Consider the following 72,089-nt stretch of genomic DNA (forward strand, 5'->3'; position numbering starts at 1 on the left):
CGGTTGGCCACGCCCACTTAGGAGACAGGAAGTGTAACCATTTCTATCATGGAAAAAGCCTCTCATGGGGTATCTTGGTAAATAGAGGATCTTTGAGAGAAGTAAAGCTGCTTTTTTTCACCTTTGTTCTCAGTCTGCTGAGTAGACGGACGAACTGACTCACATCTCCAGTGTCCAGTCCATTCTGTTTTAGTCCAGTCATAATGTTATCTTGCTTGTGTGTCTGTGTTAATAATGTGAAAAAGTAAGTAAAGTGCTTCCAGACACTGTGAGATGTTTAAAGTGTCAGGAATCCAACATGAAAACAGCTGTGTTCACAGTTACGAGTTCATGAACTCAGCTGTTTTTTTGGCGCGAGAGGCAAATGAGCTGGTTTACGTGAGAGATGTACAGTAATGAACGTCCCATTGAAACTATCAGTATGAGTCAGAGAAGCCAAACCATGATTGTTCTGATGGAGGTTTCCTGTTGTTGCTGTTTCATGTTTTACCTGATGGAACAGAACGTCTTTATTTTTAAACATTTTTACAAAAATGTCAGAGTAGCACAAAGAGAATTTCCCTTTGAGTCACTTTCTGTCGGGTCTTTTAATCTGATCTTTATTAGTGCAGAGTCAGTTTTCTCATTATACTATCATTTCCTACGTGTTTTAGTCCCGAGGTTGAAAAGAAAACACCTGCACATTAAGATCGGCGGCTGAAATATTATAACTGTGACCGAATCACTAGATTCTCCAAATGTCCAAACGTGGTAAATGAACACTGCTGCTTTTGATTCGTCTTTGACCCTTATGACATATTTAATTTAGAGGGAAATGCAGAGACTGCTTGATAAAAAACTGTCCCTGAAGGCAACGCGCATCAGTGGTTTTGCATGAATGTACCTCTAAAACAACTCTGTGTGGTAACGTTGTGTTATTATCTCATAGCGTGGTGAATGTGCAGGTCACACCTTGTCCACCAGAGCGTTGTGGAGTTGTTGGATTGTGTATTTGATGAGTTTGATGAGGGAAACCAAGAAATCCCATAGGCCTAATGAGCCTCCGTAGCGTAGCGCTGAGCAGCTCACGGCTCTGCTCCGCTGTTCTAAAAATAGCTTGCACCGACAATTAAAGGTAACGAACCTACTGCTATGACTATAGGGATTATGGCAATGAGCCAATTTTCCAAAATGTTGAACTATCCCTTTAAAACTTGGGGACTCGACTGCAGTGATTTCCTTTTACTCAGAGCTACGTCCTGCACAGGAGTCACTGTTCATCTCAGAGATAGAATAGAATAGAATAAAATAGTCTTTATTGTTATTGTACAGGAATTGGACAAAGAAATTGGTGAGGCCCTGACCCGGTGCACTTAAAACTCCTTAAAAACAACTACTACTACTATGCCTATTCATAATAAATAATAAATAATGAAATAAAAATGAGAAATAAATAATCAAAAATATGGACACACATATTGCACTGTTAATGAATAGAAATAATGAATGAATAATGTAAGAAATGGTCCCTTATTGCACCTTCAGGGAAAATGAGTAGTGGTAACATCCAAAACAATCAAGTCTCTGTGTGTGACGCTAATGGGCCTATCCCTTTAACATGATTTCCATCACACCTGCCAACGTGGGGGATTGTTAGCTGTAGCATTTAGCCCAAAATGCTTCATCTGTTCATGTTCATTTTTGCAGGAGCAACTTGACCAGGGAACATTTGTTCGATGTTTGCATGAGAGTTTGAACTGTTAAAGATTAAAAATCAGTTTGTTACTTCAGCAGCTCCTCAGACAGAGACATCAGGCCTCTTTCTTACTGTGCAGCTTTTTACTCTGTGTCTGTCCACCCTCCTTGACAAATATCCCTCTGTGGCCATCGTGACACCCCCTCCTTTTTTTTTTTTTTTGCTTCCCCCGCACACAACAACTGTTGCCTTGGTAACCGGTAAAGTAAAGTAGGGCACAATCGCTGACCAGCAGGAAGTTGTGAAGCGATTCAGGTTAATGAGAGCTTCCATGAGGGAAGGGGTGTGTTCGCAGCAGGAGGGAGACCTCTGCGTCACTGTGACAAAGGGGTTTTCCTTCTGTTTATGACAGTGGGGGGATTGTTCCCCCAGCGTTTCCCTGCCAGTTCCTACACAATATCACGCCATTCGGTCAGTTACACGAGCCGCTTATTCTTTGTTTTCCTGTCTGAGCCCCTCTTATAATATCTTCCGCCTATTGTGTTGGAGGGGCTGTGAAGTATTTCCACATACACCTAAATGTGATTATAACAAGGCATTCTTAATAGCTTTGTCATAGGAGGAACGTTTCATTTATCACATACTGTATAACTCAGAGAGGTTTTGTAATGTTTTTAATACTCCTACTGATTTCAAGTGTATTTTAAACTTCTCAGGAATGAAAAGTAGAAGTCAGAGATTTCCCACGAGCAAAATGAATCACTTAACAAAACATAGAGTTTTTGACTAAGATGGATTCATGTGTTACAGTTTGTTTCTCAACAGGATTCAGATGTAATTCAATGTTTCCTCTGAGGAGCCCATGTTTTCTGTGAAGCAGCGCTGATTGCAGGCCGCTCAGGGTCAATGCTTGTAATCGATCAAACCGCCGGTGTTGTAATATTGAATGTGGCCAGTCTGGGCGAGAGGCAGGAAGTGGCCCGGAGCCAGTTTGGCCAGAGTGCAGGTCGGGGAATATGTTTTGTTGCGTGCTGATCTTGAATATGAGCTGCAGCCACAAACACACACACACACACAAACACACACACACAAACACAGCCTGGCTTTCCTGTAGTTATAAAGACACTGTATATTTCTAACTTTTTCCTCGTGGAATGATATCATTTTTGCATTAAAACAACAAATATATTCATCTTGGAGACAGAATAACAGGTTTTTAACTTCATCTCCTCATGACATTTCCAGATGTTATGTATTGTTTGTGCTAATGTTTTAGCTCTGTTTTGAAAGTACTTAATTGTTGCCCCTTTTTTTTGGCTTTTAGGTTGCCTTTAACATCTGGCCAGGGACAACGGACGAAAACTAGCCTTGTTGGCTAACTCTGGCCCACTTACAGTTTTTATTTTAACTCTGTTGATTAGGCAAGGCAAGGCAAGGCAATTTTATTTGTATAGCCCGTTTTTACAAACAGTTTGTCTCAAAGGGCTTCACATGGCATCGTAACAACATCCTCTGTCCTTAGACCCTCATATCGACTGAGGAAAAACTCCATGGAAAACCCTTTTAACAGGGAAAAATCTGAGAAAGCTCAGGGTGAGCAACAGAGGAGGGATCCCTCACCCAGGACGGACAGACGTGCAATAGATGTTGTTACAGACAAGAAAACAGTTTACAGTTTATGTCATGAATATGAAATGTTAGCAGGAGTTGATGAAGGCAGCCTCTGGTGAGGGGAGGGGGGGGGGCAGGGAGAGCTGGCCAGCTCGATGGGAGGACTGGGTGGTAGACTGGTCCATGGGAAGGGAGGGGAGGCCGGTCTAACAGCAGGGGAAGGGGTGGGAGGGGGGCGATGCAGGCGGCGGCTGGTGCAGAGAGATGGAGCTCCGGTGGATCTGCGGAAACACAGAGAGAGTGGTGCACTGTCCCTATGAAATAAACTAATAAATGAAATGAAAAAACAAACAAATATATTCATCTTGGAGACAGAATAACAGGTTTTTTAACTTTATCTCCTCATGACATATCCAGATGTTACACATCTACACAAACTACATGGCTAAACAATTTAATTGGGCATCTGGCCACAATGACATGTGTGAAGTCTCTTCCCCCCACAACCACCTGCAACACTTTTAGGACAGTTGCCTAATGTAGTCAAGATGATATAAAAGTGTTAGTTTGACAGTTTAAGTTTAGATATATTATATAATATAAGCAAGATAATATAATATATACCCTCTAAATTTGTCCTTTACAAATGAAACTGTAGAGGCCCCAAGGCGGAGCCCTGTGGAACACCACAGGCCAGAGCAGCAGTTTCTGATGTGTGAGAACCAAACAGGGCCGGCCCTAGGATTTTGGTGGCCCTAAACAAGATTTTTGTTTGTGGCCCTGCACTCTAAGCGCAAACACCAAATCACTGGTTAAAACTGAATACAGACGTGTTTATGCCCTCTGAGGTTTGAGGCCATTTTCTCGACTTTTACATATTTTCTTAAATTTATCTTTTTAAGATACTTGCAGATGTAACTGTGGTATATTGATGTGTTGATGAAAAGAAGGGATCACCGCTGACACGTCTTCGCTTGTATTCAAAAAAGAAGTTTATTAACAAGAAGAAGATCAGTGTACAAAAATGCCGAATCCTGGAGCATCTCTGGTCCAAAATGAGATCTCTCCCTCTCAACTCTAAAACCTTCCTTTTTATATGTTGGCTTATCTCCAACACTCCACCTTCTTCAGACAGAGAGAAACCTCCCGTCCAGATGGTCAATGATAACAGGGTCATTCAGTCATATTGGACCATGCATCTCCCATTAGGTAAGATTACTTCTAAGCAAATTGTGGAACCCATGAAGTAGAGCGTCCAAAAAAAGGCCTACATACATACAAAGAAGAACATACAATACTTTAAGTTATTAAAGTAAGAAAATTAAGGTGGATAATACACTACATAACAATACTCAAGTGTTTTATGTCTAAATATTAGAACCTCCGCTGTAAGCACACTGAGGCCAGTTTGTCCTAGAACACTGTATAAAGAAATAATTTAGGCCAAATGCTGGAAATTTGAGGTCTGCTTTTTGAAAAATTTCAAATCCCTTGTGAAAACACTCCTTCAGTCATGAGAATGAACTGTTTTGGTGCTTGAAATAGGATATGAATACAGTAATATATAAGTGTAGAAAACAAGTCTAAAATGAAATTTTGTAAGATTGTTTTTTGAGCACAAATGTTGTCATTCTGCCACCAAATGTCTCAAATGTGAGATGAAAGAAGCTGAATATTGACTTCAAATTACATATAAAGCTCATAGCGTGCACATGCAGACCTCAGCATGTTTAAATGACTTGATGAACCCCGGTACCTTTCTGATCATGTGGCCCCCCACCTAACGGCTGTGGCCCTAAACAACCGCATATAGGGCCGGATTTACTAAAGGTTTGCGTGTATTAAAACGTGTGCAAACGTGATTGCACGCGCAAACACATGTGGAACCTGATCTACTAACCGGACGCACCGAGGATTGCGTCCCTCACACGGGCAGAATAGCACGTGCGATCCATTTAGCGTGTTTGCCTTGATGAATATGTAAATATGGGCGTTTCAGCCAGAACGTGCTAAATACTGGGAGGAGTAGATGCAAATCGATTTATTTAGCGCGTGCAATGTGATTTACCAAACCAGGAAGAGATTGCGGTGGCTGTTTTTGCGTCTTTATTCACCACGTCTGAAAACCATGTACTAACTGATACAACTTTGCCAAAACTTATGCGTTTATTGATTTGATACCTGTCAGAGCCCCGTGATCTTACATCTCTGCATTTCCTCACGTCTGGGTAATCCTGTAACAGTTTTTCAGCCGTGTTAAAAGTATTTTACGTGCCGTTACGCACGGGGCACGTCTGTCCTGCAGTGCGCTCCTCTCCTCTCCTTTCCTCTCCTCTCAGCTGGCTGCTCAGCTCCGTCTCTCGGTCCCGGTCCCGGACTGAGACACGTCACCGCTGCCTTCACCCGTCTTTGATCCCTCTGGTCAGTGGTCAGAGTGTTTAGATCCGTGTGTCCCACCTGAGCTCTCTATTAATACACTGGATCATGGGCGGCACACACATATTATAGGTGTGATTGTCGCTGCAGCTGCTGCCTGTTCGTTACTATATGACGAGTTGGGCCCTGTAGCGATTTGTGTTTATTTATCTAAACAGAGCGCGAGAGAGATGAACACACATGCTGTCATTGTATGCATCGGATCAAATGTCATTCTGTCCCTTCGTCCATCCAGCTCTCTGTCCATTCTCTCCATGGCGGAAACGATTGCACGCGCAAAACCCTCATTTACATATTGCGGTTTGCACGTGTTTTCATTTAGCGGGTTACTCTTAGTAGATCACCTGTTTTGCGTGCACTAACCAAACTCGCAATATTATAGCGGGTGCAAACAATATAGCGCCCGCTATCTGGGATCTTAGTAAATCCGGCCCAGAGTGTTTATGCCAGGGGCCGGCCCTGCACAAATGTCACAGAAAAACCACATTTCTCACGTAGGAGTGGAAAAAAAAATTTTTGAGTCAAAACCATGAATTCACACTTCTCGTATACGACAAGAAGGTGAAGATGACACAGCTCGAAATGTCAGCAGTGGTTAAACACACACACACACACACACACACACACACACACACACACACACACACACACACACACACACACACACACAACTTTGCATTGCTGTAGTTGTGAGGACACTGTATATTTCTAACTTTTTCCTTGTGGAGTGATATCATTTTTGCATTAAAACAACGAAATATTTATCTTGGAGACAGAATAACAGGCTTTAACTTTAGCTCCTCATGACAGATCCAGATGTTACACATCTACACAAATATAAATATATAGATTTAAAAGAGTGAATAATTATTAATTAGTTTGACAGTGTTTCTTAAAGGTATAATGTGTAGGAATTCCCCCCATCTAGCGGTGCGGTTGCATATCTGAACGTATTCTTGATGTTGCATTCACGTGAAATCGGGCAGACGTCAGACAGACAGACGCTGCATGTAACAGGATAAACAAGCGTCTATGTAAACAAGTGGTCCGCCAGCACGAGGCAAAACAATACAGGTCTGACGATATGTTGTCATGGTGATGTGGTATTGTTTTACCGTCTTTCTCTGGTGGAGTAAAATGACATCCGGTTGGTTTGCCGACGGCCGTCTGCCTGACTGCACCTGAATGCAACACCAGTGCCTCCGTCCTTCCTCACACTACACAGTGGTGACAGTTTTAACAGGCCGAGCCCACAGCTCCGCTCAGTTTCCATGGTTACCTACGGTCACGATGCAACATGGCCGCCTCGGTTCGGTGCGTCGCCCACTTATTATATGTATTTGTAACGACTTGTAACAACTCATTCTAAGGTACCAGAAAGCTTTCATTTGTAGCAGCTGTGATTCACCTTCAGTGAAATACGGATTTATGAAAGACAGATTTGATTTTTGCTAATAAAAAGCCAAATAATACTGGGGCTTTAAATGTAGATATAATAAAATAAAATATAATAATAGCAGGGGTAATACCTACTAAATGTACTAACGAGTTTAAATAAAGGTAACTAAACAAAAATTTGCCAATAACCTTTACAAATGAAACTGTAGAGGCCCCAAGGCGGAGCCCTGTGGAACACCACAGGCCAGAGCAGCAGTTTCTGATGTGTGAGAACCAAATGACACAGAAAAACCACATAGGAGTGGAAACAACTGCGCTTATTGTTCACACTAGGTTGTTTTTCTATCAATGGTCTTGGCTAACCGTGAATTCAAACTTCTCATACAATGACAAGGGGGTGAACACGATGACACAGCTCGAAATGTCAGCAGTAGATAAACACACACACACACTTCTTGGTTTTGGCAGGTTATTAACATCATCTCCATCTCCCTTTTGCTTTTCCCCTCCGTCCCCAGCTGTTCACATCTGTCAAGACTGCACTCATTACCAGCAGGCAATTAAAGGTCTGGACTGGAAGGATTGTACTGAAAACTACTGATACTGTAGCTGATTAACAGGCGATGACATGAGGACTGACTGCATGACATTTACTGTGTGTGTGTGAGCCTGCTTTCCATTTTTCCCATAATCCATCATTTAAAGGACTAACATATAGTGTTACAATATGAAATTCAGTTATCATCACATCTCAGTTAGTTTTGTGCAGGGTCGACAGGTGTGTGTGTGTGTGTGTGTGTGTGTGTGTGTGTGTGTGTGTGTGTGTGTGTGTGTGTGTGTGTGTGTGTGTGTGTGTGTGTGTGTGTGTGTGTGTGTGTGTGTGTGTGTGTGTGTGTGTGTGTGGGGAGGCGGTTATTATGGTAACGTTAGCAGTTTTCTATGTAGGCTAAGTAACGATAAGTGATGATGAGTAAAAAAAAAAAATTAAAAAAAGATATAAGGATCTCACCAGAAAGTGACCATGTAATGGTAGAAGTTTAACTTTTGACCTTTCAGATTACAACATGAGGTAAAGTGTCTGATATTTACTGTGCCCCATGGGTCCATTCTTGACCCTATCCTCTTCCTACTATATATACTTCCACTGGGCTCGATTTTCAGGAGGCATACTATTTCCTTTCACTGCTATGCAGATGATGTACAGGTATACCTTTAAAGTCCAACTGTAATGACTCTGTACAACCTGCGCTTGAGTGTCTAAAAGATGTTAAAGCATGGATGGAAAAGAACTTCCTCAATCTTAACAAAAATAAGACCGAGATTATTACGTTTGGATGTAACTCCTCAGTAACTCTCAGTTCAATTCTGTTATAAAAAACACTTTTTTTTCCAACTAAGGCTTCTGGCAAAGGTAAAACAATCTATCTCCCTCAGACTTTGAACAAGTAATCCATGCTTTTATCACATCACGGCTGGATTACTGTAACTCTTTGTATGTTGGTATCGACCAGTCACTGCTCCATCGCCTACAGCTTGTACACGTGAATGCGACCACCTCTCTCTAATCCTGATCTCACTCCACTGGCTCAATTGATTTTAACATTTTATTGATAGTTTTTAAAGCCTTACATGGACTGTTCCCACAAAAACATTGAGATCAGCCGGTCAGTTGCTGCTTGTGGTCCCTCAAACCAAAGGCGGCCGAGCCTTTAGTGTGGCCGCCCCTAGGCTCTGGAATAGCCTGTCCTTTCCTATAAGATCTGTCCAGAGACCCTAGAGGTGTTTAAAGGGACATTGTGTAACTTCTCCTGTTATCTATTCAGGAAAATCGATTATTTGGTTCAAAAATATGTTTTTCATTAACCAGTAATCCCCCCATCAACAAAGTGAAGTGTTCCTTTCAGCTCTGAATGAGCCGTTCATATCGTTCATATCTACATGGAGCGGGTAAGCTCGGTGCTGCTGCCATGGAGCGTTACACTGATGCTGCATTCACCTGCAGTCGGGCAGACGGCCGTCGCTAACAAACCAGATGTCATTTTAGTCACAGAAGTCCAGAGAAAGACGGTAAAACAATACCACATCGCCATGACAACATATTGTCACGTGTATTGTTTTGCCTCGTGCTGACGGACCACTTGTTTATATAGAGGCTTGTTTATGCCGTTACGTGCAGCGGCTGTCGTCCGTCTGCCGTCTGCCCAATTTCATGTGAATGCAGCATGAAAAATACGACTGAGTTGCTTGTGATATACAACCACAACGTTAGATGGGAGTAATTCCTACACAATGTACCTTTAAGTCCTCTTTGAAGACTCATTTATTTGTCATGGCCTTCACTCAGGTTGAGGTTGAGTCAGTTTTGCTTTATATTATTTTCCACATATATGTAAAATTGTGTTGTATTGCATTCTATGTTACTTTATCTTTTCTACCTGTACAGCACTTGGGCAACTTCGGTTATTTTAAATGTGCTTTAAAAGTAAAGTTTAGTAAACCGTCATATTCAGGCTCCTCAAACATCAAACATTTATAGCTGTTATAGTTATTTTTCAGATAAAAGTTTTATATTTAAACAATAATCTCATAAATAGAGTATATTTGAGTTGTTAAACATCAAACCAGAGGTTCCTCGGCCTTCTTGACCTGTTCCACTAAAAAGATGTTTCCCCTCCAGGCCACATGGTGTCATTTATGTAACTGAATACACAGAATAAAAAAACTAACAAAACAAAAGCAAACACAGATTACAGAAACAAACTTTGATTTCAGTTTTGGAGTTTCTTTAAGGAGCGGACCTGACAAACAAACGTAGGGAGTCGTCGTGTCACCATGGTTTTTGTTTTGTCAGTAATGTAACTCTGATTCTCGCTGATACATGAGATATGAGATATGTAATTGATTTGATTTTGTTCATGTTTCTCACTCTGCGCTGCAGCCATGTGTTTTGCATTTACACACAGTGAAGTGTGTAAATCACATGTGTGATGATAAAGCTCTGAGCTGGACTCACGCCACCACACAAAGTGCAAACGAGAGTGAAAACAACGAGAGTAACAGTGGGAGCTTCATAAATTATGGGGGGAATAAAAACAAATGTGGAAGTTTAACTCAGAGAAATTATAATGCAAAGTAACTTATATTTTCTCTTTTTCTTCCTCTCTTCTCTCTCTCTCTCTGTTTCACTCTCTCGTCTTTTTCCCATCTCCCCCGGCTCTGCTCTCACAGACCTGGTCAGCATAGTTTGACCATAAAGGGGCATGAGAGAGGGCCGAGCAGCATGCAAACATAACACACAGCTGCACATATGATACAGGCGAGTGACGGAAAAATGAGACCAATGTTTAGATTTCAAAATTATCATTATTATTATTGTAAAAAAATACAATATTTACACAAAGCTCAGATGATCTTGGATACGATTAAGAGCTAATTTCTCTTCTGCTTAATAAAGAGGTTACAGAATCTTTGTTTTTTTTGTAGTAAATATTTAAAGGCAAACTGTGCAAGATTGAACTGTAAGTATTTAAAGGGATAGTTCATCATTTTGGCAAATTGGCCAATTGATATAATCCCTATAGTCATAGCAGTAGGTTCGTTACCTTTAATTGCCGGTGCAAGCTGTTTTTAGAACGGCGGAGCAGAGCCGTGAGCTGCTCAGAGCTACACTACGGAGGCTCATGGGATTTCTTGGTTTCCCTCATCAAACTCATCAAATACACAATCCAACAACTCCACAACACTCTGGTGGACAAGTTGTGACCTGCACATTCACCACGCTATGAGATAATAACACAACGTTACCAGACAGAGTTGTTTTAGAGGGAAATTCATGCAAAACCGCTGATGCACGTTGCCTTCAGGGACAGTTTTTCATCAAGCAGTCGTATTTACCTCTGTTTGTTGGACCAAAAACAAGTGCGTCACATTTGGACAACCAGGCAGCGCAGCGGCTGAGTTAGGAGCTCCTGAGAGGACTCTGAGAATCCTTCTGAATACGGTCCCTGTATTTTATTTCATTCAGGCACCAAAGGTCACATGTAGGAGTCAGGGCCCAGAATGCACCTGGGTGGGTGTATGGCTTTACAGCAGAGCAGGAGAGACATGCAGGAACTCCTTTGTTCTGTTGTTTGCTGATGTACTGTTGGTTTAAAGGTACATTGTGTAGGAATTAACTCCATCTAGCGTTGCGGTTGTATATCGCAAGCAACTCAGTCGTATTTTTCATGCTGCATTCACATGAAATTGGGCAGACGTCAGACGGACGACAGCCGCTGCAGGTAACGGCATAAACAAGCCTCTATGTAAACAAGTGGTCCGTCAGCACGAGGCAAAACAATACACGTGACAATATGTTGTCATGGCGATGTGGTATTGTTTTACCGTCTTTCTCTGGACTTCTGTGATTGATTGAATTGATTGAATTTATTTATTTAAAACAGGGACAATGCACAAAAAAACATTAATCTTGTAAAACAAGAAGAGATGCTTTGAGCCAGGTTATAGCAACAATTGCTAATTTCTGCCTGTAGTCCCTGGGCTGTGACTAAAATGACATCTGGTTTGTTAGCGACGGCCGTCTGCCCGACTGCAGGTGAATGCAGCATCAGTGTAACGCTCCATTCCTCCTCACTGCGTTACCGCGGTGACTGAGCCGACAGCTCCGGTGTCTCCGCTGAGTTTCCGTGGTTTCCTACCGTCACGCTGCCACTGAACGTAAAAACATGGAGACACCACATGGCAGCAGCACCGAGCTTACCCGCTCCATGGAGATATGAATGATATGAACGGCTCATTCAGAGCTGAAAGGAACACTTCACTTTGTTGATGGGGGGATTACTGGTTAATGAAGAACAGACTGAAGAACCAAATAATCGATTTTCCTGAATAGATAACAGGAGAAGTTACACAATGTCCCTTTAAATCAACTTTTTTGGACATTGAGCTTCTTTTATTCTTCCTATGCAACAAGCAGCCGTGGCTTTGATTTTCTTTTGATTTGACCGAGTGTCAGTGTCAGCTCAGTGTGTGAGCGCTTAAAGTTGCTGGACAGTTTTATAGCGGCAACACAAACCACAACACACACACACACACACACACACACACACACACACACACACACACACACACACACACACTTTGGCACATCCACACTGATTCCAGAGCAGCAGCTGCGTTTTAATGCTTTTTAATGTGGACATGAGTGTTACAGCAAGAACCTCAGATAACGCACCAGATGGAGATTCAACTGTATGAAGTTTTGTCCAAATCACATCTAGTGTAAGTGTGTGTGTGTGTGTGTGTGTGTGTGTGTGTGTGTGTGTGTGTGTGTGTGTGTGTGTGTGTGTGTGTGTGTGTGTGTGTGTGTGTGTGTGTGTGTGTGTGTGTGTTGTAACTCATGTGTGAACCATTAGGATGAAACAGGAAAGAACGTTGACCTCGCCAGAATAACTTAAGTCAGCGTTGCCCCTCTGGTTGTGTTTGTTAGAGACTGAGAGACAAAGGCTGTGTGTGTTTGTACGTGAGTGTGTGCACATATGTGTGTGTGTGTGTGTGTGTGTGTATGTGTGTGTGTGTGTGCGTGCACTCACATGTTGATATGTAAGACACGCTGCTGAGGGGCCGAGGGAGCGGGCGTGGTTGTTTCTGGTTTCTGTGGTTTCATCGGAAACAGCAGGAAACAGCTTGTGCTTCTCAGACGAGCTGGTGACGACTCAGCTAATCAATAACAGATCTGACTTCTGATAATAAATATGTGGGTTTTTTCTTCTTTTTTTCATCATCCATCCTGTCTCATATCTTAGAGACAGAGTGACTCTTTGTCAGTGAGACGTGTTTGATTACAGAACCATCACTCATTCAAGTTTAAGTTGAATTTGATGGGGGTTTTTTCTTGTGGTCGGGCGGTAAGGATTAAATGCTCCACAGAAATTTGAAAGAAAATTATCAATAATTATCTACAGTATATAAATCAATATGAATTGCCCTTTTTAAATGTATTTATTCTATATAATTAGCATCAAAATGCATCAGTGCAGATGAATTATACTTCATGCATGAAACCAAATGCTCCATTATATTTAATTAATTAATAGTAGTTGCCTTTGTCCTTCTGCCATGTTGTGCAGGTGATTGAAAGAAGAGCTCCCAGCTCACCTGCAGACTGCTGTACTGTAGGTCACTTTTTTACAAAAGGTCGATGCTCATGCATGAACTTTTTCCTCATTTGGGAAATTGCACGTTACACATTTTGTGAAACGAGCCCCAGAACTGTAGAGTTACAAGTCTGAGGTGAAGTGAAGCTTCTTATTTCTCTCAAATCCCTCGTAGTCGCTGTCACTCAGTGTCAGTATCAGTATCGACCCATCCACCAGCAGCACTGCCGTGTTTTGGTTCACGGGGGCTAAGTTTGCTGTGGTCATTATGGGATGTCGTGTGGGGCAGGATGGGAACATCTGGATCCGAAATGAAATAAACTCGGACACTTACTGTCAAAGAGCCAACGACTGTCTGACTGCCAGAAAACTGGGTTGGCTCCATTAGATCCACTACAAGCCTGGGAAATCTAGACACACACACACACACACACACACACACACACACACACACACACACACACACACACACACACACACACACACACACACACACACACACACACACACACACACACACACACACACACACACACACACACACAGAGAGAGAGAGAGAGAGGAAAGGAGATGAAGGGTGTTTCACAAGTTCCTTTAATTTCACACATTTCACTGATTTCCTCTGGAGGAAATAAATTCACATTTGAACCAAATTGAGGACATTTGGCCTCACATGACCCAGTCTCCTGGTCATCAGTCACCATGTGCATGACAAGCTGCAGTAAAATGTTGGTCTCCTGCTGTCTGTAAAGATATATACCCCCCAACCCCCCCAAGGCAGTGCCCTCCACCCAGCTAATAACTCCACAACACACTCCAAAGACAACAAGGAGTTACACATTACACAACTGCTGTTATGTGTCATGTGGTGACTGAACTTTGATCTCAAATCCTCCAAGTTATTAATTCAAGTCCAAGAAACAGAACTCAGGTCCAATAAATCAGCTAATGAGCCAATAATCCATAGAAATAGGATCAAATTAAAAAGAGTTTAGAGTTTAACTTCATAGAAATCAATTTAATAGCTGATGAGGAAGATTTATCTCTCTAACCCAGGGGAGGGCCGTCAGGGTTCATCATGAATGTAGGTCATAACAGATGTTACAGTCAATATAAACAACAATTTCTCCCATTTAATAAAACCAATTAGTTTTTTATTGTATATTGTTGGAAAACCTGATTACTCACCTTTTTTTATTGTGCTTCATTTTCAGTATCAATCAATCAAATCAAAATAAACTTTAATGTCCCCGGAGGGAAAATTGTCTTGGACAATCAATGCTGTACATCCTGCATACAGATTTTAAAACCATACACCATTTCACATACTCACACACACAACCAACAGAGATCACTTACAGACAGTACGACTAAGTTCATAGTTCGTAATAAATAATTATTGCACTTTCTCCTTATATATTGCATCTTGCCTCAGCATCTTGCCTCAGTAATACACATTCACACAAAATGTCTGCATATACTGTATGTTCCAGACAACGTGATCTAAATCGACACCAAAGTATACCAACTGTTCCAAAACAAACACAACGCAGACAAGAGAGAAACAAAACATCCCATAGGAAACACCCACAACAGAAAACATGACAAACAAACAAACAAACAATAGAGAAAAAAAAGAAAAGAAAAAACCCTCCCCTCCCGATTAGTCACCTTTATAACTAGTAAGGATCATGAATGAGGAACACAGCAGAAATCTTCGCTCTTTTTCCGAGCTGCTTGGTGGATTGGATGATAACACTCTCCCACAGTAAGTTTTTTTTTTTTTTTACCAGTTTTACCTTTATAAAATTTAAATTATTAATTTATTAACCAGCTCCAGAGTCCTAGTTCTGGTTAAATCAATGACTTGTACCTATAGTTCCAGGGAGAATGGAGGCTCTCTGCTCTCTGATTGAAAGTGAGTGTGTAGTCAACACGAGGAGCAGCAGAGTTTGCAGGAGTTGGGTGGTTCAGATCCTAATAAAGAACATTTGTTTGGACAGTTGAAACTCTTTTTGGGGGAAATCAGAGAAGTGGGTGTTGCATGGAGTTCCCCTGTGCACCAAAAGTGCATTATTACACTTCTTATATATAAAAATATACTGGTATATAGACCTGACCCTAAAGTAGTAAAGTAGTAAAGAACTGGAGCCAAAGAGCCTTTGTGGAGGTTTCAGGGTGGATCCTCTTAGGGGAAGTGTTTCTGTTTCACCACCCAGTGTGGACACAATAAGACCCGTCAATCAAACCTGAACCAGGAACTTTATTGTTCATGTGTTGGTACGGAGACCTTGAAATGCCTCCATGAGCTCATTAAGGGAGTCGATGCTGCACAGAGATCTGGGACCGCTGCCAGGAATATTACAACACAACACACCATTTTTCATCTATAGGAACTCCCTTCAGTGCACGAAGCCACAAAGCCATGAAGCCATGAAGCCATGAAGCCGTCCTCCCATATCACAGCTACAATCCCTCCTCCATATTTATCTTGTTTAAATATCTGCACTCCTTTTTTTCAGCTTATTTCCTCCTATCTTTTGGTGATTTACAGGGAAACCCGTATGATTCATAATAGTTTCTCTTTCTGTTCTCCTTCTTCTTCCTTATTTCCTCAATGTCCCCACGACACTGCAAAATCTTACTGCAAAAAACTCAAAATCTTACCAAGAATATTTGTCTTATTTCTAGTCAAAATGTCTCTTCTAGTCAAAACAAATCTCATTATACTTAAAATAAGACTCATCACATTAAAAGTAGCTTGTTTTTTTGTTTTTTTACACTTTTTACTTCTTTCAAGCATATTTTCACTTTTCAAAAATCTGATAGTGGAGCAAGTTTTTCTTCCTTATTACAAACACAAAAAACTTCCTTTCACTGGCAGATTTTTCTACTTATTTCAAGTGAAAATTTGTTTGAAACAAGTGAAAATGATCTAAAAACACGTTCATTTTTGGTGATGAGTCTTATTTTAAGTGGAAAGAGATTAGTTTTGACTAGAAATGAGACATTTTGACAAGAAATAAGACAAATATTCTTGGAAAGGTCTGGAGTTTTTGCAGTGAATGTGTATTCTCCAGCACAGACATACAGTACAGTACTAAACTCCGGGGTCAGATGTAGGACGGTCATCTATCAGAACAAACTAAGACAGAAACCACAGTCATGAATTCTCAGGGGCTAAAATTTCCAGAACACGTAATAAATTCCCTTCATATGAAAACAGACGTGTTTTTACTGAACATAATAACATGACCTCTTCTTGTTTGCAGAATGCTTCATTGCATCAACTCATGGCTGCACGCTCACTGAATGAGCAGAGAGATTTGTTTGTTTTATTTTATTTCTTTATTTTAATCTTTATATTATAATTATATTTCATGCAATAAACAAACTCTGCAGACTAATTCACAAAACAAATCAGAGAATACAGCACAGCACCGCAACAAAGTGTGCTTCACATTGTTCTTTTCAATCTGAAGTGACCAATCACACGATGAGTCACCAGAGGAGTCGAGTGTTGGAGTAAAACTTGTTCTTCTGTTGATCAAGTCATGAACTGAGAGCCGGACAGATGATGAGAGTCCTTCCAGATGTTGCTCTCTCCACAGTTTGACCTCCTCCTCTTGCACTGACGGCAGCGATTGTACTGAGTGAGTTTATCTACGAGGAGCTGACCGGCAGACCTGAGAGACAGAGACAGAGAGAGAGAGAAGGATGGAAGAATAACAGAGGAGGTGTAAACACACGCTGCATCTGTCAGGAAGTAAAGAGACAAAGTTCAAGTGTTGAGCAAATTCTGACGACAAAAACAAAAACACATTCCTTACCAGAAACGATCAGGTGCTTTTTTACTCTAAACTGAAACTCATCTGCACCGCGAGTTTTCTTTTCTATTGATATTACTGTAATTCACATTAAAGGGATAGTTCGACTTTTTTGGCAAATTGGCCCATTGCCATAATCCCTATAGTCATAGCAGTAGGTTTGTTACCTTTAATTGTCGGTGCAAGCTATTTTTAGAACGGCTGAGCAGAGCTGTGAGCTGCTCAGAGCTACGCTAACGGAGGCTCATTATGGGATTTCTTGGTTTCCCCTCATCAAACTCATCAAATACAAGGCAAGGCCATTTTATTTGTATAGCCCGTTTTTACAAACAGTTTGTCTCAAAGGGCTTTACATGGCATCACAACAACATCCTCTGTCCTTAGACCCTACACAATCCAACAACTCCACAACGCTCTGGTGGACAAGTTGTGACCTGCACATTCACCACGCTATGAGATAATAACACAACGTTACCACACAGAGTTGTTTTAGAGGGAAATTCATGCAAAACCGCTGATGCGCGTTGCCTTCAGGGACAGTTTTTCATCATCAGTCTCTGTATTTCCCTCTAAAACAACTCTGTGTGGTAACGTTGTGTTATTATCTCATAGTGTGGTGAATGTGCAGGTCACAACTTGTCCACCAGAGCGTTGTGGAGTTGTTGGATTGTGTATTTGATGAGTTTGATGAGGGAAACCAAGAAATCCCATAATGAGCCTCCGTAGCGTAGCTCTGAGCAGCTCACGGCTCTGCTCTGCCGTTCTAAAAATAGCTTGCACCGACAATTAAAGGTAACAAACCTACTGCTATGACTATAGGGATTATGGCAATGGGCCAATTTGCCCAAATGTTGAACTATCCCTTTAACATCCAGTCAAACAGAGAGAGAAGCTGGACTACATGCAGTTTCAGGTCAGACCTCAGCAGCCGGCGCTCCTCCTCCTCTCGTTGGTGTTTGAGCTTCACGCTGCGACTCCACTCGTCTTCCAGAGACTTACTGACGTCTCGCTTCTTCTCACAGCGATGAACACAGTCCAGGATCAGGCTGAAGAGACGCAGAGACAGAAAGACAGAGACACAGATTATCTGCAGCTTTTCTCCTCCACACCCTCTTTATCATCCATGACATTTATTTTTTTTCCCTCTTCACTCACTCCGCTTTGTTAAACTTGAGCATCTCCCTCTCTCTCTCCAGCTGTGCTTGGCGTTTGTGCAGCTCTGCTTTTTTCCTTTGAGCAGCTGTGGTGAAATTGACTTGGAAGAGCTGCAGGTTTATACAAAAACACCACATCATCATCATCATCATCATGATCATCCGCTTCAACATGCTGCAGAGCAATTTAAAAACAGAAACATGCATTTGAACTAAAATAAAAGAAAATACGGTAACACTTTACAATAAGATTCCCTTAATTAACGTTAGTTAGTACATTATTAAGCATTAATTAACTGTTTACAGATATATTAACAATCATTATTATGTATTACTTAGGATTAGGAAACACATTAATGAATGTAGCCTATTAGTAATGTTTACTACTCAAAGTTAGTTAATAAATGTAAAAGTTGAATAATGTAATTAGTATGCATTACTCAGCATTAATTAATACATTAGTTCATATATTAATGCTTAATAATGTACTAACTAACGTTAATTAAGGGACCCTTATTGTAAAGTGTTACCGAAATTACTGTACCCGTATTTTACCATATGAGTATTTGCTTTTAAAAAAAAATATTGATAAAGATAAGATGTCATACTTTAGCTCTACTTTTTATTTTGTGATTCTGTTAATTGAACATTTTTCCTTTTTGATACTTTTATGACATGTAGCTGTTCATATTTCTGTCCTTGTCCCTGAGTGCTGCCAACGAGTTAAATTTAAATATAATGAAAACAACAGAGTTAATGTTTTTTGCACGAGGTCTCAATAAGAGACATTGTTTCATGGCTGCAGTAAGAAACAGATGTGACCTTGTGCGCCCTCTCGCGGCCTTCTGTGTGGCCGGCTGCCGTCTCACAGCGGCTGAACCAGCAGCCGTCGGCCCGACGCTGTGGAGGCTCCGGCAGCTTCTTCACCCCCCCGACCTGCAGGACAGAGCTCACTCACACTGGGGCCTGATAATACTACATTTATTTATTACCAGTCATAACTTATTTAAAAACAAACACAGTCGTTCTTTACTGTGGCACCTGCTGAGACTCACAGCCCTCTGTTACAGATGTTCCAGCTGTGCTGCACATGGGACACACATACACACACACACACAGCTTCATATTTTCTGTGACAGCTCATAAAAAATAACTAACAGTTAATTTACTCTTACCCAGGGGGCAAAGCAAAAAAACAGACACGGAGCGTTGTAAAAGGTTTGACAGCTGAAATGATATCTAGGAACTTCAAGGATTAAAACCTGGGTGGACAACCCGGTCAACTAGCTGCTGGAAAGCTACAGGAGGCAAAACCCCTTTCTTGGGTCATTTTGCTGGCGAAATGATGTAAATGCAAATATTTAGGTACAATGGCATAAATAGTCATACAACTATAACATTTGGCAGAGAGTATCTTGGGGAGGCATGAAAGAAAGATTCTGGGGTTTGTTGCAACTCAATTTTAAGATATCACCCTCAACATCCCAAAAAAGACAAAAAAAAGTACTGTTCGCCTGACAAATTCTCATGAAAATTATTATTTTTCAGCACTTTATGGAGAATATCTATGCCTAACATGTATATAGAAAATTTCCTTAATTCATAAGCTTCCATTTGAGTCCAAGATAGCCTTTCTACTGGCTACTGGAAAGCTACAGGCTGGCTCCAAACAATGCAACACCTATTGTGAAAAACTCCATGTTAACTGGCCTGATCAGAAAACATTCTATTTCTGGTCTCCCCAAAGTGAACAGATAGATAGAGAAGACCGTTGGCCACAGCAAGTGGGGCTTTTGAGATAGAAAGGCTATCTTGGACTCAAATGGAAGCTTATGAATTAAGGAAGTTTTCTATATACATGTTAAGCATAAATATTCTCCATAAAGTGCTGAAAAATAATAATTTTCATGAGAATTTGTCAGGCGAACAGTACTTTTTTGGTCTTTTTTGGGATGTTGAGGGTGACATCTTAAAATCGAGTTGCAACAAACCCCAGAATCTTTTTTTCATGCCTCCCCCTATGTGTCAAGATACTCTCTGCCAATGTTATAGTTGTATGACTATTTATGCCATTGTAGTACCTAAATATTTGCATTTACATCATTTCGCCAGCAAAATGACCCCAGAAAGGGGTTTTGGCCCCTGTAGCTTTCCAGCAGCTAGTTGACCGGGTTGTCCACCCAGGTTTTAATCCTTGAAGTTCCTACAAATCAACCGTCAAACCTTTTACAACGCTCCCTGTCTGTTTTCCAAAAAACTGGGATTTTGTCCCCTGGGTATCTGACGTTTTTTTCTTTCCTTCCGGCCTCATATTTCACTTCACAGCGAGATTAAGATAAAGCCATGTGATGAACGTGACAGGCAGGATGGGCAGTGGTCTGTGCTGCTGCCTTCCTTTGACCTTTGACCTTCCTCATCCTGCACAACACAACAGTACTGTACATTTTAAACCACCTTTACTTGACCCAATGTTGATGTTGGCACTCTGCAGGAATCAGCAGCATGAACACAGGAGTGTATTTTTAAATCGCCACAGTCAAACATCATATTGAAAAGCAATAACCACACGAACTGTTGTGTAAATATGTAAAAGAGTTGCTGTGTGACTTCTGCTGCTGTGGGTCTCTCCTTTAAAGAGGAAGTATGCAGGATATTCATGAACCAGCTTGTGATGGTTAAATAAATGACTTGTAACTTGTTGGAGGGAGAATGGAGGCTCTCTTTACCTTCCACCTCTTGTTGATGACGGATAAGACTACACAGATATACACATGGTAACATGGTAGATAAATAAATAACCTTATCCACCGCTCCATAGATTGATTTCTCACCGGCTTCTTCGTTGGAAACAAATGCACATGGAGGAGAGGAGGGTTAGAGACACAGAGGAGGAGACACCACACCTGGAGATACTGTTTTTTCATGCACTGATCAATTTTGAGATTTTGGGCTATTTTTCTTCTTTAATGTGTCTTCTTTCAAAAAAAAGTCGAAAGAAATCGTAGAAAATCCACATTAAGGTTTTTATTTTACTACATTTTGTCTCTTTCGTCAGTAGATTTCTCCTAAATTCACCAAAAGTTAGTCTGACCCATGTCATGTCAGGTGTCAGTGTAAAGCTCTTTCTCTCCTGAACAATGATGTAAGCTCCAAAAATCGTCATTTCCTCTGTATCCACAACCAATAGTAAAAGTACGATTTACAATAACAATCTATGGAATTAAAGTCTTTAAAGGCCGTTTTCTCAAAATCAGTTTTTCAGACTCAGACTCTGAGCTAGAAATCTCTCTTCAGCAGCACTTACAGACACCAAACCTTCCACTTTGATCCCTTTCTATATTCTGAAGGTTTTTACAGAGGGGATTGTTGATATATCATTCACAGCCTCATTTATACAACTAAAAACATGGAGAAATTAGATTTTTTTTTTAGGGCTGCATGGTGACAGTATTTTCTCATTTACAGAGTGATAAAAAGAGATATCCAAAATCCTCCTCTGTAAAAACTCTAATCATATGTCAACAAAATAAAACAAGAATTTTGAAAGTAGCTTTATCCATCGTTCAGATTTCTGTTCTGGAAATGAATGCAAATTAGCGCATATTTCATTAGATATTGCCTCATTTACATATTTAAACATAAAATTTGACAAAACTTGTAATACAAAAAATATTTGTCTTAATATAAGTGATAAACTTGGGAAGTTTCATGGTGATATCTGTTAGTTTACATTTTTTTTACCCTATTCACCTGTAGTGTCTCCCCTTTAAAAATAAAAACTGCTGTTTGGTGTTTGTTGTTGTGAAGTAGCAAAGCATCATGGGAGTTGTCTCCATCACTGTTTGTGAAACCTTTACAACAAAGTGTTTCCTTCTACCTGAGTGTCCAGAGCCATCTTGTAATGTTGAGTTCTCTCTTGTTTCTGTTGGAGCTGCTGGGCCTTCTTCAGCTCAATGCTAAAACACACACACTCTGGTTAAAGGGATAGTTCACCCAAAATTCAAATTTCACTCATTATCTAATCACCCTCATGTCCTCCATGGCTTCTCTGAGTTACAGGGGGGCTCCATGCAGCACTGCATGTCCATATGACAGTTGAGAACGGAGCTCACTTTTCTTCGTCCAAAAAGACACCAAAAAACATCCAAATACCTCCATACTGCTCGTCTGTAATGTCCCTCTTGTATTGAAGCCCCGACATGAGAAATTCTTCCGAAGAAAATTAAATAAGTCTATATTTTAAGCTTGTTTGTAGCGGAAGCTCCCAGTGTCTCAATTCACTGCTTTGCCGGTGACACCCAGTTCACAGCTCTGCAAATCGCGCGAGATTCCGGCAGAGCAACACTGGGAGCTTCCGCTACAAACAAGCTTAAAACATAGACTTATTTAATTTTTTTCGGAACAATTTCTCATGTTGGGGCTTCAATACAAGAGGGACATTACAGACGAGCAGCATGGAGGTATTTGGATGTTTTTTTTTTGGTGTGTCTTTTTGGACAAAGAAAAGTGAGCTCCGTTCTCAACCGTCATATGGACATGCAGTGCTGCACGGAGCCCCGCTGTAACTCAGAGAAGCCACGGTGTGAGTGTGTGTGTGTGTGTGTGTGTGAGTGTGTGTGTGTGTGTGTGTGTGTGTGTGTGTGTGTGTGTGTGTGTGTGTGTGTGTGTGTGTGTGTGTGTGTGTGTAGCAGACTCACTCCTGGACCAACTGCACCTGGTCCAGCTGCTCCACCAGCAGCCGGTTCTCCTGCTCCTCAGCTTCTCGCTGCCGTCGACTCTCCATCTGGTTCTGGAGCTCGTTCATGTAGCGATGCTGCTGGAGCCTCTTCACCGGGGTCAGAGGTCGAGTCGGGAAAATAAACGAAGTCTGAAAAGCCAAGAGTTTATCAGAGTTTATCACAATGTGATTTAAAACTTTTATCATCTGTGTTCAAACCTCTTTGTGTTGTAGTTTTAATTCATCTCATTAAAGCTCAAAGCTCAAAGCAATCCTCAACGAAAGTTATTTAAAAATCTGATTCTTTTAAATCTCATTTAAAAGTGTGTTTGGCTGCACTGTAGAAATGTTGCTCAATGCCTCCAGATTCCTGGCATACGCAATATTAAATTTGCACTTTCCATCACCACAGTTACCACATCTTGACAAAGTAAACACAACTGAAAACTAATGTCTATATGACGTTGTTGCACCACCTGCTATGAAGGTCACAACGTTTAATGTGTTTGTTCGTCTGCTTGTTGAATTTACAGTAAGTACTCAGGAGTCTCAAACTATTTACATGAAGATATAAACAGTTGAAACAAAACAGTTTCTATAGCTCCACTTAACTGTAATATGAGTAATGATAACAGTATTTCAGTTCCTCTGTGGTTGTTGTGAAACATATTTTACATCATTATCACACTGCAGGGACAACAACAGATGAACTTCTTCTCCTCCTCTCTAGCGTTGTAGTAGTTCTCCAAAACCACATTTTCAAGGTCTTGGTCTTGTCTCAGTATCGGTCGAGCTGGACTCAAAGGTCAAGACCACAGACATTTGCAGTTAAAAGAAAAATATGTCACTGCAATATTTTTCTTTTAACTGCAAATGTCTCTGTGTCTCTGTCTCACTTTGGTTTCTGTGATGTAATTCAATAAGTTCCAGGCAGATACGTCGGCACAGCAGAAGACGATAGAATTTGTAATTTCTGTGACATCCAAAAGGTGGAGAATGAAATTCATTGTGTTCTACTGTCCTTTCTATGACTCTATAAGACAAAAACTGTCAAGTAACCTAGATCCAAATAACGAATTTGTGTGGTTAGACGATGCTGAGAAGCTAAAACATCTTTTTCAGTTGAATATATTTGCATTTTCTTTATTTCTTGAAAAGGCTTGGGCAGTGAGACAAAGAGCGATATATAGTAGTTGAGTATTGAAAGTAATCTGAAATTGTTTATTTATGTGTCACACTTGTGTGGAGGGTAACCAACAGGAAGGGTTTTGTAATCCCATATGGGATGGGCCACAGTGGTGACATGACACGATATTTCTAGATAATTCAAATAGCTGTACTAAAGTATCTGCTTGTGTAACCATGGTAACAACTTGGTGTCACCATGACAACAGTGGGAGGTGACTTCAGCAGGTTCTGTGCTGTGTTTAGTTCTTCTGTTCAATACAAACTTTGTTCACATTAAATATGGTTTAGATTTTACATCAAATCATCTTTTCTTTGTAGCTGAGGAGGAATAATGTAAATATCAAGACACATGATATCTTCCTATATGTAGTAACCAGATAGTTATAGTGATTCGTTTAATGAATCCTGTTCCTTAATACTATGTATTGCTGATATGATGTATTGCCCTATGATGTGAGCACTAAGAACTGATTATATTATGAGCACTAACTACCTTGTGCCATCGCAAACGTGTGTTATGGCCTCACAAATGTATATTTATTAATGTGTCTTTGGTATTTTAGCTCATTGTTGCTCTTTTTTAAGGTTGCCTTTTATCAGGCAGAGGGACTGATGATGAAAACTAGCTTTTTTTTAGCTAACTCGGGTGCATTTACATTTGTTTTCAAACTGAATTATGAGGACTGGGACTGAGCACAGTGATGGACTTGTAAATGTTCTTGCTTTGGTTTGGTCTCGGACTTGGTCTTGATTCTGTCTCGGGTTAGATGGTCTTGACTACAACCAGGCCAGCTGACAGTCTTGGCTGGGCCCGGGACAAGATAATGTTAGATGGGCCCCCCCCCCCCTCCATCTCGCCTCCTTTCCTCCGGCTCCTTTCCTTCCTCTCCTCCTGCTCTGTCTTCCTCTCCTCTGTTTCCCTCTCCTGTCTTCCTCTGATTTCTCCCTCCCCTCTTCCTCTCCTCTGTCTTCATCTCCTGTCTTCTTCTCCTCTCCTCTGTATCCCTCTCCAGTCTTAATTATCCTCTCCTCCGTTTTCCCTCTCCTGTCTTCCTCTCCTCTGTCTTCATCTCCTCTGTTTTCTTCTCTTGTCTTCTTCTTCCTCTCGTCTATGTCCCACTCCTCTGTTTCATCTCCTCTCTTCTCCTCTGCTCCTCCACTACTTCCTGCTCTGCTCTTCGTCTCCTCTCCTTACAGCTCCGCTTCACCACCGTGACACACCCCCTCTCTCTCTTCTCTGTCACCGCCGGTAAAGTTAGCCTGCCGCTCCGCTCCACCATGACACTGACACACACACCCTCTCTCTTCTCTGTCACCTGTAGCCTCACTCTGCCGCTCCGCTCCATCGTTACACTGACACACCCTCTCTCTCTCCTCATCCGTAGCCTGACTCCTGACACCTGACTGCTGCTTGACCTCCCTCCTCTCTGTTTCTGTCAAAGATAACATGTTTTGTCAGGCTTTTGCACAAGCTAGGCTAATTAACGTTCGTCAGTTAGGTTACGTTACCAGGTTGGCCGCACTACTTACCTTGCTCTATTTTACTTGTCCCAGCTTCACCGTCACTACATTTTTTAAAATATTTGTTTAGAGCATTTCTCAACCCTTTGTTTTCCTCTTCTCTTTTTCTCTTTTCTTTTCTTTTCTGGGCACCGGACTTGTGCTGACCAGACATTTTGAGTGTAGGCCTTCTGAACTAATAATAACGTCAATAATAAATTCGATCACGGGCCAAACCATTTTTGTGTTTGGGGTGGGGGGTGGGGGTTCTTGACCACCACTATTTTAAAGGAAAATTAGGAAGAAAACAAATAAGAAAGACTTAAATGTATTAAACATATCTTTTTCCACATAGGACTAATTTGACAATAATAATAAAAAAAAAGTCCACAAAAAAAAAGTCCACAATTTAATGAGGGCCCAGTTGTGGGCCCCCCCTCTTTCCTGGGCCCGGGACAGCAGACCCGTTTGTCCCCCCCTATCGGCGGGCCTGACTACAACACTACTTCTCGGTGTGTGTTAGTTAGGAGGATGTTGGACTCACAGGGAACAGAGGAACAGAGGTCGTCTTCTCTTTCTTCTCTGACATTTGCAGATTGAATGTCGCAACCTGCTTCGCATGTTCGCGCTGCTCGTTCAGCTTCACCTGCAGGACGAAGACAGGAAACAGAAAAACTCCTCAGTCATATTCACATCCACTGAGTTCAGTTTAGTTTAGTTTGGTTTATGTGTTTATTTGAAAAGTGACAATGAATATTCATCCAAAAACCTTGTAACACAATGTAAATAAACCCGAGTTAGCTGGAAGGCTAATTTCCATCTGTAAACAGCAGGACGTGTTCTCACCATGCAGAGGGCTTCAGCTCTGTAATTAACAGTTGGAACATGCTGATGTGTTTTAGAGGCTCTTTGTTTTACTGAGCCATAAAATAACAGAACAAACACTATGCAGTTTGTTTGATTCTCAATTAGGATTTCCCAAGTGTCCCACACTTCTCTCCCAGTGTGGAGAGGGGGATGAACCTCTCCTTATTTGATGTTGTCATAACATACTGTAAGGCTTTTCTCACTTCTGCTTCTGGCTGTGTCAGTCTTAAGTTGGCTTGACAACAATGATAATGTTTACATCACTGGAATGAAAAATGCATGGAGCAATTGGACCAATGCAAAAGTTGGATTAGAAATAAAGAGTATGTCTGAATATTGAAACATTTTCCAGCCATCCCCCTCCTCACCTGCACACCAGGGTTATTATAGTTGACAAAGACTGAGACTAAAACTAAAACTAGCAGCGAAAAATGAATTTAGTTTACAGAAACTAAATAAAAACAGCAATAAACAAAGAACAAAACCAACAAACAAACTACACTGAACTGCAGATACAGTAAAATCAGCTTTGATTTCATTGTCATTTCATTTTCTCCCTCGATCAGTGTCCTGTTCAATATTTGCGTGCATTTTCCACCTTCTTGAGACGTCCCTTTCTTATTTGCAGCGGTTTTCAAAACCTGTTTGTTGCTGCTAGCCGTAGTCAGGGCCGTTGTATAGGGGAGAAAGGTGATGATAACTCTAGGGGCCCAGCGCCCAGTGGGGCCCATAAAAAACCCCAGTAGTCTAATCTTTGTATGACTGATTTATTCTGCATAAGACCCTGACTAATACTCATAGTACACTGTAAAAACTCAACATCTTTCCAAGAATGTTTGTCTCATTTCTAGTCAAAACTAATCTCTTTCCACTTAAAATAAGACTCATAACCTAAAAATTAACTTGTTTTTAGATAATTTTCACTTAAATTCACAATAAATAGAAAAATCTGCCAGTGAAAGTACGTTTTTTGTGCTTGTAATAAGGAAGAAAAACTTGCTCCACTGTCAGATTTTTTCTACTTATTCCAAGTGAAAATCTGCTTGCAAGAAGTAAAAAGTGTCTAAAAACAAGCTACTTTTAATATGATGTGTCTTATTTTAAGTAGAATGAGATTTATTTTGACTAGAAATAAGACAAATATTCTTGCTAAGATACTTGAGTTTTTGCAGTGTAATGCTGCATTAGCATCCAAACAAAGAAGGCTGAATAAAAAACGATAATACATACATAGTCTAAGGCAAAAAGGAAAAGTTAGGGGGAGGGGCCCACTTTAGTATTCTTTAAGGGGGCCAAGAATTCCTAGCAACGGCCCTGGCCGTAGCCATCTGCATTACTGCTGAACACAGTCATGCTTGTTTGTTCATTTCGCCTTGCAATCGGTGCCAAAGGTTTTGTGCTGCGGTTTTCCTTCATGTTCAGGTTTGTGGGGGTAAAAACATTGCCCTCTGCAGAAGAATAAGAAACACCAAAGACCTACCAAGGGTTTGGGGATTTATTACAACCCTTTGTCTAACCAAAGGAAACAACCAGTAAATAATAAACAATGATCATCAAAATAAAGACAGAGTAACAGCTGACCCTTATTGATTAAATGATCATTCCTTTGTTTCTAAGATGATTAAGCAGTCTAAAACCAAAACTTTCCCTTGGTGAGTCCGCTACTGTATACACTGTACACTTATGACTGTACACACACATTTCTCTTTTCATGTGCTTATAGCTGAGCTCTTTTTAAGAACAAAACTTTATCTATTTTCTTTTATTTGCTCTTGCTTTTAACTCTGTTTTTTGTGTTTGTTTTTATTCTGTTTTATGCTTCTATTTTTCTTTTTTTTCTTTTTTAAATGTTTTGTCTTTATGTAAAGCACATTGAGTTGCCTTGGTATGAAATGCGCTGTATAAATAAAGATGCCTTGCCTTGCCTTACACCGTCACACAGCAACAACATCTTTGTCAAATTTGCTGACGACACTACAGTAGTGGGGCTCATCCACAACAATGAGTCTGCCCCTGTCCACATCATATCAGAGGAGATGTAGTTTTAAGTTCCTCGGAACACACATTTCCAGTGACCTCACCTGGTCCACCAACACCACCGGCCTGGTGAAGAAAGGTCAACAGCGCCTGTACTTTTTAAGAGCAATGAGAAAAGCCAATCTGCCTCAGAAACTGCTTCTGTCATTTTACACCTGTGCCATACAAAGCATCATCACATACAACATCATAGTGTGGTTCAACAGTTGCACTGCAGCTGACAGAAAAGCTCTGGACAGAGTCAGGAAGTCAGCCCAGAAAATTACACACACACACACACACACAACTGCCGTCACTCCCCGACATACAGTACTATACCACACCAGATGCCAACAACGAGCACAAAACAGAACCCAGGACAGTTTCCACCCAGGCCACTGTTTGTTCACACTGCTGCCCTCTGGGAGGCGCTACAGTCCAACACAGTCCCACACCTCCAGACTGACCAACAGCTTCTACCCCAACGCCATCAGGCAACTGAACTCACACACATATAGAACTGCCACACGCCTCCCACACTGACACTGACAACACTGACTGCACTTTAAAAATGACTGCTGCACTTTAGAGTCTGTGCAATATTGAATTTTATTATTGTTCTATTGTTGTTGCTTGTGTGTCTTTCTTTTTTTTATTTTGACTGATGTTTTTTAACCACATGGAGGTTTGGAGTTTAAAGCAGAAGTAAGCGATCCGGTCGTTTTGGCTAATGCTGCGTTCCAGGCAGGCTTTTGAAACTTCAAGACACGACTTACGACTTTGTAGCGTTCCAGGCAACCCGTAAATCGTGTTTTTCCGTCCTGTTGCCTATGAAAGTCACTATAACGGCCACTCGTAACTTCTGACCCGTGAAGTCGTACCAGATCGAACTGGTACCACTTCACAGGTCGGAAAAACACGAGTTACGGGTTGCCTTGAACGCACCATAACTTCTTGTCAGCCGATGGAGTAGCAGCCCCCGCCCTCGTCCCTACGTCACCACATTCACGCACATCCCTTGGCTGCACACACAGCCCTTCATGCCGTTCTCTCTCCTCATTGGATAAAACTTGTAGGATACAAGAAAAGTTTTCTCCTGGGCTCAGAGCAGAGCAGAGGGACTGACAGACCCGTGTTTCAGACCAAACACTCTATGTAAGTGATTGCTGTCGGAAGATATAACTATTTAAGACTCATATTAACACAAAAATATTGCTTACTTCTGCTTTAAATAACTATTACATTGAGCCTCATTGAAGAGTTCATACGGATGCAACTGCTCAGCTCGCCATCTTGCCGGTGTAGGTACCAAATGTGTCCGGGCTTTTTCGTGTCAAACTGTTCAGAAGAGATGTGGCTTTTGACAAATGAGTCCAATATTTACTATGGGGCGAAGTGACTAACTTAGCCAACAACCGCGGTAGCATCCAAGTAATTGCATTACGCCACCATGTGCCACGTCATCGCCAGTCGCGGCCCCGGACACATCTGGCAGCCCGGACAACCGGAACCTCCACTTAGCGTGTATTTTATGATTTGCTAGAAATGGCTAAAGTTACAGGAAGATAATAATGCCACAGCCCAGTACGAGACTCAGCTTCTACAGTACAAATACAAGGCTTTCCTCCATTTTCATGGTGCTGTTCCTCACCTGTTCCTCCTCCACGCTCTGCTGCTCCCTCTGTTCGTCCTGCAGCAGCAGCAGCTTCTCCTGAGCCTCGTCCTCGGCCTGTTGCTGCTCCCTCAGAGACACCGGGACGTTCCTCTGAGCTCGCTGCATGCACAGGTAGCACAGCTCCTGCAACCAGGACGCCAGCTTTCAGCTTTAAATACATACAGGGCCGCGGTTGTTGACATATTCAAGGTACAATAACAGGGATGGTGGCAGTGAGAGTAAACAGTTGAGCACACACTCATTCTCTCTCTGTGTTTACTCTCTCTGTGTGTCACCTCACGTAACTAAAAATCTCCTGTCTGCGGCTTTTTTATACAGAAACCGCTGCAGTTGAAAATAACACCGTGGGAACAGAGAGACTAAAATCACAGTGAGTTTGCAGACGGGAAAATGAAGCAAACAAGACCACAGCTCCCTGGACAGAGACAGAGACGTGAGCCATAAAAACTGGACTCAGTCTGTCCACGTCAAACTTGACCAGAGTTTTTTCAAATGTAATTATTCAGTGTTATTTGGTGTCTGGAAGACCGGAGCCTTCTGGACTCACCTGTCCAGCACGGACGTGGCCGGAGCAGCTGACATTCACCTGAGGTTCCTCCACTTTGGAGATGCCGGTGTCGGGCCTGGGAGCAGAAACAAGACACTTCACTGTTGTATAATGTGTTCAGAGAGAGAGAGAGAGAGAGGTTCTCTGGCTTTTACTGGGGCACGAGGCCCAATAAATGAGCTGTGCCCCAGTAGAAATGTAATTTACAGTGGCATGCAAAAGTTTTGGCACCCTGTTGGATGAAGCTTTATTTCAAAGATGTGAGTAATATATAGCACATCTACTGTAAAGCACTTGGTCAATGCAACCTTCAGGTTCAGGTTCAGGTTACTTTATTGATACCCAAGGGTAAACTAGTTTTGCAGTCGAGAGTTAAAGGTGTACAGAAAAGAAAACTGAATTTAAGCCCACTCTGGATCATAACATTAGTGTGATAACTCATCTATCAGACGATGGAGGCCAAACTTTGTGCAAAATTCTATTTTTGCGTAAATCCGGGATGAAAGTGTGTATTTTTTTTTTTCGCATTGGATAATGCAGGCGCACGGATTATACGTCAGCCTGTACACGATTCACCAGCCACTGATATTGGATCCGTCATCCGTCATTCAAACGTCTGAGACACACACACACACACGGAGCTCGGTCTCGCCCCAAGCTTTGAATATCCCGCCCGCTCGATAACGACCAATCAAATTCGTTCTCCTTACTCGGGTAAACTCGTGTTGCAGCTCGTGACAACTCGGCGCGACAAACAGGACAAATGGCCATTTCTGTACACCTTTAAACAAGCAACAGTAAACGAACAATCAAATCAGAAACAGGACATTTAAAAAGAACACATACACATAAAACAAGAGACAGCTTGGGATCGACAGAAAGTGCTGCAGTTCATGAAATAAATATAAAAAGTAAAAAAACATTAAACTAAAAACACATAATTAAAATAGTTTTAAAAAAGAAGAATTAAAAACACCAAGAGCAAAATTTCCTACAAGTTAACTCATTGAGTGCCATTGACGTCTATGGACGTCAATCAAAATCCAACGCTTGAGTGCCATTGACGTCCATAGACGTCAAATGCAGTTTTCTGCGGCTGGTAAATGGGGACCCTGTTGCGCACACTCTGAGTAATTTTGGGGCTTCTGGGATGTGTAGAACGAATGAGACTGTAGATCAGAGCAAGAAGTGAAGAAGAAGGAGAAGACGAGCGCGATCGGTACGGAGATAACAAAGTTGGAAAAAGTTTCTATTTCTAGAGAAAACGACGGGCAGAGCCTGGAACAAGTGTAACGTGGAGCTGGAGGAAAGCTTAGCCACGGATGCTATTAGCATAGCTCCAGCATGAAGTGATCGGAGGACGCAGGAAAGGTAAACTCATCTAGATGATCAGCACCGAAATGCCGAAGCGAAAGCGGAGGCGGATCGCGGAGTCAGTGACCGACGTGACGACGAACCGAGAGATCAGCGCGGTGCGTCGCTGCCGCGGCCGCGTCCAGCAGAGAGGCTGAAGACGCCACGACGTCTCCCTCCCTCCTTCAGAGACGAGGGGATGCAGCAGGAGGAGAAGGAGGGGAGGAGGGGGGACGGGGGAGGAGAGGGAGGGGAGGGGAGGGGGGCGTAGGAGAGGCTGAGGGGGCAGCAACCGCTCGTACTTGTTGTATTTTAGTTGTTGTTGTTGTTGTTGTTGTTTTGTTTTGTTTTGTTTTGTTTTTTTTTTTTTGGGGGGGGGGGGGGGGGGGGGTCAATGAAAAAACATGTGAAATGAAATTTTCAGACGTCTTACATGTTTTTGAAGCCAAAATTAAAACGGATGAATCACTATTTTTCTTGAGAGACTCTCTTTCACAAAAATGCATTTTTCTCAGCTTTCTAGAAAAAAAGTGGTCTTTTTGGTGCAACCAGGCTCTATTCAACTTAAGATATATCAAGAATGGAACAAGGTACAAACAAATGGTTTTTTCCCTAGTTAAATAGAGAGTCTCCTCTTTCCTTTGAGCTGTTTGGTGTTTTCAGAGTCATAGTACAAAATATTCTCTGGGTCTTGACATATTACTCAAAATGCCCCAGAACGCTGGCACATGGCACTGACCATTTTATAAAAGGGCTGGCACTCAATGAGTTAAGAGTAAATAAATAAAAGCAATGAGATAAAAAGGGGATACATCGTGCTCCGAAAAGTGACTTGTGCAGCTTTTGTGCAAACTACAGCTTGTTTACCAGTGTTACTGCAGCTGGAACAAAGCTGTTTTTATAACGTTTTGTTCTGCAGTATGGTATTCTGCAATGCAACCTTGCATGTTTGAAAAGGAGTAGGAAGAAGCATTAGCTTATTAAAGCAGAAGTAAGCGATCCGGTGGTTTTGGCTAACTTCCTGTCAGCAGATGGAGTTAGCAGTCCCCGCCCTCGTCCCTACGTCACCACATTCAGGCGCATCCCTTGGCTGCACACACAGAGAGGACCGCCCCTTTATGCCGTTCTCTCTCCTCATTGGATAAAGGTTGTAGGATACAAGGAAAGTTCTCCTCGGCTCAGAGCAGAGCAGAGTGACTGACAGACCCGTGTTTCAGTCCAAACACTCTATATAAGTGATTGCTGTCGGAAGATACAACTATTTAAGACTTATATTAACACAAATATTCAGCTTACTTCTGCTTTAACTACTACCCCGTCTCCACTTGGTACTTGTTTAGCCTACTTCCTGTGTGTCCTGTTTCTTTTTTTTAAATGACATACTCCCAACACAAACAGACAAAAAACAACAACACAATTGCTAGTCAACAATACTGCGCAGCGATGGGTCTCAGGCAAATTCTGAGCAACAAACAGGAGAATAGGAAGACAGGACAGTTGACCTTATAATGTTCATTTTGCGCCAGTTTAGGTTTGAACCCACAATTTCTGGAATCAAAGACCTTTGTCTATCACACTGAGCTAATGGACAAGTGGCAGTGCTACGGTGGCTTCACAAACTGAGTAAGTTATTCACATCATGACATCTGTTTGACGAAGACAAACTGGTATTTTGATGTGTCATCATCATCACCCTTGCTGGGGCTTGAACCCACATCCTCTGACAGCAAGAACCAGCTCCTAACTCACTGAGCTAATTGTTTGTGAGTAAGATCTGCTGTGTGACTTCTCAAATAGACTCAGGGAGTCAGTATCCGAGCAGCAGTTGTCGAGGCAGATTTCAAAAATGGTCAAAATGCATCTAGACACCATGGAAATGTCGGTGCTTTGTTTTTAATGATAAGTGTTTTGCTTCATAACAGAAAATCTGATGTTTAAAAATGCCACTCTTACATTGACTGCAGTTGTTTCCATGAGAGCAGAACTCAAAATATTCTAGAAAATTCAATTTTTGAGATAAAACTCTGGTATTTGCCAAACTTCATCAACCATGACTCCAAAATATTGTAAATTTTTTTCAGGAAGATTGAAAATGTATTTAGCAGGAATTGGATGGTATATGTTTACAGTACTGTTTACAGTCAAACGTTTTCATGCACTGTAGGCTCAATTTTTGATAAATTAAAAATCTGAGAAAGAAAGTTTTGTGGAGGACGGTCTGGAGATGCTCTGTAGCAAGTTTGGTGACAATTGAGCAAAAATTGTGGGAGGAGATAGGTTTTTATAAGTTTTACAGTTTTTGAAAAAAACAGAGTGATGGACTTCATAATTTGTAATAAGTTTAAGTGGACAAAAGTTTCAGCAGTGTTGGGGTGACATTTTGGTGAAAGTTGCAAGACTGTAGCATGTACTGTTGGTTTGGTAGGAATTTTTAAAGTTTTAAAACTTAAACGCTTATTTGTCCTTGGAGTTGAGTAAATCTGGCATGGGGTCGAACATTTCTGTCATTATATTATGAGCACTAACTACATTGTGCCACCGCAAACGTGTGTTATGGCCTTACAAATGTATATTTATTAATGTGAATTGAATGTGTCTTTGGTATTTTGGTGCTATCGTAAATGTGTCTATTGTGTTACAAATGTATATTTATTAAAGGAGATATCAGCTTCACGGCCGTTTCGGCTAATGCTGCGTTCAAGGCAGGCTTTTGAAACCGTAAGTTACAGCTTCAAGTCACAACTACGACTTGGTAGCGTTCCAGGTAACCCGTAGCTCGTGTTTTTACCATCCTGTTGTCTGTGAAAGTTCCCTATAACGGCCACTCGTAACTTCTGACCCGTGAACTCGTACCAGATCGAACTGGTATGACTTCACAGGAAGGAAAAACACAAAGTACGAGTTTCCTTGAACGCACCATGAGTTAGCAGCCCCCGCCCTTGTCAGGCATCAATTGGTCCTCGTGCTACGTCACCACATTCACGCGCATCCCTTGGCTGCACACACAGCCCTTCATGCCGTTCTCTCTCCTCATTGGATAACACTTGTATCCCACAAGGAAAATTTTCTCCTCGGGTTACAGCAGAGCAGAGTGACGGAGAGACTCGTGTTCCGGTCGAAACACTCTATGTAAGTGATTGCTGACGGAAAATATGACTAATTAGGACTTATATTAACAAAAACATTTCACTGATATCTCCTTTAATGTGTCTTCGGTATTTTACCTCATTGTTGCTTTTTTTTTAAAGGTTGCCTTTTATCATCAGGCAGAGGGACTGGCGATGAAAACTAGCTTTTTTAGCTAACTCGGGTGCATTTACATTTGTTTTTTACAATGTTTTATAAATTTACATTGTCCCTTGTCAATAAATTAAACTGAAACTGAAACTGTAAAGTTTGGTGAGTTTTCGCCCATGGGAAGTAGGATTTCCTTGTAAGAAGAAAGAAGAAAGAAGAATTCCTAGGAATACAACAGTGTCTTGGCCCTGATAAAGAGTATAGAAACAAAATGTGAAAACTCTGGTGTTGGTCACACCCCTCTTCTTCCCTATACCTACTGAATACCATGTGTTTGTACGCCACTGCTCACCAGGCCCCGCCCCCTCTACAGGTACAGGTAGGGGTGGGATTATGCAAATTTGAAAACTAATGACATCATTGTCACACAACTGAGGGAACAGCTGGTAAAACCACATGGATTTCAACCTCAGGAGCCTGCTTACCCCTATCCCGGATGGGAATTACAAATGTGGCGCGTGTGCGCAGTGCAACAGCACTTTTAAAACATCTTCTTTTAAACACCCACATTCAGGTAAAAAGATCCCCATTAAAGGGCTCATTTCCTGTCATACCACGGGAGTTATTTACACAGTTTTCTGCCCATGTGGTAAACATTACGTCGGCAAAACCACCCGTGCCCTTAAGGTGCGCATAGCCGAGCACCGAAGCTCTATTAGGTGCAACAATGTAACATATCCTGTAGCAGCGCACTTTATTGAAGCAGGCCACCCTATCTCCTCCCTCCGCTATCTTGGCATTGAAAAGGTGACCACCCCCAGAAGAGGCGGTGACCTCGATACCCTCCTCTTAAGAAGGGAGTCTTTTTGGATTTTTTCATTGAAAACGTTGGCCCCTTATGGTTTGAATGTTGATTTTGATTTGAAACATTTTTTATAAATAGCTGTAAGCTTTTCCTATTCCGCTTGGAGTTTGAGGGTTTTGTCATCACTCCTCCAGCCTTATCACCTGTATTGTATTAGTTTACATTTTTTTAATCCAGACATACATTAGGCTGCGAAGTGCATTCGGCAGTCACTTGCAATCGTTTGTTCTCGATGCAAGTGGCACTGCTGTTTTGATAAATATGAAAAAGTTTTTTTGACCCTCTCTTTTTCTGACTGTGCATTTTTTTGACTGTACTTGACAATACATGTCCGATGTCGTTTTTTGGTTCTGCTAGATACTTTATTTACCCTCTGGAGTTTTGTTTTCTCATATTTCTCCACAGTTTTTATATCGTTTATAGCAGACACCCATTCCTACTAATTGTTATTCATCCTTTTCATTTGATTGGGTCTCGTAGCCTATATAGACATTTTTGTATACAATTATTTCTATGTATTTTGTGTTGTGGCTGTATTTTTTGCATTTTTTTGGCACCACATTATGGTGGTGTCCATAAAATTTTCTATATATTTGTTATATTATTGTTAAAGAAAAGAAAAAAGGTGGCATACATTGTGATAATACGTGATGAGGTTAATCACCCTGTTTATACTGATGTCGTCTTGGCTCGATTGTGGATGGACACGCCCCCCTCGAGCCCCACACACCTGTACCTATTTATCCTCTCATCAGTGTTCTGTGCCAGTACACCCTGAGGAAGACCTATGTGAGGTCGAAACGTCGGTCCTTTTTTAATAAATTATATATATATTTTCTACATCAAGGCTACGAGTTGAGCGACTGCTTTTTTCTTCCTTCACTGTTTTTGTTCCGGTTGTCAGCTCCTCTTCAATTCTGGTGTGCGCTCCTACCACGTTTTTTTCAAGAACCCTCAGGAGCCTGAACATGACTGATTCTGTTGTCAAATCTCACATTTTGTGAAAGAGCTTTCAAAAACGGATATTTCCATAATATGTCCCATGACATGTGGATAGATAGAAGCCAATTAAATAAACTTCTCAGCAGGTTAATGATTCTGCACCAGGTGGAGACTAGTACCCAGGGGGCAAAGCAAAAAAACAGACACGGAGCGTTATAAAAGGTTTGACACCAGAAATGATCTCTAGGAACTTCAAGGATTAAAACCTGGGTGGACAACCCGGTCAACTAGCTGCTGGAAAGCTACAGGCTGTCTCCAAACAATGCAACACCTATTGTGAAAAACTCCATGTTAACTGACATGATCAGAAACCATTCTATTTCTGGTCTCCCCAAAGTGAACAGATAGATAGAGAAGACCGTCGGCCACAGCAAGTGGAGCTTTTGAGATAGAAAGGCTTGAGATCTTGGACTCAAATGGAAGCTTATGAATTAAGGAAGTTTTCTATATACATGTTAAGCATAGATATTCTCCATAAAGTGCTGAAAAATAATAATTTCCATGAGAATTTGTCAGGCGAACAGTATTTTTTTTGGTCTTTTTTGGGATGTTGAGGGTGATATCTTAAAATTCAGTTGCAACAAACCCCAGAATGTTTTTTTCCTGCCTCCCCCTATGTGTCAAGATACTCTCTGCCAAATTTTATAGTTGTATGACTATTTATGCCATTGTAGTACCTAAATATTTGCATTTAAATAATTTCGCCAGCAAAATGACCCAAGAAAGGGGTTTTGGCCCCTGTAGCTTTCCAGCAGCTAGTTGACCGGGTTGTCCACCCAGGTTTTAATCCTTCAAGTTCCTAGAGATCATTTCTGGTGTCAAACCTTTTACAACGCTCCGTGTCTGTTTTCCAAAAAACTGGGATTTTGCCCCCTGGGTAGACTATAGTGCAGAGTGTCTGAGCTCAGGTGTAAAGAGGTGGAGGCTGAATATCAGTTAACAGCTGATGGACACAGAGAGACTCAGTGGGAAGCATTTTTCACCATGACGACTGGCCAGATTACAGGTAGGCTATGTATGTGTGTGTGTGTGCATGTGTGTGTTCAGGTGTGTGTGTGTGTGTGTGTGTGTGTGTGTGTGTGTGTGTGTGTGTGTGTGTGTGTGTGTGTGTGTGTGTGTGTGTGTGTGTGTGTGTGTGTGTGTGTGTGCGTGTGCTCACCTTGCAGGGGGGCGGTGGTGGTGACAGAGGAGGAATCTGTCCTGTGGGCAGTTGTGCATGATTGATGTGGCAGCAGGACGCGGCCTGAGGGGCAGTAACAGTAGAGGACCCACACTGAGCCACCGACCCACAAACAACAGCTGTGTGCGCTGCAATCTGAACCCCTCCACTGTGTGTGTGTCTGTGTGTGTGTGTTGTACTTGTCTGTGGCCTCCGTGGGGGGTGCTGGTTCTGGACTCGGCTCCTCCAACAGGCTGACAGCTTTCATCTTGGCCGGCTGCAGTGGCTGATGGGATTTAGCTTCTCTCTGCAGGGGGGCAACTTGTGCAACACAACAACAACAACAAAATCAACACAACACTGAGTGGGTGGGTTCACTGCTGCAGATTGATCACTATAGACCACTTGCACAATGTAATGTGACGTACTTCTTGCTTTAAAGGGATAGTTCAACATTTTGGCAAATTGGCCCATTGCCATAATCCCTATAGTCATAGCAGTAGGTTTGTTTCCTTTAATTGTCGGTGCAAGCTATTTTTAGAACGGCGGAGCAGAGCCGCTAGCTGCTCAGAGCTACGCTACGGAGGCTCATTATGGGATTTCTTGGTTTCACCTCATCAAATACAAAATCTAACAACTCCACAACGCTCTGGTGGACAAGTTGTGAGCTGCACATTCACCACGCTATGAGATAATAACACAACGTTACCAGACAGAGTTGTTTTAGAGGCAAATTCATGCAAAACCGCTTGTAGAAGCTAAAATATATTTTCCCTGCCATTTGCTGTAGGCTTGACGTCATTGCGTTGATGATGTCATTTGCATTCACACATTGAGGGGGTGTGGTTATTTTCTTTACTTAGTGAGTGTGTGTGTGTGGTGGCGGGAGTTTTGAACACAAAGAGAGAGAGAACTAAGCTCATATATTTTTTGTTGACCGTCAATTTACCATCATTTTCACCTTATCATCTCACCAGTATCATTATTATTATTTATTGAAAGGGCACGTATTAATTTCCCTTTTGATATAACTGCTTGTTGGCTCTTTTTGATTTTTGTCACAATAAACACTTTAAATTCATCGTGGACCCATGGAGTTCTTGGACGCGTCACAAAAGAGCTTTAAGTTCCTCAGCGGCTGAAGTTTGTTGAAAGACAGCCACAACATTAGTCAACAAAAAATATTAACGTTGAAATAAAAGACTTTGGATCGCGGAGTTGGATTGGATTCTCATGGGAATGGATTCAGCTCACCGACATGGGAAAAAGAAATCACAGCGGAGCACTGCGTAAAACAACAAAGGAGTGAAAAGCAATCACAGCGGCGGCGCATCACAGCCATCAGAAGCGGTATGTTGAGATTCCTTCTGTGTATTGGATGAATTTGGAACACAGTGTGGACTTGAATTGGATGCTGCTTGTCCAGTGAGGACTGGGACTGTTGTTTTGGCTTGTGTGTTTGTGCGCTGGACGCACGTGCCGAGTTCGGCGGAGTTTGGAAGCCGTGTGGATTGTTTGTGGCACCGTGGCTGCTCGCGCTTGTTGAATCAAAAGAGCGCACGGACTCAAAGTTGAGCTGTGGAAAGATTGTGAATGGATTCATGATTCATCTGTTGCGTGGTGTTTATGCTTTGCTGTGTATCATTGATGAGCTGTGCACGCTGGAAATGTCAAAATGAGTGAAGCAAAGGATGTGAGTGATGGAATGGAGAAGAGGACGGTGAAGCTTACAACCAAAGCGCTGGCTTATAAAATTAATACGCTTCAGCATGAGCGTCATACGGCGGTGAAGAAACTTAAAGGGCTCACACGTGAAATTAAGGAGCTCATGAAAAGGGATGCAAATGCAAAGGATGTGCAATGGAATTTGGAGAGATTGATTCAACTGTTTGAAAGTGCAAAAGCTGCCCATGAATCAGTGATTGTATTGCTTCCTGAGGAGGATCAAGAAACTCAGAATGACTGGTTTGCACGCATAAACAAATACCACACAGGCATTGTGGAGGATGTGAAACAATGGCTTTTTGACAATGAAAGACACTCTATGCAAACAGGTCATGTGACTGTGAATTTACCTGCTGCAGATTCAGACACTTCTTCCATCTTACCTGAGAAAGCACCTGTTGAATCAAAGGAGGAAATTCCTCCACAGGACAATCCTCCCCCTGACCTAACCTCAAAAGCAACATCTGATGTGCAGGAACTAATCCAACCAAGTGACAGTGTGTCTAACCTTGCAAGCAGCAGGAAAAGCAAACACAGTGCTTCCAAGGCAAGCTCTAAAGCATCAAGTACTTCATCTGCACGCATTAAAGCCGAGGCTGATGTAGCTGCTCTTGTTGTACGACGGAAAATGCTGAAAGATAAACATGTTCTGGAGGAACAGGAGGAGTTGATAAGGAAGAAAAAGGAGCAGCTGGAGCTGGAGGCCGACATTGCTGCTACTATGGCCAAGGTGCATGTACTTGGAGCATCAAGAGGATCCAGTGTACAAAGTCATCCAACTAAAATGTCTGATGGTATGATGTCATATTTTGAAAGGTATCAAGGAAAGAGAGCACTGGATGTTGAAGCAAAAGCTTTTGTGCCAAATACACAAAACATACAACTACATGGACAAAGTCTCCCAGATCAAAACATCACTAATCTACAACCCATTATAGGAGCTGCGACTGCGCACACAGCTGCAACTCACACCCAACCTTCCAATACAGATCCCAGAACACTCAACTCAACCATCATGAATGCAGGTGATCATGCACATGTGACAACACCAGCCATCTTACCTACCTCCAACAGTGGTGAACAGAACAACATATACTCAGTCATGGACAAACAAAATGAAATCACTGCTCTGTTAATTCATCAACAATGCCTTTCTTCTATGCCAAAGAGGGAAATTCAAGTTTTTGATGGTGATCCCCTTCAGTACCAAACATTCATTAAATCCTTTGAACACAGTATTGAAAGCAAAAATGAAAACTACAGAGACTGTTTATATTACTTGGAGCAATACACAAGAGGACAGCCGAGGGAAATAGTAAGGAGCTGCCTACACATGGATTCAGACAGAGGATACAGGAAGGCTAAAGCTTTACTTCAGGAGCATTTTGGCAACGAGCACAAAATTGCTAGAGCTTACATGGATAAGGCTCTTGCATGGCCATCAATAAAACCTGATGACACAAAATCCCTTCAAGCATACACCCTTTTTCTTCAAGGATGTTGCAACGCAATGGAAGATGTCAACTACATGAAGGAGCTGGACATGCCTTCAAACATGCTCATCATAAAGAAATTGCCCTATCGGCTGAGGGATAAATGGAGAACTGTGGCTTGTGATTTCCAGGTAGAATACAATCAAAGAGCTACCTTCAAGGATGTGGTGGATTTCCTGGAAAGACAAGTGAGGATTTTGACAGACCCAGTGTTCGGAGATATAAAAGACACTCCAGCAGTGAGCAAAGAGGTAAGAAGGTTCAAGTCACAACCTCAACCTAGGATAAAAGGAAGTATATTTGCTACCACTGTGACACTTAAAGAAAATAATGGAAAAGGCACGAAGGAAAGAGAAAGTTTGTGTGGCCTGAAAAGCTGTTTGTTTTGTGAAGGTGGACATGGTTTGGATATGTGTTCAAAATTGGAAAAGAAGACACAGGATGAGAAAATCGCTTTCATGAGAGAAAATGGAATATGTTTTGGCTGTTTGGGTAAAGGGCACCTCAGCAGAGACTGCAGAAAACGACTCACCTGTGACATATGTGGTTTAAAGCATCCCAGGATGTTGCATATTCACCAAAGAAAAAAGGAGATGGACACACAGCAAATGGAGACAAAGGACACAGCTAGAAGGAGTGCTGTAGCTTCGGTCCAAACCAGTGGTCTTACTGGGGCCGGTGAGGATAACTGCAAACTGTCAATCGTGCCTGTACAAGTGAAAGCCAAGAAGGGAAGTGCAATAGTACAGACATATGCATTTCTTGACCCAGGTAGCACTGCATCGTTTTGTACAGTGGGCCTGATGACCAAGCTTAAGCTCCAAGGAAGAAGGTCAAGTATTCTTTTGAGAACCATGGGTCAAAGAAAGGTCGTTGGAACCAACATTGTTTCAGGTCTTGAAGTTGCTGGTCTGGATAGCAGCCATTTTTGTGATCTTCCAGGTATATACACCCAGAAGACTATGCCTGTGCATCAAGGAAACATCCCACATCAGAAAGATATTGAACAGTGGTCTCATTTGAATAATGTCCATTTGCCCGAAATTGAATCTGAGATTGAACTGCTCATTGGCTTGGATGTGCCAAGGGCTCTGGAGCCACTTGATGTTATACGGAGTGTGGGAGATGGACCTTATGCTGTAAAAACCATGCTTGGCTGGACAGTTAATGGACCACTTGGGAAAAAGGATGATGATGCTCAGGAACAGTCAACAGTCAATGCCAACAGGATCTCAGTTGTGAAACTTGACGTGCTGTGGGAGCAACAGTTCAGAAATGACTTCCCAGAGTGTGTTAGAGAAGATAAAGAACCATCAAAGGAAGACAAGATGTTTTTGGATTTGGTCTCACAATCTACCAGACTAGTTGATGGCCATTATTGCATTAATTTACCTTTAAAAGAAAAGGAAATATGTTTGCCTGACAACAGAAGTGTTGCCGAACAACGCACACTAAACTTAAAGAAAAGATTTAAAAGAGATCCATCTTTTCACTCTGAGTACACCAGCTTTGTGTCTGACATGTTAACCAAAGGTTATGCTGAACAGGTACCAGATTGTGTCTTGGAACGCAGCGACGGCAGAAAATGGTATCTGCCACATCATGGAGTCTTACATCCACAAAAGAAGAAACTAAGAGTGGTGTTTGACTGTGGAGCAACGTTTCAGGGAGTGTCACTGAATTCTCAGCTCTTACAGGGGCCAGACCTGACCAGTACACTAATAGGAGTCTTGACTAGATTCCGCAAAGAACCTGTTGTCATCGCTGCAGATATTGAGGCAATGTTTCATCAAGTCAAGGTGCCAAGTGAAGACCGGGACTTGTTGCGATTCCTCTGGTGGCCTGATGGAGACTACAGTCAGAACATGGAGGAATACAGAATGACGGTGCATCTTTTTGGAGCGACTTCGTCCCCCAGTTGTGCAAACTTTGCACTTAGAAGATGTGCTGAGGACAATGTGAAAGAGTTCAGCCCTCAAGCTGTAAGCACTGTCATGAACAATTTTTATGTGGACGATTGCCTTGCGTCAGTAGCTTCAGAAGAGGATGCAATAGCTCTCTATCATGAGCTGCGAGCTATTTGTTTCAAAGGAGGGTTTGTGCTTAACAAGTGGATAAGTAACAGCCGTTGTGTGTTGGTATCCATACCTGAAACAGAGAAAGCAAAAGAAATGAAGAATTTGGACATGGATTGTGACAACCTACCTGTGGAGAGAGTACTTGGTGTACAATGGTGCGTACAGTCTGACGTCTTCAAGTTTAAAATCACCCTCAAAGACAGACCACTCACCAGAAGGGGAATTCTTTCCACAGTGAGCTCAATATATGATCCCCTTGGAATATTGTCGCCTGTCGTCTTGACTGCCAAGAAAATCCTGCAAGATTTGTGCAGAAAAAAGGTTGGTTGGGATGATGCTTTAACTGATTCCACTGTGCAGGAATGGATGCGTTGGATTCAAGAGCTTCATGAGTTAGAAGACTTCAAGGTTGATAGATGCTTCAAACCCACAGACTTTGGAACAGTTGCATCTGCTCAGCTACATCACTTTTCAGATGCATGTGAAGATGGTTATGGAACTGTCAGCTATCTGCTCTTGCATAACACTCATGGCCGAGCACACTGTGGATTTGTGATGGGAAAAGCAAGAGTGGCTCCATTAAAGCCAGCCACTATCCCTCGAATGGAGTTAACTGCAGCTACAATGGCAAGCAGGATGGACACTGTATGGAGAAAAGAGCTGCAGATGGATTTAGCAGATTCCATATTCTGGACTGACAGCACCTCTGTGCTTAAATACATCAACAACAAGACCACCAGATTCCGCACTTTTGTGGCCAACAGAGTAACTGAAATTCACAAGGTCTCACATGCACAACAGTGGAGATATGTCAACACAACTAACAACCCAGCAGACCTGGCTTCACGGGGTTTGAGAGTTGAAACTTTTCTTCGGAAAGAAATATGGCTGTCTGGGCCTGAATTTCTTCTTCAGTCTCAGGAAGAGTGGCCTCGAAATCCGGATGGTTTGGAAAAAATCTCACCAAAAGACTCTGAAGTCAAGAGCATCACTGTAAATGCTACTCAGGTAACGACTGAAACCATGGATCCAGTAACACACTTCATCCATAATTTCTCTACCTGGACTCATCTGAAAAGAGCTGTAGCATGGATACTCAGATTTAAAAAACTGCTTTTGTGTCTTAGCAGAAAAGGAAAACAAGCAACTCATGTCGATGTTCACAAGAACTTACCACAAAACCATACAGGAAATCTTCAGACTCTGGAAAACCCTCATCTCACCGTGGAGGAACTGGCTGCTGCTGAAATGGAGATAATCTGCTTTTGTCAGAAGAGGAGGTTTGCAGATGAAATTGCAAGTCTAAGGAAAGGAATGGATGTCAAGCGAACCAGCCACATTCATAAACTCAATCCCATTTTGGACAAAGATGTGTTGCGGGTTGGAGGCAGATTAAGCAGAGCAGCGATGCCAGAAGAGGTGAAACATCCAGTAATATTGGCTAAAGATTTCCACATTTCTGATCTGGTTCTGCGACATATTCATGCAAAGGTGGGTCATGGTGGTCGCAACCATATGTTATCTGTCCTACGTCAAAAATACTGGATTCCTGGCGCCACTGTGTTGATCAGAAAGATACTGTCAAGATGTGTTATTTGTCGGCGTGTAAACGCTACCCCAGGTCAACAGCAGATGGCAGACTTGCCATTGGACAGAGTCACTCCAGGTGAACCTCCATTCACATATGTTGGAGTGGACTATTTTGGACCCTTTGGAGTGAAGCATGGAAGGAAAGTTGTGAAGCGCTATGGTGTTATTTTCACATGTTTGGCTGTAAGAGCAGTTCACATTGAAGTGGCATCGTCACTTGACACAGACTCTTTCATCAATGCCCTTCGGCGCTTTGTAGCCAGACGTGGTCAGATAAAAGAACTTCGATCTGATAATGGCACCAATTTTGTTGGAGCTCAGCGGGAGTTGAAAGAAGCAATTGAAAGCTGGAATCAAAATCAGATTCACAACACTCTGCTTAACAAGGGAATCAACTGGATCTTCAATCCCCCTGCTGGCTCACACCATGGCGGTGTATGGGAAAGATTGATTAAATCAGTGCGGAAGATTCTGAACTCAACCATAAATGTACAAACTCTTGATGAAGAGGGTCTTCACACAGTTTTATGTGAGGCTGAGGCGATCCTCAACAGCCGCCCAATCACCAAGGCTTCTACAGACCCAAATGACCTTGAAGCACTCACTCCAAACCACCTTGTTCTTCTTAAAACCATGCCTTTATTGCCACCAGGACAGTTTACACAGGATGACATATATGCTCGACGCAGGTGGAGACAAATCCAGTATATGTCAGATCTGTTCTGGAAAAGGTGGGTTAAAGAATATCTTCCACAACTTCAGGAGAGACAGAAATGGTCTAAAATCAGACGCAACTTCACACCAGGAGACGTCGTGATCATCATGGATGATTCAGCACCTCGAAACACCTGGCTGACTGGAAAAATCGCAGAGACTATTCTGGATAAGAGAGGACTCGTTCGTCATGTCCGGATCAAGACCAAGACTGGATTTCTGAACAGACCAATCAACAAAATCTGCCTTCTATTGGAGTCAGAAGAACTGTGAAAGCCCAGACTGACTTTGTTTTTTGTTTTTGGACTTTGACCTTTGCCCCTTGCACATAACAGTACATACACTATTGACTATGGACTGATCCAGAGTGACAGTAGATCACTCTTTCCAAGACTGTATGCACTTATAGCATTCTCATGAAGAAAGAAGATCTTCATAATGGACTCTCTATTGAAATGTACTTGTGTGTGTGATTATCATTTATTGGGTAATTATTATTGTTTGAGTTATAATAATTAGGGGCCGGTATTGTAGAAGCTAAAATATATTTTCCCTGCCATTTGCTGTAGGCTTGACGTCATTGCGTTGATGATGTCATTTGCATTCACACATTGAGGGGGTGTGGTTATTTTCTTTACTTAGTGAGTGTGTGTGTGTGTGGTGGCGGGAGTTTTGAACACAAAGAGAGAGAGAACTAAGCTCATATATTTTTTGTTGACCGTCAATTTACCATCATTTTCACCTTATCATCTCACCAGTATCATTATTATTATCTATTGAAAGGGCACGTATTAATTTCCCTTTTGATATAACTGCTTGTTGGCTCTTTTTGATTTTTGTCACAATAAACACTTTAAATTCATCGTGGACCCATGGAGTTCTTGGACGCGTCACAAAAGAGCTTTAAGTTCCTCAGCGGCTGAAGTTTGTTGAAAGACAGCCACAACACCGCTGATGCACGTTGCCTTCAGGGACAGTTTTTCAGCAAGCAGACTCTGTATTTACCTGTATTTACCTCGAAAACGGCTCCGTTTCGTAACGTTCCATTATTATCTCATAGCGTGGTGAATGTGCAGGTCACAACTTGTCCACGACAGCCTTTTGGAGTTGTTGGGTTATGTATTTGATGAGTTTGATGAGGGAAACCAAGAAATCCCATGAGCCTCCGTAGTGTAGCTCTGAGCAGCTCGCCGCTCCGCTCCTCCGTTCTAAAAATAGCTTACACCGACAAATAAAGGTAACGAACCTACTGCTATGACTATAGGGATTATGGCAATGGGCCAATTTGCCAAAATGTTGAACTATCCCTTTAAGAAGTTATGGTCTTTATCATAGCGCTTGCTGTATTTAGATTAGCCTAGCCTACAACACTCTCTCATTCTACATTCATAGTTATGTTTGTACATGTTGTTAATAGTATAGTCAGTTCAGTTTGTATTTCTATAGTAGTCAAAGCATTTTTTATCATTTAATCATTGATCGCATTTTGCCGTTAGCCGCTCGGCTAACTTAGCCTATACTTTCATTCTTCATTCATGTTTGTACATATTGTTACTGGTATAGTCGGTTCCGTTTGCATTTTTATAGTGGTCGAAGCATTTGTGATCATTAATCATTGATCGCATTTTTCCGTTAGCCGCTCCCTTTTATTTAAAAAGAAAAAAACAAAAACACCGTAATGTTTATGAAGAGGGCAACCAGCTCTACGGAGTTTAGACGGACTATTTTCCGCCTCTCTTTGCTCCTCATGTTTTAGTTCTCCGTGACTTTTCACTAATTTTCCGCTGATGCTCAGCAGAGAGCTAGCGGCAGGTTAAGCTAACGCTACGAACGACAAGTAGCCTAGCTAATGATTAAAAATGATCAAAATTTTTCGGAACACTATAGGCCTACAAACTGAACACTAACTGAAACTATACCAATATGTACAAAAACAATGAAAGTGTTACTATGTAATTTTATCTAGCCTCTAATTTTCATTTAGCCAGTAGCTATGCTAAGTTAGCCGGGCGCCGGGTAACAGCAAAATGCGATCAATGATTAAATGATCACAAATGCTTCGACCAATATACAAAAATGCAAACGGAACCGACTATACTAGTAACAACATGTACAGACATGACTATGAATGTAGAATGAGAGAGTTAGCTATATGTAGGCTAATCTAAATAGGCTACAGCAAGCGCTATGGTAAAGATGCACTGCAAAAACTCAAAATCTTCCCAAGAATATTTGTCTTATTTCTAGTCAAAATGTCATTTCTAGTCAAAACAAATCTCCTTATACTTAAAATAAGACTCATCACATTAAAAGTAGCTTGTTTTTTGTTTTTTGACCCTTTTTTTTTTTTTTTTACTACTTTCAAGCATATTTTCACTTGAAATAAGTAGAAAAAATCCGTTTTTCTTCCTTATTACAAGCACAAAAAACTTGCTTTCACTGGCAGATTTTTATTTCAAGTGAAAGTTTGTTTGAAAAAAGTGAAAATGATCTAAAAACAGGTGGTTTAGGTGATGAGTCTTATTTTAAGTGGAAATAGATTAGTTTTGACTAGAACTTAGACATTTTGACAAGAAATAAGACAAATATTCTTGGGAAGATTTTGAGTTTTTGCAGTGCAACCGCCGGAGGTGAGTGTACAGTAACTTCTTAAAGTGAAAGTACGTCACAAAAATTGTACAAGTCAAGTGGTCCTTGATCCTGTTATTGTGAATTCTAGCCTATACTCCTCCCCTGCTGCACGTCAAACTGTTCATTCTTCAGTATTTCCACAGAAACACAACCTATCTCTGATTTAATCATTAACAGGATGAAGCTGCTGCGCTCTCCAAGGTGCTAGACAACATGTCCAACTGTCCAAAGTTCACAGTAAAGCTGCTGTGAGTCAAACAGGATGAGCATCATATGTCGACAGTTGCTTCATATCTAATGAGTCAAAAGTCTTGTCCTGACTTGTCTTATCTTGTCTTGTTATGACTTCTTATGACCTCTCCTCTCCTGTCCTGTTTACCTCCTGCAGTCCCGTCCTCTCCTGTCCTCTCCTGTCCTGTTTACCTCCTGCAGTCCTGTCCTGTCCTGTCCTCTCCTGTCCTCTCCCGTCCTCTCCTCTCCTCTCCTGTCCTCTCCAGTCCTGTTTACCTCCTGCAGTCCTGTCCTCTGCAGCCGGTGACAGCCTCGTCCTCCTGTCTCTGTCAGCAGCTCTGTGTTTCTGCTGAGCGGAGCAGCAGACCGTGGGCAGGGTGACGGGCCTGATGGACTCTGGTCTCTGGAGCCGGGACAGTCCACCGGACAGGAAAGATCCCTGCAGAGACAACAGAAACACATACAACACTACACTACATATCCCTCATTATTTACTGTAAACTATGCAACATGCAAACACATTATGCATTTACTTACATTCTTCTTGGCCAGCAGCAGCCGGCCGCTTCCATCCACAGTGTTGATGAAATCACGGTTGAATTTCATGCGGACCTTTAGAAGCACATCAAACCAGATGAATCAGATTTAATGACCAAACCTCCACAATATTAGACACAGAAGAAGGAAAACAGGAGCAGCAGCAGCAGCAGCAGCAGCAGCATTAACAGCACCACCTTGTTGTTCTTGAAGAGCAGAACTCCGACTCCCTGGAAGGTGACGGACACGTTTTGGTCGGAGGCCAGAGCTCTGCCGAGGATCAGGAGAGTTTCTCTGACGCAGCGCTCCACCACGTCCCGACTGAACCCACTCTCCTGAGCCACAGCTGCAAAGTTCAGCTGCTGCACCGGCACGTGTGTTGCTGCTGGGAGACACACACAGAGAGAGACACACACACACACACTGCTCCTTTGTTCACCTGCAAAACTAGTTCCTTCAGAAACACTCACATTGAATTGAGTCAAATCAGTTTGCATGCAGTTTATCTGTTTGTTTTGTCAGTGCAGTCCAAATTTTAGCTGCTTTTTTTTTTAATGCTTTATTTCTTTATGTTTAGGTTTTGTGGGACCCAGTACTGAATTACCTTAAAAATGTGAGCCCATAGACACTGGCTATTGTACAAAACCTCGCAGTGCAAACAAGAGTATGATGATGTAAATGTCTACTGACCTATTCATTTTACTATTATTTATTTATTTTTCTACTTTTATATTCTATCTATAGTACTCATTTTATGACCATGAAATATTGTTGTGCTTGATGTGCTGTGTTCTTTACTTTTTTCTTTTTTCTCTCTCTCTTCTCTTTTTCCTCTACTTATTTTCTTTTTTCATTTTTCTCTTCATTGAAAATCAATGAACATATTTAAAAAAAAAAAAAAAAACTTAGCTGCTTCTTTTTTTTTAATGCTTTATTTCTTTATGCTTTAGGTTTTGTACAGAAAATGCAAATATAGGCCTAGGTTATAGTGAGTTTTTGAGTGTTACAGTAGTTGCCTGGATTTTGTTTTATTTTTGAAAGGACTGGCTGTGTGTGTTTCCTTGCTGCTGGTCATAGTTATTGATTTATTAATAAATACATAATTTATATAGGCCTATATATTGCATATAATTGATTGATAACCTGGAGCCAGAGGCCTGTTCTGCTTCAGACCCAGAGACTGAACCAGTTTCCCGGACAGTAGGAAGACGGGTCGTCGGATCTCAGACAGTCTGGTTCCCACGTTCAGTTTCTGCAGAGAGAAGGTGAAAGTCCCGAGTCCAGCCAGGTGGACCCCCTGTTACAGAGGATCAATCAATTATTGATTAGATAGACAGATGGATGGATGGATGGATGGATGGATGGATGGATGGATGGATGGATGGATGGATACACGTACAAGTCTTTATACTTCAGAGGAATAAACCTTTATTGACTTGTGCTTGATTTTGTAAATAATATTTTACATAAAACATATGAAGACCTGATGAAATACCTCAGGTTACACTATACAACAGTATCAAGGCTGGTTAAATACAACTTACACATTACAGTACTATCTTAAAATGATAGATAGATAGATAGATAGATAGATAGATAGATAGATAGATAGATAGATAGATAGATAGATAGATAGATAGATAGATAGATAGATAGATATGATAAACCTTGTGTGAGTTCAGCTGACGGTCAATATAAGCAGAAACTTCAGCCCAAATAGAGTGAATATCTGAAAGACAAGAACAGAATAACAGGATGACATGGTGTCAACTCACAGCAGAACAGTAGCCTAATAACACACACACACACACACACACACACACAGTAACAAAACACACACACCACTGACCGTTCCCAGAAAGCCGGGTCAGTGTCGGTAAACTCCGCCTGTCCGGTGATTCTGAAACCAGTCGCAGTAAATCAGTCATGTCGGTTTCGGAAGAACTGAGGGAAATAAAAATTTCCAGGTGAGAAATCCCACAGAACACTGAAGGAGCTGTTTTCTCTGCAGCGCTCCGGACCTTCCCAGCGCGCGTCACACGTCAAGTCACCCTTCTGACCAGCCAGGAGCAAGTACTGTAGCTACAATACACCTTCAGTCTGAAACTATGCTGAGGTCAGTCTGAAACCATAATGAGGTCATTATGTTACCACAGTGAGAGAGAGAGAGAGTCAGAAAAGTTGATTAAAAATAGGGCAATTTCCTACTCAATGTTAGAAGAAATAAAAGAATAATAATAACATAAGAAATATGACCAGAGCATAGAAACTCTACAGAAAGTATAAAAGTTTCTACAGCCTATCTATGGACCAGAGCCTGACACTTCGACTTTCCGCTCCGTTAAGTGGCGAACACGAATGCCAGTTTTGTAACCATGTGACTTATGAAAAGACAGTTCTGCCGATGTTTTTACACACTCACCCTCATGTAGCCTAATGATAATGAAATTCATATGTAAAAATAATAATAATAATAATAATAAAATAAAATCATGTAGGCTAGGCTACACCAATAAAGATAAAATTAATTTAAAAAATAATAAAATGAAACTGAGGCACTAAAACCGCTATTAGCCTACTTCATCTTGATTGATCTGGTAAATATGATTTTCTACAGTCAATTGTGAAATAAATGTGATGAACCATATGAAATGGTTGATAAATGTGATGAATATCACATGATAAAATAAATGAATAGCCTACATTTTGTGAGCTATTTAATAGGCTAAGTGTCACAATCTATATTCACTTTGTAGCCTACCTTTGATGAGGGGTTTAAAGTATCTTTTTGGACTTTTACACCTTTATTTCAAGAGGACAGGTGGAGAGAGACAGGAACCGAGGGGTGAGCGCAACACGCAGAAAAGGACCAGCGAGGGACTCGAACTCGGACTCACTGGGGAGGACGAAAACTGGTGTGGGTTTGGACCAGGTGAGGTTTAGGCTACTACAGGTGAGGCTTGAACTATAGCGTCAAGTGGAGCCAGCTGAACAGTTCGGGGCTTGGTTTGGAGTTCTCGCTAATTCAAGCTTCAAGATTACTACACCATAGTCGGATGTTTAGCATAGCCGGGTTTCCACCGAATCAACGATCTTTTCTTTCTTTCTTTCTTTTTTCTTGTTACAACACTCACTTCATGAAATCTCTGCATTTTGACCACTTAGTCACCGTGCACAGCTACATCACAGCTGGATGAGTCATAGGCTACGTAATTGTAGGCTAAACCTTATAGTAACAAACCTGACAGTGGGAGGGAGATTCCTTTTTATGACCTACTTTCACTTCATGCAGTCTCTACAGTATAAAACCCACATTTTCGGTGGCAGTGAACATCATCCACATCATCCACCGGCAGCTGTTTCATCCAGATGTTGCTGAAGATGCTTCTGTCGCTCGCGCTCATCCTCGTCACACTGCCAGGTAACACACCTCTACGATCTCACCACTGACACTTAGACAGGTGCAATAGCCTAATAACAATACTAATGATAATAATCCGGATATTTCACTATTATACTTTTATCTTATATGCTTTAGCCTGTTTTTGTTTATGTATTTATTTCTTCTACTATTTATCCATATTTTATCTGTGTTTTCTTTCTCATATTTATGATTTGGCTTTCCCCATAACAACATTATGATGTTCCTTCAGTTCAGTTTTAGAACATATTACCTGTTTTTGTCAATCAATAAAGTTTAATTGATAAATTTCACTTCAGTTATCGTAGAAGCCCTGCAGATAGTGAAAAGTCTTCAATTTCATTCACAAAGGTCTCAACTTTTTTCCATAACATGTTTTTTTTTTTATCATATTAAATAATTTAAATCAATTCGATTCAAACAACTTTATTAATCCCACAAGGAGCAATTAGAGTTTAGAGTAATTACAAGATACAAGGCATAAATCAAATTAAATGAAGCTATCTTAATAAATTATTTTTAAATATTGTTTAATAAATTATTGTTTATATTTTTTATAAAATGAACAGAAACTTTCAGAGCAGTGTGTCAGACTTTTATTTTGTAGGCTGAAAACAATAATTAAGAAAAAAATACAAACAATATCAAGCATCCTATATAAATGAGCTATATCACCATGGATATGAAACATGTCCAAGGGCATGAAACATAAACTTGGTGATGAGTCAGAAAAGTCACGAGACCGGGCGGGAGGGGGGGGGGGGGGGGGGGGGGGGGGGGGGGGGGGCTGTCCTCTAACCGATGGGACCTGGTCAGTGCTTTCATTTCCTAAAAATGAAGGAGAAAAAAAGAAGAACATAAACATAACTCCACGACCCTGTTTCAGGAAGCAGGTTTAGGCTACTGAAAACTCTGAGTTAGCTGGTTCAGCTTGGCTCTGAGTCAGTTACCATGGCAACATCCTCCGTGAACCAGGTTTTCTCCACCAAACCCTGAGTTTCTTCTCTTTATCTGAAGCTGCAGACTGAAAGCAGCAGCTGTCAGGAGTGTAGACTCCAACATTAGAACTCAACTGGATGTTTTGAGTATTAGTTTCATCGTTCCCGTTTATCTGAACCTCACATCGCTCACATGACACATCGTGGACATCAGTCTATCAATAATCAATGAAGAGATTCAATGCACTTATCAATTTAATTCCAAACGTGATTGATGCATAATAGACTACATACACATCCCCGTCACGTTACTGTGGAGACAAACTTGAACATCCAGTAAAAACACATTTGGAGACTGCAGTGTAAATTTAGGCTACGGGTAATAATAGTAATATTAGGGGGGTAATATTTTACTCAACATTCATGTTTTTGTTGTTCAGTAAAATAATTGATTGTTCATACAAGAATTCAAACTTGATAAAGTTCTACTCACAAATAAATCTGTTGAAATATCATGTTTTTTAAATTGTATTATTTTGCATGGATGTCTGCTTATGACAAAACAAAATATTTACATTTATGTTTAGATATGATACAGTTTGTTTAAATTACCCCCAATTTCCAGTTAATTCCCATAAATTCCCCAAAATTCCCATTATTCCCATAATTCCCATAATTCCCATGGAAAGTTTTCAATTTGGAATATTTCCAAAATTCCCCAGTTTAACTTCCCATGGAAAGTTTCTGGAAATTTACCGGAAATTGTCCACCCCTTTGCAACCCTAACCACACCTAATCTTTATTTTTTTTAATATTTCATCTTTAGTTGTTGCCAAGTTTGTTTGTGCCTGTTGAGTTGCGCCCGCTCAAACACACATAGAACACATTTTTAGTGAAACACTTGAGATAAACTTAAAGCAGAAGTAAGCGATCCGGTCGTTTTCGCTAATGCTGCGTTCCAGGCAGGCTTTTGAAATCGTAAATTACAGCTTCATGTCACAACTTACGACTTTGTAGCGTTCCAGGCAACCCACTCGTGTTTTTCCGACCTGTTTTACCTGTGAAAGTCACTATAACGGCCACTCGTAACTTCTGACCCGTGAACTCGGACGGAAAAACACGAGTTACGAGTTGCCTTGAACGCACCATAACAGTCCTCGTCCCTACGTCACCACATTCACGCGCATCCCTTGGCTGCACACACAGCCCTGCATGCCGTTCTCTCTCCTCATTGGATAAAACTTGTAGGATACGAGAAATGTTTTCTCCTGGGCTCAGAGCAGAGCAGAGTGACTGACAGACCCGTGTTTCGGTCCAAACACTCTATAGAAGTGATTGCTGTCGGAAGATATAACTATTTAAGACTTATATTAACACAAATATATCGCTTACTTCTGCTTTAACCATGGTGAATCATGTTATCTTTGTTCCATTGATGAGGGCTTTGCATTTCCTCGTGCACAAGCTTAACTCTGGTCAAACTCAGAGTTGATTGAACTAACTGTTATCACCTGCTCTGAAACCCAGAACTCTGAGTTGGACAGTTCAGGTATTAACTCAGAGTTTGTTAACCTTTCTTTCTGAAACGGACAGCTGACAAATAAAGGAACAGAAGGCGCAAAAACACTACTACTTTATTGATATTGATTATGATGGGAAATTGTTATTGTTTTAGCATATTTAAAAGAATAAATATGAGCACAAATATAAACAGATGAACAAAAAAGGCTCACGCATGTGCTGAGTCCAGGGAGGCAAACATCAAAAAGAAGAAAAGGACTCGCCACACTGTAGATGCTCCCAAGTGTACAAAAATGTATTGGAGGACTACATTAAAAAGACCTGACGAAGAGCACATTGCTCGAAACGTTGTCCCTTTTTAATGTAGTCCTCCAATAAATTTTTGTGTTTATATGTCAAGGTGCTATATCAATAAAGTTTAATAGAAGTAACAACCTTTGGTGTCGCTCTTTCAGGTGTGTATCCCCAGAGACCCAGAGAGATCCACACCGTGGCAGGTGAGCTGGTTGGGCTCCATTGCCCTCGTTCTAGAGGCTTTAACGGTGATGAGTCCAAACTGGTGTGGACCGGTCACACAGCCCAGGGAAGTCATGTGATCTCTGATCTGTCACCGGCTGAGCTGATGCAGAGGAACATGCTGCTTGATGGAAGAAGTCTGGTCATCCTCAGGGCGTCGGTGAATCACCAAGGGAACTACTCATGCAATATGAGGTAAATCTTGTCCCATTTTACCCACTTTGACCCAAATACTCGGTTTTGCGCGTTGTCGTGTAGTATAGGTTGTCCAAATTCTTTTAAGAGTTAGGGGAAGTGCTTTTCAACCCTTAAAACTATACCCTTTAGATTGGAGGGAGGTCGGAGGCAGACTTCAAACATAGTGCAAGGTTATTTCTATACAGACAACAGGTTTATCTGGCTAACGTAAATTCACCACCAGCTGACTTGAACAGTGTCATAACCCCCCTGGGTTAGAGCCTTTTATGTTATATATAAAAATATGAATTTATCGGTATCGGCAATGAGAACCAGGAAATTATGGGTTATCAGTAGAAATTTTTCATATCGTGCATCACTTGAATGCCTTCATCAGAATTCAAATGAGCCATTTTAATCTAGATTAATCTAGATTAACTCCAAGATTGCAGTGAGATTAATCTAGATTTAAAAAATTAATCTATGCCCAGCACTAGTCATAATATACGAGTCATTGATTTGTCAAACAAAGGAAAAGGAAGATTATTAAAGGGACATTGTGTAACTCCTCCTGTTATCCATTCACGAAAATCGATTATTTGGTTCAAAAAGAGGCTTGTCTAAGCCATTACGTGCAGCGGCTGTCGTCCGTCTGCCGTCTGCCCAATTTCAGGTGAATGCAGCATGAAATATACTATGGAGTTGCTTGCGATATACAACTGCAACGCTAGACGAGAGTAATTCCTACACAATGTACCTTTAAAGCTCACGCAGCAGGAAACACAACAGCTGGAACTGGCATTTTCCAATGTGAATAGAAACCATGGAAACCCACCACAGGTTGTGGCTCCTACGTCGTTGCTACGCGTGACGAAGGTGACCACGTCAGCTTGGTGACCTATTGCGTAGGGAACAGACTCTACTTCTGACAATTCTCACTCCATGGTCAAGGGGAAGTGCTGGTGATTAAGGGAAGAGAAATTGGACTGGGCCTAAGTCTATAAATAGTCACTGAGCCATGAGTCATTTTACATGACAATATTTATATACAAGGAAACATAAATATGTTTCATGTATTTGCTGCACTGAACCCAAATACACTGAACTTGTTTTGGCTTAAAGGACAATTCCGGGCAAATTCAACTCGGGCTGTATGTTCCTAACATTTTAGGTCTAAAAGAAGGAATCTGAAGATTTTCAGTTTAATGTCTCCTGTTTTGCGGTAGTTGTGTCTGTCCCCGCATCGCCACGGCAGCAATGAATGGGAGCGGATGCAAGTTCCGCTTGGCGACTCAAACATGCACCCAGAAGTTTATTTACTTCAAGTCAAGCCGACATGTTTGTAAAACTAGATCTAATTCAAAGTCTCCCGGAGTCTCACGCGAGACCCAAGTTGACGTTCAGTGTATTTAGGTGCAGTGGGAGCTACCATTTGTGTCATAAACACAGGAATATCAACTCTTGACTTGCTTCAAGTGTACATTTTTTTCCACAGACAGCGTCAGATGGCTACTCAAACATGCGCTGAGAAGTTTTTTTTACTTCAAGCAAGTCAAGAGTTGATATTCCTGTGTTTATGACACAAACGGGAGCTTCCCACTGCACCTGAACACACCGAGCACTGCAACTTGGGCCTCGCGCGAGACTCCGGGAGACTTTGAATTAGATCTAGTTTTACAAACATGTCGGCTTGCTTGAAGTAAATAAACTTCTCGGTGCATGTTTGAGTCGCCATCTGACGCTGTCTGTGGAAAAAAATTGCGGCTTTGAGGGATGGAAACAGCCTAAGCAGCAGAACTTCAATCCGCTCCCATTCATCGCTGCCGTGGCGATGCGGGGACAGACACAACTACCGCAAAACAGGAGCAATTAAACTGAAAATCTTCAGATTCCTTCTTTTAGACCTAAAATGATAGGAACATACAGCCCCGAGTTGAATTCGCCTGGAATTGTCCTTTAACTAATAGGATATGGCTACATCAAACGTGCAGCTCAATCTGGACCAGTGTGCTTTTCACACAATACAAAGTTTTCGTGAGATCAACCACGAAAAAAAAATTCCTTTAATTCCTTTTAAAATAATTGGGGGGAGGTGGAATCGTCTACTGCTCCAGCATACTTTCACCTAGAGACTCCATTTAAACTTTAAAACAAGTCCCGTTGATGTGGTTTTCACTTTTGGTTCAATGTGGTTTCACATTTCAATAGTTTTTATAGTTTTTGATCAATCACTGTTCAACGACCATGATCTCTTTTGGAGGAATTTTGAGATCATAATGGGTGTGTATTGCGCAGAATGTTGCTGCTCAACAAAGCAGAGAGACCTACAGGATTTGAACTGTGAGCCTCTCAGTGCAGGGGGCGCATGACGTCTGTCCGACTACCCAATTCTCCGACCATACATTTCTTTATTTTTGCGTCCATTAGTCCGACCTCCCACTTCTCCGACTTAAGTGGCCCTAACCCTTAACCTTACCCTAAACCTAACCTTAACACTGTAGAATGGGTAGTCGGAGAAATGAGCTGTCGGACTTTTGGGCAGTCGGACTGCCTGTATGCTCCCCGAGTGCAGCCAGGTCCCATTGACTCAGTAGAGACCCCTGCAGCAGCCCCCCGTGGCACTCTCACAATTTCTGCGAGGAAATTGTCTAGTTATATTTACTATCTCCGTGTTAGCATGCTAACATGTGCTAATCATTTGCCAATTGATGCACACAAAAAACAGTTGAGGTCTTTGGAATAGGATCATAAACCAAAACATGGACAAATTAAATGTTTGACCTGATGATGGTGATAGAAGTTAATATGTATTTTTTCTTGTATACCATGACAGGAATACCAGCAGCCAATCCTGGTTCAAGCTGACGGTACATACAGTGAAGTCCAAAGAGTATGAGAAGTGGAACACGTACCCAAAGACATGTGACAGTCAACAGTCCTGCAGGCTGCACTGTCCTCCAGTCAATGTCCCTCCAACTATTACCAGAGGCGGCCTCACATGGCTCAAGGTAAATTTATACAGCAGGTTTCTGAGAGTCGGTTTGTTTGTGATTGTTTTTTACAGATTTATTTAGAGTTCAGACTAAAAACTGGTCTAGAAATTTAATCAAACTTTCTATCTTGTAGGAGGGTGAGAAAGCAGACAATTATTTCCCAAGTGTGGAAGAGAAAGACAGCGGTGACTACACCTGCACCTGGTCTTTCCTGTATCTCAATCAGACCTATAATGTGACCTTTACTGTGGGACTTAAGGTCACACCAAAGAGTAAGAACATCATTTTATCAGCATGTTTATCTCTATTGAAGTTCATATGTTCATAAACTATAGTAAAACATTTTCTTTTCTCTTTCTTTGCACAGAACCTGGGAAAACTTCATATATCACATCACCAAACAACGCAACTGTGTTTAATGTGACTAAGGGTGAGCTACACAATGTTTTTATATGTGGATACACATCAAGACACTTATTATTACCTTCTTAAATTACCACGTTTAATCTTCTGTGTTCTGCTTCTTCCAGATGAACAGAAGGTTATTGAATGTAAAGCTGAACTGTACTCAGAGTTAGACCGAGTGCTCTGGTACAGTGGAGAATTAATTGTGGACAAAGACAACAGCTCAAGAGTTTTCTACAATATCACAAAGTAAACACTGCATACACACATGCACCAGCTATTACAACAAATTAAGAAACATCATGAACTCAACACACATAGAATAACTTGTCTTCCTTACATGATGTTCCTTCTTTTCTTTAGCAGGGAGAAACATGGTGATGAAATAAAGGTGACGGCTTCTCTGGTCTTCAAGAAAGTGCTGGAGGAAGATCTGAGAAATAACTACACCTGTCAACTGGTCTCTGCCTCCCAACCCACGACCTCGGTCTCTGTCACTCTGCGCGCCCCCAAATGTACAGTGAGTCATAGAAGAACGAAAAGATCAACAAGGAACATTTTTTACTTCACCTTTGTGGTTGCTAATCGTGCTGTGTTCAATCAGCTGTAAACTAGGGATGGGCAGATTGATATTGCAGTACCGATCCTTCAATACACTGGTGTGACTCATTTTATTCCGTACTTTTTTAAACATGCCACATACTGCTGTATTTTATGATTTTTAAACTGCAAAGTGTCTTTGAGCATTTGAAAACGCCCTTATAAATACAATTTATTATTATTATTATTATTATTATTATTATTATTATTATTATTATTATTATTATTATTATTATTATTATTATTATTATTATTATTTATTATACATATTTCTGGCGGTGACTGTGGTTGTACTTATTGATTTAATGTAATTTTTGTATGGGTTTTTATACAGATATTGGTGTTTATGTATTTTATAAATACTGACAAATAAGTTGTTACACAGAAGAAAAAAAAAAAAAAAAAAAAAAAAAGTATTTATGTGTATATGTGCGCATGTGTGTCTGTCTGCTCATCTCCCCTTTCCCTTCACTCAAGTGCCTGTAAATGCTTGTGAATGACTGCCATCTAGTGGCCAGTCTTTTTGTCGATGGAGCAGGGTATCAAAGGGAGGAGACTGTTGGTACTCTGTATAGATTTTATAGTGGCTTTGTTGTTAGGGCCACGGAGCAAGCGCACCGGGCACTACTGTTATTGTGTGGATTTTTTCCTACTTTTTATTTTTCATCTTCCAGACGATTTGCGATTCGCTACAAATTATATATCAAAACGTGCGGTTTGATATTACTTTTCTCAACAGTTTACGAATTTTTCATGACATAAGTCGCGAAAAACTGCGCAAAATTTTGCATTGAAGTCAGTGGGACGGGCGGGGAAAAAAAGAGCGAAAAAGACCAATCATTGGAGTTTTACAAACGTCTACTGCTTAGGCATACCTTCACCTCGAGACTTCATTTGAACTTTAAACAGTATCCACGAGTCTTGTGTATTGGCGTGTTATTCCACGTTTTGATAGGTCATATAGTTTTTGATCAATCACTGATCAATGACCATGATCATTTTTGGAGAAATTATGAGATTATAATGGGTGTGTATTGGACGGAATGTTCGTGTCAGAGTGCGTGACATCATCGGTTAGAGTGGGAGAAGTTGTCTGAAATCGTCTGAAACTTTTCTCTTTCCACACTCCTCCCAGCCACAATTTACGCTCTGCACACATGATTTTTTCCAAATTTGCAGACAAACTTGTTCCGTCTCTCACAATGTGCTCAAAATATCAGAGAGACTTACAGAATTTAAATTGTCAGCCTCTAAGTGCGGCCACGTCTGTCTCTGCTCCTCATTGACTCCAATACAAAGATTTTCTGAGAGAAGCAGAAGGAACCCCTGTTTTAAAATCGCACATTTCTGCAAAATATTTACTGTAGAAACACCAAAATCATATCAAAGCGTTCAGGAAGTCCTTTGTGACGCTCTCGGTCTGGGTTTATTCTAATAGGAGTTACCGTTTTGTCACAGTAAGCCTAAATGCGAGACCAGTGCAGAGGCAGAAAATCGCTCTTTTTCTCCACGTTTCTGTCTGCCTCAGCCTGGGGGGCCCCTATCGTCATTGGCAACCACCTCAAGTTGCCGTGGTAACCTCTGAGCCTCAGGCCAGAGCTCGTTAAGGTTTATAAACAATCCACCTGGAGCCACAAACACCAACACACACAGGTAGCTTCATGTGATTACAGTTACACACACACACACCAAAACACACAGGTAACATACACATGTGCGCGTATGCGTGCACTCCTCTCCCACACACACAAACACACACAGGTAACTTCATGTGATTAAAGAGATACACACACACACACACACACAAACACCAGCACACAGGCCCGACAATAGCCCCCCCGTGGTCCTATCAAAATTTCCCAGAGGAAATTTTCTAGTTTTTATCTGCCATTATCATTGACAGCAGTCCTGTGTGCTTTGTGCTTTTTACCTCTATGTTCTCCTGTGGTGTCTTGTTTTCAATGTCTAGCAGCTGCTGCAACAACATTTGCCCGTTTTTATTGTTATTAGGAGACAGAAACGGCACCTTTATTAGCTCTCTTGGCTGAGTGGAACAAGGTATGTGGACCTCAATTTTGGGCTATTGCTTTATTCTTGATGTCTTGTTTTATTTTTTATTTTGAGTGATGCCACTCACATTATATCTTAATCTCTTAATTGAGTTTTAGTAATGTTGTGATGATCTAATAAAATGTATGTATGTTTTTTATTTTATTTAAATGGTGATACGTTTGGTGCATTTTGATTTTCTTTTTTGTGTTTTTTCTTGGTATTTCCTTTGCATAGTTTTCACGATGCTACACCAAGGATAATAAACTTAAGCACCCGCATGGAACTCTCCACCTCATTCTTTGAAACCAAGAGTCCGCTACACATGATGTTTGATATTTTTTTGTTGATGCCAGTCAGTCATCCTCCCTAGGTTGTACTGCATGACATTAGAGCTCTCAGCTGTGGTTTGTTTACTCACATATGCTGTAATTGTTCCTTTTTTTTGCACCTGGATAATAATTCAAGTGCACAGAACTTTAGAGGTATGATCATCTTCCCTTCTTTATACCTTGGGATGTGACACTTTTCCAGTCGTCTTCTATGTATCTATAGTATTTATATTTATTTATGTTACAGCTTGATTTCACTCAGGTGTTTTGGATGAGTTATGTCCCATTTTTGTCATGTACATGGAGGCCACACAGGCCTACCAGCCTACATAATGGACAAGCTCTCAGTTCATGTGTTTGACACCTTGAAAAGGTCCACAACCAAAATGTTGGCTAAATAATAATATAATCCGCCGCACCTTTCTGACCAATGGTGTGCCAAAGCTTTCCACTGAAGAGCCTATTGAATCAAAAAATATTTGGTATTGCCCGTCCCCACTATAAACTTGTAAATTTGAGGACCATTAAAGTTTGATATCATCCAACATCATATCTTCCTGTCTACGTCTTTACATTTTGTGTTAATGTTCATAACACTACAGCTAGTCCCTCTTACATTGCCCTGGTGCCCTGCATTGTGGGCATCGTGGTGGTTATGGTCGTCACAGTAGTTGTCTATGTGAATCTTAAAATTGACATCACTCTTTTTTTAAGAGACACTCTTAAAGGGATAGTTCAACATTTTTGGCAAATTGGCCCATTGCCATTGTCTTGTACTTATTTGTACTTAGTTCTATAACAAATGGGCCGGAGACCAAGACGTGCAGTTGACTCTTTACTGGGGCATTCAAATTCCCACAATCCCCCACTTGTGCATGCGCGCTCATTACATCTCCCCCTTTAAACTGAGACTTTCCATATATTTATAGAAAAACTGAAATCATATGTTAATAAAGCATATGCTGATTTTACCATCTAGGCAGGAGAACAGATGACATGTTTACCATCACTGTAAACATGAGCATATACTGTATGTAAACTGGTTAAATTAACTGGTTGACTTCTATGTTACATCACATATCTTGTCACATCTTATTTTCTTTTTATTTTTTTTTGCAGTTGACTCTTTACTGAGGCATTCAAATTCCCACAATCCCCCACTTGCGCATGCACGCTCATTATATATCAAAACCTGCTCATTACAACCATAATCCCTATAGTCATGGCAGTTGGTTCGTTACCTTTAATTGTCGGTGCAAGCTATTTTTAGAGCTCTCTGCATTTCCCTCTAAAACAACTCTGTCTGGTAACGTTCTGTTATTATCTCATAGCGTGGTGAATGTGCAGGTTTTTTTCTACTGAAAACGATGATTTATGTGGATGAATGTATAAAAGTCAGCGACCAAAGGCTCCAACGGTTCCTTCCTTCTCCAAACTGTCTCTTGTCTCCTCTCAGTGGACGCACTAGTCCTCTACAGGCTGGTGATGTTCTCCCTCACTGAGACAGATGTTTAACAGCTGCATGTTGTTGTATGTTGTTCCTTAGCTCTTAGCGCCATCTGGTGGCAGAGATGAAACATTGCAGCTGTCTGCAGTGAAGCCTTTAGGCCTCTCTCTCTCTCCCTCTCTCCATTAGGTACTTTTTATTTCCTCCACACATTTGTGACGTTGCATTTAATTGTGAAGACAAGTTTAATGAAATATATTCTTTGAAATACGGAGTCGTGTCACATATTTCTTCAGTTTGCAGAGGAATACAAACACATTTGCTTGGTTTTAAACACCATTTGTTTTTATTTCAGATGTCAAAAAGCATTTTTCAGATAAAATGCTGTGTGGATGAGGGTTGGGGGGGTTGGGGGGGCGGGGGACTGAACACTGTAAAAAGCCGAATACGAGGACCAGCTCCTTTGACTTCTCCAGCTCCAACACGCTCAAACCAGGAGTCTGAATCCTGGCGTTGTACGGGACATAGAAAACAAACTCTGTGACTCAAAGTTGACAATTTTTTTTTTGTTTTTATAGCAAAAAAGAAAAAGAAAGGGGGCAAAGATTCACATTATCAGCGTCAATTTTCTTTTAACTTTCTCCAAATATCATGAAAACCAGAGGACAAGTTGTACACTTCAATGCAACGTGGCGATCAGAGATCTGATGGGTTTCACCAATTCAAAACAAAGCCGACAGAGTGTGTGTGTGTGTGTTTGTTTGTGTGTGTGTGTGTTATTTAAGGAACGAGTGAACATTCAAGTAAGAACCGACGTAGAACCAGGATTTTAAAGCAAACCTTAAAAATGTCTCTTTACTGCTCTGTGTGTATGAGATGAGGGCGAGTCTGAAAGATGATGACACAATACCAACTCCACCCAGTCAAAACCGGTTCAGTGATCATGCTCAATCGAAGGCGGCTATCGCTACCAGAGAAAAAAAAAAATCCACAAAAACAGTCAACAGCACCGTTCAGCTGCAACACCTGCTACATTCAAGTGAAACATGATCACAGATTGAAAAAAGCACCAAACAAAAGGCCGATCGATGATTTAAGGAGCTGAGTTACCAGATGAAGCAGAATTATTATTATTATTATTATTATTATTACCTCATTTACAACTCAACCTGAAGCTTTCAAAGTGAAATCCACACCAGCACAGGAGATTTGGGTTTTCAGATTTCATCCCCTGGTAGAACAAAGCGAGCTTTTTCTGTTTTCTGTTCAAGTTGTAGGCTATTGATCTCCATCTGAACGCTCAGATTAGAGACGGCCGAGCAAAAAGGAGGAGTTGGAGGAATAAAAAATAAAAAAAAACCCAGGATGAGACTGAAGAGAAAAAAAGGCAACGAACGACATCATGCGAGGAAGGCAACCTGTCTGTCTGTAACACCGCTACGGTAACTGAAAATACATGAAGTGGTAACGAGGCGACTCACACACACACAGTCTTCTTCTGTCTTCACATTCAGACCCGTCGCCGTTAAAAAACATCCGTTTATTCTTCACTCCGCAGCCGGTGTGAAGTGGATCGAGGGTCGAAGCGTTTCAGGCACCAAAGAGTCGAGAACAACAACAGTGTCTGGATAGATAATAAATGGCTTTGGAGGAGGATTCAGCTCAGACATCAACGTTTGTTTTCAGAATGACCTGGTTTACAGCAGCAGCCTTTCAAAAAAACTAAACTAAAACTTTACACTTGCAGGTAACCAGAACCAGAACCAGAACCAGAACCAGAACCAGATTGTGAATCCCTTCTGTAACTGCCGGTCCACGTCACCGAGCAGAAACTGGTGAAGGGTAAAGTAAAAAAAAAACAACAAAAATGGATGAGGAAGAATACAGCATTTTCTGCAGAGGCAGTGGACAGGAGGACCCACACACACACACACACACACATGGACACTGATCTTAAAGGGATAGTTCAACTCTTTGGCAAACTGGCCCATTGCCATAATCCCTATAGTCATAGCAGTAGGTTCGTTACCTTTAATTGTCGAGTAAGATGTTTTTAGAACGGCGGAGCAGAGCCGTGAGCTGCTCAGAGCTACGCTACGGAGGCTCATGGGATTTCTTGGTTTCCCTCATCAAACTCATCAAATACACAATCCAACAACTCCACAACGCTCTGGTGGACAAGTTGTGACCTGCACATTCACCACGCTATGAGATAATAACACAACGTTACCACACAGAGTTGTTTTAGAGGGAAATACATGCAAAACTACTGATGCACGTTGCCTTCAGGGACAGTTTTTCATCAACAGTCTCTGTATTTCCCTCTAAAACAACTCTGTGTGGTAACGTTGTGTTATTATCTCATAGCGTGGTGAATGTGCAGGTCACAACTTGTCCACCAGAGCGTTGTGGAGTTGTTGGATTGTGTATTTGATGAGTTTGGAAACCAAGAAATCCCATAATGAGCCTCCGTAGCGTAGCTCTGAGCAGCTCACGGCTCTGCTCCGCCGCTCTAAAAAATAGCTTGCACCGACAATTAAAGGTAACGAACCTACTGCTATGACTATAGGGATGGCAACGGACCAATTTGCCAAAATGTTGAACTATCCCTTTAAGACTATCTTCTGTGTCTGTTCAGGAGAAGCAGCAGATGAACTTTGCTTCGTGCATCTTCCAAAATGTTCAAATATTCCTAATCTTCTTTTTAAATCGCTGCAGCGGCTCGTTTCCAGATTAAAGGTTTGAAGGTTTTCAGACGCCTCGAGGTCGAAGCAGATTCTTTTTTTGGGGCCAATCAGGATGTCGGGGCTCGACTCCGTCCACTGCTCTGAGTCACACATCATCATCATCATCATCATCCTCATCATCTGGTTGAACTGCTGAAACTCTGCGCTGTGATTGGCCGCCTGCACTTAAAATATCTTTGGTGAAAGTCACCTCCTGGCGTTCCCTAACTTCCCTGACGCCTAGCAACAACATAACACGACATGCTGCTAATGTTGTCAGTGTGGTAATGCCCGGCGTAACTCGAAATAGTATACAAAATAAAAATATTCTTTTAAATAGGTATATATATACAAACATTGCATTAAAAATAGAACCGTATCAAAACACAATTATGAGTTCACAGTCTGTCCCTTCGCTCTCCTCTCCTCGCCGACCGCGTCGTGGAGCCTTTTTTGCTTTTTACTGCGATTTGAGCCCCAGGCTGCTGCCGGTGGACAGCGGGTAGGAGTAGGCTTTGCCCAGCACGATGCGATCCCGCAGCAGTTTGAAAAGGACATAGTAGTTGCAGAAGAGAATAAGGCCCAGAGACAGAGTGTGGTTCCAGCGCTCGGAGCGCAGCAGAGAGTATAACTGGTACAGAACCACACTCGACTCGATCCAGATCAGCAGGTTCAGGATCCGCAATGGCTTGTGAAACAGGAACTGGAAGAAAAAATAAAAATATATATATAAAGAAAGTCAGGAAAAGATCTGATAGACAGGAAGGGTTGTTATTTATTTATCAACCATTAATCTGGTGAATACCGTAAACTCTCCAACAGAAGCCGAGGCTTTTATCTGCTCCAACTCAACCAGCATATTAGATATATATTGTATATTGTTCATTTATTGCATGTTCTCCCCGTGCATGTGTGGGTTTTCTCCGGCTTCCTCCCACAGTCCAAAGACATGCAGGTTAGGTTAACTGGCGACTCTAAATTGCCCATACTGCAGGTGTGAATGAGGGTGTGAATGGTTGTCCGTCTATATATTTAGGTCGGCACTGCGATAGACTGGCGACCTGCGGATGAACCCCGCCTCTCGGCCGAAGTCAGCTGAGAGAGGCACCAACTCACCCGTGACCCTTGTGCAGGATGAGCGGTGTAGAAAATGACTGAATGTTCATTTATTTCACACAAACCTTTTGCTCAGTAAAGATGAGAAAATACTCCCAAATCAAGTGTTTTAAAGAGTAAGAATATTACTTCTAAAGGGAATTTACCAAAAACACTTTGGGGCCACTTCAGCCGACCAAACACAAGGAAAGAGCCGCATTTATTTAGAAGTTAAAGGACGATTCTGGGTAAATCCAACCTGTGGCTCTAGTTTCTAATATTTCAGCTCTAACAGAATGAATCTGCAGATTTTCTTCTTAATATCTCCTGTTTTTTTAACATAACTTTATTAATAAATGTTTCTGCATCTGAGGCTACGAGTGTGCCACATCCTTTTTTCCTTCATTTCATTGACTAGAAATGCTTTAGAACTCTGATACGAGTTTGTTCAGAATTGTTCGTCTCCTACGTTCACGTTTTTTTCTTCCACTGTAGTGAAACTAGATGATCATTGGATAAATGCTGCACTGTGGTCAGCGTGGGCGGGGCCTGGACCCTGAGCTTCTTCTGCATGATGATTGGAGGATCTGACTAAAGGCTGAATCTCTTTTCTGATTGACAGTGATCTGGGAACATGCGGCGGCAGCAGATGACTGGAGTTCAGTCCCGTTGTGGATTCTTGTAAGTTTCAATCAATAAACACATTTTATGATGAAGGTCTAAAATGAGCTTCCCCTCTTTAAAAGACGTTTTGCCGTTTTGAACATTCACCAGAACTCGACCCGTCTCTTATTTACTAGACCTGTATCCAGGGAACCGGCTTCTGTTTGAGTTTACGGTTCTTTATAAAAACAGCAACACAAAAGATACAGATACTCACATAAAACCTTGCATGGGAAACGTCCGAGGGCAGAGCGACGTTGTACGGTCCGACCGCCTTGTACAGACTTCGACTGTGTCGTACCAACACACCCTGAGGCCAAATAGTGCTTTCTGACCACCTGCAACACACACAGCACACACACACACACACAGTTACACACCAACAGGACGTCAACATGCTGCGTGTAGGGATGTCACGATTACAGATTTTATTTATCGCAATATTACGATATTCACGACTATTATGCGTTAATTGATTTCACAACACTATGAATGTGTAAAATCACATGAACACTCCTTGTAGGTGTAAAAGTTTCCTTTATTTCTTTAATTCTACACTGCAAAAACTCAAAATCTTACCAAGAATATTTGTCTCATTTCTAGTCAAAATGTCATTTCTAGTCAAAACAAATCTCATTATACCTAAAATAAGACTCATCACATTAAAAGCAGCTTGTTTTTAGACACTTTTTACTTCTTTCAAGCAGATTTTCACTTGAAATAAGTAGAAAAATCTGATAGTGGAGCAAGTTTTTCTTTCTTATTACAAGCAGAAAAATCTTGCTTTCACTGGCAGATTTTTCTACTTATTTCAAGTGAAAATTAGTTTGAAATAAATGAAAATGATCTCAAAACAAGTTAATTTTTAGGTAATGAGTCTTATTTTAAGTGAAAAGAGTTTAGTTTTGACTAGAAATGAGACATTTTGACAAGAAATAAGAGAAATATTCTTGGAAAGATTTTGAGTTTTTGCAGTGTATAAGGTGTCGGTGAATGAGAAAAGAGAAAATACATTTCCAACACCAAGTTGAGCTTTGTTGGGGCTGTTATGACTTATGTTAACTGTCAAAATATAATTATATTACTAATTATATGACTCCCTATTTGTATTTGTATATTCAAGTTATCTATTTATATAGGACCAATCATTAATCCCCCAGGAGAATTGTTTAAAATATTTAAGTCATCAATTGTCATCTATACCAGATGTTAAATTGATTTAAATCGTTTTAATCATTTAACTTATTTTATGTGGCCACATATAAAACATATCTATTATTTTGGTTCGTTTATTTTATGTTTAAATTCCAATGAACCGTAGCGCTTTACAGGGCTTAAAGTTAAAAAAAAATCCTGAGCCTGAACTTTTTTCCAAGGAGCGGGGTGCAGTGGATCCGACGCATAGCCTACACATTATAGGCAATTTAGCAAACTACTTTTTGGCATTGTGCTTGGTGATGTACACAGGGTTCATACACATTTTAAAGCAGATATCAGCTTCACGGCCGTTTCGGCTAATGCTGCGTTCAAGGCAGGCTTTTGAAACCGTAAGTTACAGCTTCAAGTCACAACTACGACTTGGTAGCGTTCCAGGTAACCCGTAGCTCGTGTTTTTACCATCCTGTTGTCTGTGAAAGTTCCCTATAACGGCCACTCGTAACTTCCGACCCGTGAACTCGTACCAGATCGAACTGGTATGACTTCACAGGAAGGAAAAACACAAAGTACGAGTTTCTTTGAACGCACCATGAGTTAGCAGCCCCCGCCCTTGTCAGGCATCAATTGGTCCTCGTGCTACGTCACCACATTCACGCGCATCCCTTGGCTGCACACACAGCCCTTCATGCCGTTCTCTCTCCTCATTGGATAACACTTGTATCCCACAAGGAAAATTTTCTCCTCGGGTTACAGCAGAGCAGAGTGACGGAGAGACTCGTGTTTAGGCTGAAATACTTCATGTAAGTGATTGCTGACGGAAAATAGGACTATTTAGGACTTATATTAACAAAAACATTCCACTGATATCTGCTTTAACCAACAAATTTCCATGACTTTCCCATGACTTGGCAACAACTTTCCATGACATTACAAGACCTCTAAAACATCAATATATGCATGAAATGTATGAAAACTATGTGTAAAAAAAAAAAAAAAAAAATGTCAAAAAATAGATCTAATGACAATGGGCTTTATGCACAGCTCCACTACTTCCTGAGCTCAAGCCAGCTTCATTATTACATACAGACAAATTGATTAATCCAGGTGTGTCTGACCTCACAACAATGGTCATTCCCCCCCAGAAAAAAAATTTAATGTGATTTTAAAACATTGAAGCATTCTGGTGTACTCTGAGAAGAACATGAAGGGAACATTTGTTTCAGATTTTAAAAAAAAGCACATTGAGTATTGACTGAGGGTCCTATAGCTTAATTGTAAGGCAACAAGGCAAGAATGGCTGGAGTGTATGAAACTGAACTCAACTGGTCTAGTGGGGAGCAAAAACAAATCTCATATTTTAAATCTAGGGGTCTGGACCAGCCATTCAAGGGCCCGTTTCCTCTGCTCTGTGTGTGTATATATTATATTTATATTTTCTTTTAAAATACGGAGTTGTGTCACATATTTCTTCAGTTTGTAATCGAGTAATTGTGACATCCCTAGTCGCCCACTTATGTATTTGTAACGACTTGTAACAACTCATTCTAAGGTACCAGAAAGCTTTCATTTGTATGCAGCTGTGATTCCACTTCAGTGAAATACGGATTTATGAAAGACATGTTTGATTTTTGCTAATAAAAAGTCAAATAAGTTACACACTGGGGCTTTAATATCACAATTAATTGTGAAATCGATAATGGTGACATCCCTTAGCTGTGTGTAAAGGCTCTGGTCTCACACTCACACGTGCTGCGGTGCGTTGCTGTAGGAGCCGTGCTCCAGCTTCTGCCAGCGGCCGAGGTGCGCGGCCGAGCGGTGCAGCAGGTCGCAGTAGCTGGGAGGAAGCAGCTGACTCATCAGCATCACAAAGGCGTTGATCCACACCATGATCAGATGCTCGCAGGACCAGCGCATGTCGTAGTACTGGGTGCTCTGTGGGGAAATGACACATGAAAACACTACATCACTACATCATCACACTACAACGTGTTGTCAATCCAAAGATGCTTTTAACGGAACAAGCTACACATTAATATTAGAGAGTCTGACCTTTAGGACTTTTAAAGCACAACTTACAGACTGGATATTAGACAAACAAACTTGTGAGCACCTGTAATCATGTTTAACCCTCCTGTTGTCCCAACCTGTTCACTTCCTCCATCCTTTCTCCCTTCCTTCTTTCCACAATCCTTTTTCCCTTGCTTCTTTCCTTCCCTTCGTCCTTCCTTCCTTCCTCTTTTGATCCAGTTGACCTGATCTGTTCCCTTCCTCCATCTTTCTTTCCTTCCCTTTCCCCTTCCTTCCTTGAACAAATCTGTTCCCTCCCTCCATCTTTCCCTTCCTTCTTTCCACAATCCTTTTTCCCTCCCTTCCTTCCTTCCTTCCTTCCTTCCCTCCCTTCGTCCTTACTTCTTCTTCCTTCCTTTTTGACCCAACTGACCCAATCTGTTCCCTCCCTCCTTCTATCTTTCCTTCCTTTTCCCCTTCCTTCTCTCCTCACATCTTCCCCTTCGTCCTTACTTCTTCCTTCTTTTTCGACCCAATCTGTTCCCTCTCTCCATCTATCTTTCATCCCATGTCCTTCCTTCCTTCCTTCTTTCTTTCCCTTTTTCCTTCCTTTCTTCCTTACTTTCGTTCTTCCTTCCTTGACCCAGGACAACAGCAGGA

General features: G+C 41.3%; 3 protein-coding genes across 3 annotated transcripts in view; 1 reads left to right on the forward strand and 2 right to left on the reverse strand.

Annotated features, from left to right (window-relative positions):
- Positions 1-16,822: 16,822 nt before the first annotated feature.
- LOC311008062 (coiled-coil domain-containing protein 81-like) lies at positions 16,823-51,809 on the reverse strand (the record flags this gene model as incomplete). The annotated part of the gene is made up of 17 exons (XM_084001495.1): positions 16,823-16,961; positions 18,023-18,148; positions 18,258-18,367; positions 19,079-19,192; positions 22,134-22,212; positions 22,954-23,123; positions 26,206-26,307; positions 28,610-28,631; positions 30,239-30,342; positions 30,767-30,842; positions 38,383-38,466; positions 38,583-38,703; positions 49,121-49,283; positions 49,382-49,456; positions 49,576-49,763; positions 50,525-50,678; positions 51,804-51,809. 17 exons carry the CDS (start codon positions 51,807-51,809, stop codon positions 16,823-16,825), a joined length of 1,833 nt encoding a protein of 610 aa, XP_083857621.1.
- A 933-nt stretch (positions 51,810-52,742) lies between these two features.
- LOC311008063 (interleukin-1 receptor type 2-like) lies at positions 52,743-59,962 on the forward strand (the record flags this gene model as incomplete). The annotated part of the gene is made up of 8 exons (XM_084001496.1): positions 52,743-52,802; positions 55,717-55,972; positions 58,788-58,962; positions 59,081-59,219; positions 59,315-59,377; positions 59,478-59,601; positions 59,719-59,872; positions 59,957-59,962. The coding sequence occupies exons 1-8, from the start codon at positions 52,751-52,753 to the stop codon at positions 59,960-59,962; spliced, it is 969 nt and encodes a 322-aa protein (XP_083857622.1). The 5' UTR covers positions 52,743-52,750.
- A 6,612-nt stretch (positions 59,963-66,574) lies between these two features.
- tmem39a (transmembrane protein 39A) overlaps positions 66,575-72,089 on the reverse strand; it is a 24,441-nt gene continuing 18,926 nt past the window's right edge. Inside the window, exons 7-9 of the mRNA XM_083996991.1 lie at positions 71,167-71,354; positions 68,482-68,602; positions 66,575-67,209 (exon numbers count right to left, since the gene is read on the reverse strand). Of these exons, the coding sequence (XP_083853117.1) occupies positions 66,967-67,209; positions 68,482-68,602; positions 71,167-71,354 (552 nt within the window). The 3' untranslated portion in view covers positions 66,575-66,966. The remainder of the gene's footprint in view (positions 67,210-68,481; positions 68,603-71,166; positions 71,355-72,089) is intronic.

Source organism: Trachurus trachurus, assembly GCF_905171665.1.
Source record: "Trachurus trachurus genome assembly, chromosome: 3".
NCBI lineage: Eukaryota > Metazoa > Chordata > Actinopteri > Carangiformes > Carangidae > Trachurus > Trachurus trachurus.